The 68,193-nt window shown below is 29.8% G+C and overlaps 7 protein-coding genes across 7 annotated transcripts; 3 read left to right on the forward strand and 4 right to left on the reverse strand.

Annotated features, from left to right (window-relative positions):
• Nucleotides 1-2,762: 2,762 nt before the first annotated feature.
• Nucleotides 2,763-5,038, reverse strand: LOC127254663 (uncharacterized). Its single transcript, XM_051279891.1, has 3 exons — nucleotides 4,145-5,038; nucleotides 3,306-3,464; nucleotides 2,763-3,088 (listed from the first exon to the last, which is right to left on the reverse strand). Exons 1-3 carry the CDS (start codon nucleotides 4,964-4,966, stop codon nucleotides 2,870-2,872), a joined length of 1,200 nt encoding a protein of 399 aa, XP_051135848.1. The 5' UTR covers nucleotides 4,967-5,038; the 3' UTR covers nucleotides 2,763-2,869.
• An 18,044-nt stretch (nucleotides 5,039-23,082) lies between these two features.
• LOC127254664 (uncharacterized protein At4g14342) lies at nucleotides 23,083-26,417 on the reverse strand. The gene is made up of 5 exons (XM_051279892.1): nucleotides 26,310-26,417; nucleotides 26,068-26,131; nucleotides 25,878-25,963; nucleotides 25,644-25,767; nucleotides 23,083-23,475 (listed from the first exon to the last, which is right to left on the reverse strand). The coding sequence occupies exons 2-5, from the start codon at nucleotides 26,071-26,073 to the stop codon at nucleotides 23,428-23,430; spliced, it is 264 nt and encodes an 87-aa protein (XP_051135849.1). The 5' UTR covers nucleotides 26,074-26,131; nucleotides 26,310-26,417; the 3' UTR covers nucleotides 23,083-23,427.
• An 18,043-nt stretch (nucleotides 26,418-44,460) lies between these two features.
• LOC127254701 (uncharacterized) lies at nucleotides 44,461-48,673 on the reverse strand. The gene is made up of 4 exons (XM_051279950.1): nucleotides 48,385-48,673; nucleotides 45,788-46,046; nucleotides 45,505-45,699; nucleotides 44,461-45,160 (listed from the first exon to the last, which is right to left on the reverse strand). Exons 1-4 carry the CDS (start codon nucleotides 48,474-48,476, stop codon nucleotides 44,765-44,767), a joined length of 942 nt encoding a protein of 313 aa, XP_051135907.1. The 5' UTR covers nucleotides 48,477-48,673; the 3' UTR covers nucleotides 44,461-44,764.
• A 259-nt stretch (nucleotides 48,674-48,932) lies between these two features.
• Nucleotides 48,933-51,923, forward strand: LOC127255019 (succinate dehydrogenase assembly factor 2, mitochondrial). The gene is made up of 6 exons (XM_051280430.1): nucleotides 48,933-49,100; nucleotides 49,467-49,573; nucleotides 49,676-49,777; nucleotides 49,874-50,000; nucleotides 51,275-51,343; nucleotides 51,425-51,923. Exons 2-6 carry the CDS (start codon nucleotides 49,482-49,484, stop codon nucleotides 51,569-51,571), a joined length of 537 nt encoding a protein of 178 aa, XP_051136387.1. The 5' UTR covers nucleotides 48,933-49,100; nucleotides 49,467-49,481; the 3' UTR covers nucleotides 51,572-51,923.
• Nucleotides 51,924-52,373: 450 nt separating this feature from the next.
• On the forward strand, nucleotides 52,374-55,553 carry LOC127254795 (chromophore lyase CRL, chloroplastic). The gene is made up of 9 exons (XM_051280076.1): nucleotides 52,374-52,696; nucleotides 52,811-52,860; nucleotides 53,146-53,206; nucleotides 53,295-53,330; nucleotides 53,416-53,466; nucleotides 53,601-53,693; nucleotides 54,886-54,990; nucleotides 55,087-55,179; nucleotides 55,272-55,553. Exons 1-9 carry the CDS (start codon nucleotides 52,511-52,513, stop codon nucleotides 55,410-55,412), a joined length of 816 nt encoding a protein of 271 aa, XP_051136033.1. The 5' UTR covers nucleotides 52,374-52,510; the 3' UTR covers nucleotides 55,413-55,553.
• Nucleotides 55,554-56,110: 557 nt separating this feature from the next.
• LOC127254796 (uncharacterized) lies at nucleotides 56,111-57,865 on the reverse strand. Its single transcript, XM_051280077.1, has 4 exons — nucleotides 57,453-57,865; nucleotides 57,264-57,322; nucleotides 57,050-57,167; nucleotides 56,111-56,360 (listed from the first exon to the last, which is right to left on the reverse strand). Exons 1-4 carry the CDS (start codon nucleotides 57,830-57,832, stop codon nucleotides 56,282-56,284), a joined length of 636 nt encoding a protein of 211 aa, XP_051136034.1. The 5' UTR covers nucleotides 57,833-57,865; the 3' UTR covers nucleotides 56,111-56,281.
• A 5,095-nt stretch (nucleotides 57,866-62,960) lies between these two features.
• LOC127254241 (uncharacterized) lies at nucleotides 62,961-66,668 on the forward strand. The gene is made up of 6 exons (XM_051279247.1): nucleotides 62,961-63,048; nucleotides 63,364-63,616; nucleotides 63,756-63,792; nucleotides 65,825-65,930; nucleotides 66,010-66,120; nucleotides 66,436-66,668. The coding sequence occupies exons 1-6, from the start codon at nucleotides 63,010-63,012 to the stop codon at nucleotides 66,550-66,552; spliced, it is 663 nt and encodes a 220-aa protein (XP_051135204.1). The 5' UTR covers nucleotides 62,961-63,009; the 3' UTR covers nucleotides 66,553-66,668.
• The last annotated feature ends 1,525 nt before the right edge of the window (nucleotides 66,669-68,193 follow it).

Below are 68,193 nucleotides of genomic sequence, written 5' to 3' on the forward strand. Positions count from 1 at the left end.
GTTAAGTCTCCTGGATTGGAATTTCTCAGACGTAGGTTGGAAAACCGAACTGGGTAAACAAATCTCGTGTGTGTTGTTCTTCTTTGCACTCACTTACCCATTGATTTGTACACGAACACACATTGTTGTTATAACCACAAGCCAACCACGCGTTCAAAGCCGTATTGACCACTCACGGTTTCATATTTTCCGCTGCGCATAAAACTCGGAGGGGTTAGACCTCTTTTGGGACCAATTGCGATTTTCAACAAATTTTATTATTTTATTATCTTTAAAAATGTATTAATTATAATTTCATTAATAAATACATTTATTAATTATAATTTCATTAATTATATCAATTATAACTATATCAATTACATTGAAAAATTAGTAAAATTCCATTATTCATTAATTACGGATATAAATAAAAAGTAAGAAAATACTACATTAATTTTTAAAAAATTAAAAATTAAAAATGAATTATTACTTTTTTTTTATAGAATTATGAGATTTACTGGTGTTATATATATATATATTAGGATTACAAAATATAATTAAATATTTTGATTTTATTAATTATCAATATAATTATTTTAATTATAAAAATAATAGAAATTACATTCCAAAATTATTAAATTTTCACTGCCGGGTAATTAGAGGTACAAATAAACATAAAATTATATTATTACTTTAATCATAAAATTAAATAAAATATTTTATTATCTTTAAAAATATATTAATTATAATTGTACTATTATGATATATTTAATAGCACCTAATACATATTTATTTTATTAAATCAAAAAAAATGAGAAAAAAGATTTGGCGGAGTGGATCCCACACTGATCTCTTGTATATATATCATATAATTTGGAGACGATAAATTACTATGTCTTTGGAATCATTGCGCCAAAAATTGGAGATATTAGGGAGCATATTTGTTATGTGCACTTGGTGGTCTTAGATTGATATTAAGATGTTAATTTTTTATTTATAATAATTATATATTGTAAAATTCCATTTTATGTAAAATATACACGATTTTTTATTTTAATTTCCAATATTTTTTTTTGTCGATTATGGTATTTATCATATTATCATTAATAAATTTGTTTAATTTTGTGATTGCTTTCGAAGATGAACATATTCTTTTCTTCATATGTATATTATTATAAACTTCAATTTCATATTACTTTTATTTATTTCTCTCTAAATGTATTATTTGTGGACCGTATTTATATTAAAAGAATCTCGATTAAAAAAGTCACAGTATTAAGCTCTTACATTTGCATGTTATAACTTTTTTATTATTTATCAACTTTTCCACCGAATTATATGAATTATAAAAATATTTTAAAGTAATCATTCATATATATAATTCATTTATATATAAAAATTTATTTCTATTTTTTTAATTATATATGAATAAGTTTATTCATATTTTTTTTTATATAAGTTTTTTTAAAATATAATTATAGAATAATAATCGACTTAAATAGTAGATAATAATTCAAATTTAAGTTAAATATGATTATATATAAAATAATTGTTTAATTAAAAAAATTTATAAATTTATTTACATAAAAATTATTATTATTTATCATCATATTATCTAAAAGAAAAGATATTGGATGTTATATATATTAAATAAATTGTGATAAATCAACTAATAAATTCAATTGACGTACTTATTAAGTTATAGAATAATAATTAAATTAAATAGTAGTAGATGATAATATAAATTTAAATTAAATATAATTATATAAAAATAGATTACTTAATAAAAAAATATAAAATATAGAATATAAAATATAAAAATATCTTAACACAATTTTATTACCTTTATCTTATTAAAAGTGAAAATTTTTATTTAAAATATGTAGCTACTTAGATAAATATTGATGTCAACAATGACGCTATGATTATTCCAAGTACGTTTTGTAATATATTTTACAACGATGATGAATGAAATGAATTATGTAAATTGGAGTACATTCAACGTTTAATAGAATGTGTTTATATATTTAAACTATCAATTATCTATCCATGACAACAAAAAGAAAATCGTCATATAGTCCATTTGTATATATTGTTATCTATTAAATATTATTATTTTATTATACATTAATCGTTAATTCATGAAAAAAATTAAAGAGAATGTACTTATATAATATTATGTAGTAATGATTGACTGATTTCAAATATATTTTTATATTTTGATATTTTTCTTTATAATAAATTATTTACACGATATAAATTTAATAAGTTGTAAAATCCGTGCAACGCGTTATAGTATATTATTGTATAGAAGATATATATGTATATATATAGTTGGGCCAAACCCAATAACCCGGATGAAGCCCAACAAACTCCAAATTTAACAATTATTTCATTTCTTTTCTATATTTTGTAATCCACTAAATAATACTCCATCAGTCATTTAAATTTATACTCACTTTTTTTTTGGGTTGTGTCATCGAAAAATATTCTTATTTTTTTTAAGTAAAAAATTATTACACTTTTATATTTTTTTTTTACTATAAAAGGAAAAAATAACAATTATTACCCACTTTTATTAAAACTCGTGTCTAATCAAATGAACACACGTTTGCACGACGGAAGGAGTAATAATAATAATAATAATAATAATAAGTTGCAAGGAATTTATAATTTATTACATCGTAGAAAAACACGTTACAACAATCAATCAAACCAAGCAATCGATGAATCAATGCCATAAAATACAGACATGATTATTTAAAGTACGCCGACGCTGGAGCTGTTCGAATGTCTGCTTATATGCAAACATACATACATACAGAAAAATCGTCTTAATTCAGGATATTAATGTTAATATATATAATAGGATGCTTTGCCTCTGTACTAATTAATTATCAGCAATCAAGAGATAGAAGAGGCTCATGACTCCCGTATGTCTCACCGCGCTGCTGTAATTGGACACCAATGTCACCATCTCCCCGCTGCCGATCTTCAATGACCCCGGCGTAGGGTAGCACGTCGACATCCCAACCACGTATCCCCTTTCGTTTCCGGCTTCATCGCCAGTACCGTATATCGGATGTGATATGCATATTTCTCTTCCACCCTGTATATACATATATATATATATATATAATCATCAATTAACAGTGATTTTTGTTTGTTTAGTGTTTTAGTTTGAGATATTTTTTGTGTGAGGTGTCGAAAAAATATATATATATTTTGTATTGAATTATTAATTTTTGTGAAAAAATAGATTATAAATATTATATATATTCTTAATTTAATTTAATATGATATGCATGTTGGAAATTCAATTCAACCTCGCCGTAAAGGGCTATGGAAGTGCCGCCGATGTGCTGGTGTCCAACCCCGTAGATTACATCGCCGCCTTTTGGAAAGGCAAACTTAAATGATCGACTATCCATGCATTTATTGCGATCCTCCATATCTTTAGGACAAGCCAAAACATCATACTCGATCTGCATACACCAATATATGGTAAAGACTAAGGAACCAATATAGTAAATAACCGAAAATACTATATATATATATATGGCTATTGATTCATTTTACTTTTTTTAATATTTAACTTTTATAATTTTTATTTAATTATATTATCCAGATATTATAAAAATTATATCTAAAATATTATTCAAATAAAATATCTAAATAAAGATTAACTGATTAAATACAATATATATTTCACTGTTTCTCACTTCACTAAAAGAGTCTCTTACTCAATTCATATATTATTTTTTTCTTAGTCGATTCATTCTCTTCCTTTTTCACTTGCAATACATCATATATCTCCTCTAAATCGATTAATTCAAATTGTTGTATTTTTTTTTATATTTTTCAACTCAAAATTTATATATGTATATTTTCCTAAATTAATTCTTTGTTTTAAGACACAAAAAGAATCAATTCTTGATGAATCTTTTTATTATTATTTTTGTAATTCTATTATTTGTATCAAACAAATCCTATTATGTTAATATAACATATATAACATGGGAACCGACCCCATATAAAATAAATATATATATTAGGATTTGTTCTTTTTGTATTTTTATACGTAGATATATATATATATATATATCATAATTTGTTGTAAAATAGTGAATAATGAGTAGCTGTATAGGTTTGACCATATGCTGACCTGGCAATCGTGCTTGTCTTTGATCCCTTTATCCTCATCTCCCTTAGTCCACAAATCCGTAACATCAAGTATATATATCCTCACAGGCTTAATCCACTCATCGTCCCACTCCAAATACTTCACCGTATACTTCAAATAAACACTTCTCTTACCGTACGGAACCCCTTCCTTAACCCGACACCTCGCCCCGTCCACGCAGCACAACAGCCCGCCGCTATAATTCCCCGGCACCGCCGCCGCGTCGCTAATATTGCCGTACAAGTCACATGCACACTCGAGGCACCCCACCTTGTCACGTGCGCCGCGCGTGTCGATGGCATGCACGTTGAGCAGCCAACCCTCCCGGAACCCGGCCGGGACGTCGTCGGGGTTCCCGACCTCGATGCCGTACGGGTCGGGGACGTCGGTCGGCGTGCGACGGGTCTCCGAGCCCAGCCCGAAGTACTGCGACAGCCCGCCGTCGCACACGCCGCTGATGTCGACAATGTCGATGTTGGATTGGTTCTTGACCTCTTGATGGTACCTTAGGACGATCCAATGGTGGAGATACGCCTCGTATAGCGGCACCGATCGCCCGTCGCCGTCAACGAGCTCGGCGTCGAAGCTCTTGATGGCGATATGGCCATTGGGAAAGTCTATGTTTACGTAGAATTTGTTGGAGACTTGTCCCGGTTCGACGTCGATTTGCGGCGATCGGAAGACTTCGGTTCGGATCGGGTTTCGGGTTTGGGTTCGGGCTTCAGGTCCGGGTAGGGTTGATATGGAGAGTAGGGTGGTGAGGAGGAGGTAGTGAAGTAGGGGTGTGGAAGTGGAAGTAGGCATTGGTAATTAATTTATATGTACGAGGATATTAATTATGTGTTGGATGTAGAGAATTGAAGGAAAGAATAGAAAATGGTAGGAGGATTATATAGGAGAGACGACTAGGGGTGCGTGGGTGGGTGGGTAGGTGATGAAGGGAAACAAATAGGAAGCCGAGGGAGATTGAGCTGAGTTGACTATGTAAAATTCGTCAACGACAGCGTGCGCCCCATTGCTGGCCCCACGCGCACACTTACATGTCATGTTAGTATGGGTTTTTGAGGAGTGTAACATTAAATCCGATTTGAAAAATTGAACCCGTTTGACCTAAAAATTTTTTAGTTCAGGTTTAGGTATTTTGGATTTACAAAAAAAATGAGTTGATCAGAACTTGAAATGAAAAAAATTCGTGTCGTGTAACCCGAAATATAAAAATCAAGTCGGGTTTTGGATTTACCTGATAATCCAAAATATAAAAATTAGGTCGAATTTCAGGTTTCGTGTTTTGGGTTGACGTGAAATTATTTATTATTTTTTTAATTTAATGTAAAACTAAAATAAAAAAAATATTTTTTTTAGGTTAATTTAATTTTTTTAAGTTTTCGGATCTGTTTCGTGCCGAGTTCATATCGGGTTTGTTCGAGTTTCGGGTGATCTGAAACTAATTTAGGTTAACCTGAACCCAACCTAAAAGAATTTGTATCGTGTTCGGGTCTAGTGTTTCGGGTTCAGGTTGACAGTTTTTATGCTACCCCATGGCTCAACCCGACACGAATGCGACCTGAAAACACGAATTGAAACTCCTATATTTTAGATGTATATATTCAGATTCAGACATATATTCATCCGTCCAACTTTAAGGTTTATATTTATTTTTTGTATTATTATACTTACTGCTTAAAGATATTTTTATATTTATATAATTTATTATAAAATGTCATTATTTTGTATTATAAGATAATAATACAAATATTTTTTTTGTTTTAATTTATATTAGATTATGATATAATAATTAATATTAAAAAATTAGCACGTAAAAAATTAATGTAAACTGTAAACATTTACAGAAAGAGTATATATTTATATACGACGTGGTTAGGATTAAGTCAACACCTTGTTTATTTGATTAAGTTAGTACACTAATTTGAAGCAATTGGATTTTATTATAATACAAATATCATATATTATGTTATATAAAAGTATATGCTTTGTTGGTTATATATATTGTGTTATACTGTATAATTTGTTTATTAAGGTATAGGAAATTATATAATGTATTATCAAAATATATGTTATATACACTACTAGAAAAAAATGTTGATAATTACGGAAATTTGTCGCAAATTTTAATCCGCGACAATTAAAAGTCACGAAAAGTATTTTCGTGACAAATTTATGTCACAACTTTTTGCTTTGACTATTCCGTATGTAATATTTGCATAAAAAGTTACAAACAACTTTCCGTGACTATTTAAAGTAACGACTTATGTAACGAAAATGTCCAAAATATTTCTATTTCGTGTCTTTTGACTATTTCGTCACAAAAATTGTCACGAAATTTTTTCTTGACTATTTTAAGTTGCGGCAAAAATAACCAAAATATTTGCAACATTTTAAATTATTACAGATATTGTTATGATATAATTTCCGTGACTTTTTAAAATCAAATGTCACAACATAAGTAACGAAAATAACTATAAATTTTTTCTTATTATCGTTCGTAGCTATTTAAAATAATAACAAAATAATAAAATCATCTTCAAATATCTTTATTTATTTTTACTTGTATTGTAATTGAATAATATTTTTTTAACTATTCATCATTGTTTAAAATTAAGTACCGGAATATTAGCAAAAAATCTTAATATATATTTATTTAAGTTATTGCAAATATTAACATAAACCAATATTTAATTATCTATAGTTATCATATCGATAATGTTTTTAAATATATTGTTAATTTTGAAAATTTATATGATAGATTTTTTTTAAAGAAAAATATTGAGTCTAAGAAAATAAAAATAAATAATTTATTGACAATAGATGAAATTAAAAAATTCTAATACTAAAAAAATACTATATGTTAAATAAATTTAATAATTTTTAATATTAATAGACAAACTTCAGTTTTTTTGTTGAAAGTTCATGATGATATATTAAATAAATATGTATATTTTATTAAAAGATAAATTTATAATCAATAATATATATATAGTTAAAGTATAATAACAAACTGTGGGATTTTTTTTTGTCCTAATTGATCCACCTCAATTATAAACACACTCCCACTTAATTAGTAGCCCAACAATCCATGGCCCTAGCCCACTTCTCAGACCCTTAACCCGCACCGCATTGACCTGCACCATTTACCTTAACAGGGTCCGACCCGCTGCTCCGACTCGGCTCTGGGATCCGCGTCTTTTGAGAGGCCTCCTCTCTACCGTTGGATCTTGAAGCTGTATCTGAGCCGTCCACTCTGTTTTTAACCTACCTATATATTGAGTGAGAGTAAGAGAGAGAATTCATAATATACATACACTTCCTCTCTCTCTCTAGAAACGTCCCTCTTTCTAGCCTCCTCTCTCTCTCTCACTCGTGACCTATTTCCGGCGACTTTTTCCAGTGGATCTACGGCGGTGCCTTTCTCATTTTGTGTGGGGTTCCTTGGCACGATATTCCTCTTGTTAATATTGTTCGTAATCGAATGGGGCTCGTCTAACGTGTTAGGCGTGTGGTTTTGTTCCTGTCGTCTTGTATCTTCTCTGTGGGTGATATTTTCAGTTTGTGTGTGTGGGTCTTGGGCCGGTATTGTTGTGTTCGTTGCTGTTAAGGGTTTTGTGTGTCGATTTTGACGTTTCGAGTTGGTTTTGGGGCTGAGCCTACAAAACCAAAACTAGTTCAAGTTTTTCTTTGCTTTGTTTACTCGATTTCATTAATAAAATTCTTAGATCCGTTCATATATTTTATAACAAGTAGTATCAGAGTATTTTGTTGTATTTTTGCTTTTGAAATCGAGTTTGTCTTTTGTTTTTTGAGGTTTTTCGGTTGTAAATATTTAGATCAACAAAAGGATCTGGTTGAATCGAACTATTTTAAGTGTTTCGATTCTTTTCCTTGTAGATTTATCTAATATTGGTTGTAAATCGTTAGATCTATCAAGGATCTGGTTGAATCGAACTATTTTAAAGTGTTTCGATTCTTTTCCTTGTAGATCTGCTCAAAACTGGCCGAAATCTTACTCAATCTATGCTCTCTAACCTCGGTCGGGTACGATTTATGTTAATCGTGACTTAATCGCTACAAAACTGTGTAGTTTGGTTAAGTTTGAGTCTAGATTTGGTTAGTTTGTTACAAAATCGTTTTATTTTTGATAAATGAATTTTGTTCTCAAACGTTTTTTAAATAATAAGTGTAAATCGGGTTAAGTTGTCTCTATTTTTGTAAAGTTTTGTTAAAGATCCTTGCGGATCTATAATTGGAGAGTCAAAATCTAAAAGATTTTTAAATCTTAAAAAGTTTGGTAAATATTTTTTGAAGATCTTTATACTTTCAAACCAGATCTTGTTTGAAATCTTCAAAATCTTTAAGCCTTGTTTGGTTGTGTTTGTTCATTGTGTCGACATTGTGAAATTACAAACTGTTTCGGGGATTCTAACATTTTGTTAGAAGAGAAACAAATTTTTTGAATTAGTTTTCTGTTTTTCGTGAATTTTTTGGCTAACCCATATTTTCTATAAAAGAGAATAGGTTTTGTTTACTGTGAATTTTCCTACTATTTTGTAGGAATAAAAATTGTTTGTTATTGTGCTACGAGGGTAACCCCTTAAACTCATAGTTTTTTACTGTTTTTTGGATGATTGGTTTAAAATTCTGCATTTAATTTTTGTGCCCAAAAATAAAATTATAAAGGCTATTGTGAAACAAAACTAAACTCCGATCCTCACTTTGTGAGTGATTCTCGAGTACCTTGGCTGAATAGTCACGAGTGTATGTTGTAATAGATAGGTTTTTTTTTATTATTGCTTAAATTGCTTGCTGTGATTGCCTGATTATTTGCGATAATTTGTGATTGTTTGTTTCGTGTGATTATCTTGCAAAACAATGTGTTTTTGTGTGAAGATTAAATAAATAATTTTCTGAAATTTTCTGAAGAATCAGAACCTGGTCTTTTTGAAAATAAAATATGTTTTTTATTAAAAAAAAATGGCTGGTAGCTCTAGTTATATATATTGCCTTTTGATGGAAAAATAGAATTTGCAATTTGGAAACAAAAAATGAGAAGCATTTTAGTCACTCAAAGAATAATTAGAGCAATTGATCATGTAGCTCAAGTCCCTCTAGAGAGGAGAGTTGAGTTAGATGAAATGGCTCACTCTATTATAGTACTCAATTTAGCATATCATGTAATTAGGAAAGTAAGTAAACAAGAATCTGCTTTGGAATTATGGAATAAATTGGATGAACTATACACTCAAACTTCACTTCCTAGTATGTTATATTTGTTAGAAAAAAATTTCAGTTTTAAACTTGATTTGTCAAAATCAATTGATGAAAATTTGGACAGTTTTTCAAAATTAATACAAGATATAAAACTTACTGGTGATTAAAATATTGATGATTATAGTGCTATAGTTTTGTTAAATGCAATTCCTAATTCATACATGGATGTGAAATCTGCTATTAAATATATGTGTGATTATGTAACATTAGATGTAGTTATTAATGGGTTAAAATCTCAGGAGTTAGATTTACAAATTCATAAGTCCAATAAGGGTGAAGTCATGTATACTAGAGGTAGGTCTCCTTTTAGATCAAATAAAAAGGGTAATTTTGGAAATAATAATAATAATAATAGTAATAAAACCAGAATAATAGAAATAAATATAGGTCTAAAAGTAGAGGAATCGATAGATCTAGAACTCCAAATAAATGGGGTAAAAGATGTTTTAATTGTAGTGATCCTAACCATTTTATACGTAAGTGCCCTAAAACGAAGATTAATAATGTTACAAACAGTAATAATAATAGTAGCCAACAACATGTTAGTGAGTTTGTCAGTATGACATTACTTGATCGTAATTGTGGTGATGTATTTATTGTTACTGTCGACTGTTTGAATGTGAACAATGTATGTATGAATGAATGGTTTATTGATTCTGGATGCACTTATCATATGACTCCACTAAAATTGATTTTTTGTGTATACAAAACTTTAGAAAACTGCACTGTTTCCATGGCTGATAATAGCATTTCAAATGTGCTTGGAATTGGTAGTGTAAATCTGAAATTTAACATTGGTTTTGTGCTAAAATTAAATGATGTGAGGCATGTACCTGGTTTATCAAATAATCTGCTATCTTGTGTTGCTTTATCATATTTAGAATTAAAGGGAAAATAAGGAAATAATTGTATGAAAGGGATCTTTAGTTGTGTTTAAAGCTGTCAAACGTAATAATTTGTAGGTTACTTGTGCTGAACCAATTAATATGCCTGTAAACACAATAAATTTTATTAAAGAGAATAGTGATTTATGGCATAAGAGATTAGGACACTTAAATAATAAGGGATTAAAAATTTTACATAAAAATGGATCCTTAGGAAATGTAAAATTTAATCCAAGTGTCCTTTTGTGATAATTGTGTGTATGGTAAACACCATAGGGTTCAATTTCTCCATCCCCCTAGTGAAAAATGTGATTTGTCTAAATTTGTGTTGGATTATTTGCATGCTGATGTCTAGGGTCCAACTAGTGAGCCCACACATGGTGGGTTTAGATATTTTTTATCCATTATTGATGATTTTTCAAGAAAAACTTGGGTATTCCTTACGAAGAATAAATCTGATGTGTTTGATGTTTTCAAAAATTGAAAAATTGAAATTGAAAATCAAACAACAAAGAAAATTAAATATCTTAGAACTGATAATGGTTTAGAATTTTGTAACGCCTGGTTTGATATTTTTTGTCAAGAAAATGGTATAAATAGACATAGAACTGTCCCTTATACACCCTAACAAAATGGGATGGCTGAGAGGATGAACCAGACTCTCTTGGAGAGAGTTCGAAGCCTTTTGGCTTCATCCGGTTTGTCTAAAAAATTCTGGGGAGAAGCTGTTATGACAACAGCTTGTATTGTGAATAGATCACCCTCAATTTCTTTGAATGGAGCTTGTCCTGAATTTAAGTGGACTGGTGGGAAAATCGATTTTTCAAATATTCGGGTGTTTGGGTGTTCTGCTTTTATACGAGTTAATAATGAGAAATTAGAGCCTAGAGCTGAAAAATGTGTTTTCTTTGGTTATCCGGAAGGAGTTAAGGGTTATAAATTATAGTTAAGGTCTAGACCCGGTTTTAAAACTGTCATTAGTAGAGATATTGTTTTCAATGAAATTGAGATGCCTTGTTTAAATGTTGAAAAATCTGTTTTGGATAAATCTGAAATTGATATTGAAAATTTAGATTCTAATAATACTCCAAATGAGGTGGAGTATAATATTGCTAATATAGGTAAGGTAGAAAATATAGAAAATATTGTTGAAATTCGGGTAGGATCAGTTGTGAGAGAGGAAAATATTATTGAAATTGATAATGGCATGTCTGAAAATCAAAATGAATTTGATTTTGATAATAATAATCAAAACGAGTCTGTTTTTTCAAAAATAACAGTAATAATGAATCTGATTTTGATAATGATAATCAAAATGAATTAGAAAATTACCAATTGACTAGAGGTAGGGGTAGAAGAATCCCTAGGTTGCCTATTAGGCTCGGTGATTTTGATTTATCTTCTTTGGCTTTTAGTGTATTTGAGAATTTAGATGGTAATGAACCTAAGACATTTAAGGAGGCCATAAATTCTGAAAATAAAAATCAATGGTTAAAAGCAATGAAAGAAGAAATAGATTCATTATACAATAATAAGACTTGGTGTTTGGTTCCTAAAGCTCCTAACTGTTCTCTTGTTGATTGTAAATGGATTTATAAAGTTAAACAAGAAGATAGTGGAAGTAGGTTTAAGGCTAGATTAGTAGCTTAGGGTTTTACCCAAAAAGAAGGAATAAATTATAATGAAATTTTTTCCCCTGTTGTCAAATTTACCACTGTTAGAGTCATGTTAGTTCTAGTTGCATTTTATGATTGGGAGCTAAAACAATTAGATGTTAAAACATTCTTTTTACATGGTGAATTAAATGAAAAGATTTATATGAAACAACCTGAATGTTTTATTGATAAAAATAAAATGAATCATGTTTGTTTGTTAAATAAATCTTTATATGGTTTAAAACAATCACCTAGACAATGGAATATTAAATTTGATAATTGTATGAAAAATCTTGATTTTATTAAAAGCAAATTTGATTATTGATTGTATTTCAAGACTGTTAAAAACCAACCTATTTTTCTTCTCATTTATGTTGATGATATGTTGATCATTAGTCCATGTTTAAAGCTTATTGATCACGTGACTAAGTACTTATGTGATAATTTTGACACGAAACTGTTGGGTGATGCCAAAGTAATTTTAGGCATGTGTATCACTAGGGATAGAAAAAATTTAAGACTGTTTTTAAATCAGTCTACTTATATTTCGAAAATACTTAAGAAATTTTCTATGAGTGATGCTAAAACTGTTTCTGTTCCTATGACTTTGAATTTGTGTTAAGTAGGGATCAATGTCCCAAATCAGAATCTGATTTTGAATATATGAAACATATGCCATACTCTAATGCAATAGGTTCCATAATGTACTTAATGGTTAGCACTATGTCAGATTTAGCTTATGCTATTAGTTGTTTAAGTAGGTATATGTCGAATCCTAGTTTAGAACATTGGCATGCATTGAAATGATTTTTTAGATACTTAGTTGGTATAATAAATGTTGGTCTTGTGTTTGGAAAACATACTGAAAATGTTAAATTAGATGGTTTTGTGGATTCGAATTATGCAAATGATAGAGATAGTAGGAAAAGTACAACTTCTTATATTTTTACTTTGTGTGGAACTTGTATAAGTTGGAAATCTCAATTACAACACATTGTAGAACTATCCACAACAGAATCTGAATATTCACTGATTAACCCTTTTAACCACAATGCCTCTTTAAAGCTTCAGTTATTCCAACATATTGTTACTGTTTTTTCGGATAGCCAGTCGGGAATCCAGTTATGCAAAAACCCTGTATATCATGATATGACCAAACATATTGACATGCGTTTTCATTTTATACATGATATTGTATCTAAAGGAATTTTAAAATTGGAAAAAATTCAGTCTGAGTGTAATCCATCGGATATGTGAACTAAAGCTTTACCTGCAAATAAATTTGTATCTTGTATGAAATATATACATTGTGATACCTTTGATTAGTTTTGTACGACTTAGAGTAGTAGGTAGGCTAAGTTAATGTTTTTTTTTTCATTATATCTTTTCTTTTATGCAGGTAAATATATGGGCGATGATGTACCCCATACCACTCGAACAAAAATCAGGTGGACGATTTGTGGGATTTTTTTGTCCTAATGGATCCACCCAAATTATAAACACACTCCCACTTAATTAGTAGCCCAACAATCCATAGCCCTGGCCCACTTCTCATACCCTTAACCCGCACCGCATTGACCCGCACCACTTACCTTAACCGGGTCCAACCCGCTGCTCCGACCCGGCTCTGGGAGCCGCGTCTTTTGAGAGGCCTCCTCTCTACCGTTGGATCTTGAAGCTGTATCTGAGCCGTCCACTCTGTTTTTAACCTATCTATATATTGAGTGAGAGTGAGAGAGAGAATTCATAATATACATACACTTCCTCTCTCTCTAAAAACATCCCTCTCTCTAGCCTTCTCTCGCTCTCACTCGTGACCTATATCCGGCGACTTTTTCCGGTGGATCTACGGCGATGCCTTCCTCCTTTTGTGTGGGGTTCCTTTGCACGATACTCCCCCTGTTAATGTTGTTTGTAGCTGAAATGGACTCGTCCAACGTGTTAGGCGTGTGATTTTGTTTCTGTTGCCTTGTATGTTTTCTGTGGGGGATATTTTCAGTCTGTGTGTGTGGGTCTTGGGCCGGTATTGTTGTGTTCGTCGCTGTTAAGGGTTTTGTGTGTCGATTTTGACGTTTCGAGTTGTTTTTGGGACTGAGCCTACAAAACCAAAACTAGTTCAAGTTTTTCTTTGCTTTGTTTACTCGATTTCATTAATAAAATCTTTAGATCCGTTCATATATTTTATAACACAAACAAAAATTATTACTTTAGAGTAGATAGCTAAGTTGGCATAACAGGTTGTGTAAGTCTTTAATAACTTTAGTTACTATAATGGTATTATTTTGTAACTTATTGTCACGAAAATGTCACCATTATAAAATATTTACGAAATTTTGTGCAGCTTCTATTGCTATATAAAGTCACAGAAATGTCACCAGCAAAATTCCGCGGAAATGATTCTGTATATTTTTCCGTAACTTTTTAGTAAAAAGTCACCTATTTTTATTAAAACCGTGACTATTTTTACCGTAACTATAATCTAATTTTCTGGTAGTGATATTATATTAATATGTATTGTGTAAGTTATATTATGCTATATAAAATTATATAATTTCAAATTATTTATTAGATATTGTATTAATATGTATTGCTGCATATTTGTTACTTTCTCTGTGAACATGTTATGTTATATATAGACTCGTACGTGTGATATGCTGTGCAGATTTTAATTTTTACATAAAATTTTTCTAATTATATATATATATATATGAACCAATTATATTACTTTTGACATTTCAACGCATTGCTGATTATGGTAGTTTTCTTAACCGTGAGGGTTTGTTCTTTTAATAATATTGTTGTGGTTATCCTATTTTTATATTGAGTTTGTTTGTTTAATTTGTTTTTTATACGATTTATAATATATAATATATATTTTATTTTTATCAAAAAATTAATATTCAACATTAAATAATATTTTTTATATTTTCTCGTCTCGTAACTAAAACTAAGTATTCATTTACGTTTTGCGTGTTGATATTTGAATATTAATTATTATATCAAAATGTATTACAAATTAATAGAAAATGACAAAAATATTTTTATTAGTGTCTTGTAATACTAATATAATGAGATTTGTATGAAAATTTATACAAATATAATGATATATTTAACGTTAAATAATGCAAATAGTAAATGAATATCTTATTATAAAGGGGAGGAAATATTATTGATACAATTGTTCATACCTCATGGTAAAATATTCCTTCAATAAAAAAATAAATAAATAGTAAAAGTCGGTAAAACAAAAAACTTTCAAGTGATCAACCATATATTTATAAATAAATTAATTAAAATCCTATCATATTTTGTCCAAATAACATAATATATTTTGTGTTAGGTATCATGATGTAATACCCCCTATGTTATAAAATGCTTTGTTGAAAAATTTATTTAATTCATATATGAAAGGATATTGTGTTACAATACTATATATTCATTATTTCCAAACTGTTAATATGTTTGGTTAGTGATAAGATATTTAAAATAATAATTTTATAATTTAACGACAATAAATTATGATATTATTTTATTATTTTGTATATAAGTAGTATTATTGGTATTTTTAAAATAATGATTGATATATGAATAAAATAAATTTAAAATACATGTTTAAATGTTTTAAATATTATATATAATAAAATATATACAGTGTGAATATTATTTAAAATTTTATAAAATAAATAAATAAATAAAATCAAAAATTTTAAATATAGATATAAATAAAAAAGTTTTGAGTAGATTTTATAAAATAAAAATTTAATTAAATTGATTTATATTTATTAAATATATTTAATATTAATAAATTTATTAAAAATAAAAACGTGTGAACTATTATAAGACTCGTTAAAAATAAAAATTGTATCCACTATCACGAAAATATATATATATATGTAAATTGTATACTGTGTATGGTAGGAGTGGTTGTGTGGATAGTGTCTTCGAAAATAAAAAATAAAGTGGTTTAGCCACAGGGCATAATCTGATATTTATATATATATATATATATTTATTTATTTTTTTATTTATATGATTCCATTGTTACTAAATGAAATTATTCTTATATGTAATGAAAATCGTGTGTGAGTTGAGAGTTACTTTCGCATTACTGTATGCTTGTTTGTTTGAAGGTTTAGATTTTAAGTTTGGATGTTAAATAGTCAATTTTTTAATCGAAACAATTATTTTGTTTGAAGGTTTAGATTTTAAGTTTGGATGTTAATAGTCAATTTTTTAATCGAAATAATTTTGATATGATATAATAAATATTGATATAATATTTTGAATTTAAAATTAATTTTTAATACTTTTGTCCCTTAATAATCTATTCGTTTTATATTTTGGTCCGTCCCATAACAAAGCATTCATTTCTTTTTTTTTTTTTAGTAATTGTACTACTATCTATATAACATTACAAATACTCTTCCAATTTACAATATATTACACAAATTTGTTTACATTTATATCATACAATACTAATAATGTTAGTCTAGTCTTTTTTTACATTTATTTCTACTACATCCTAATATATTACTAATATTTATAAAATTCCGTGTAAAAAACAAATAGATATGAAAATGAAGGAATATGTATTTGATTCGATATTTTTTGAAAAAACATTTTCACTACCAGAATTTTATATACTCACCTCGAAAAATTGCCTTGAAAATACTTCAGAACCTATTATAAGTCTTTTAATTAATATAAACAACTTTATTTAGTTTTGGTCTCAGGAATCCCGAGTCCAATGTTTCAAGGACGTGAAGGTAGAGTGGGGATTCCAAGTCTTTTTAGAGGTTCATAATACTTGGAAGCAAAATTCGAGTCTGCATAGAAAAGATATCAGAATTTCCGAAGCTAATATTTTATATACTTAATATTGTTATTGAAATGAGAAGGGTCTTGGAGAATTTCCGAGGCTAATGTTTTTGGCTCGGAAATGATTTCAAAACTATTTGAAAAAGTTCTTGGCATTTTCGAGGCCAATATTTTATATTTTTATATTAATAGTTAAAATAAAAGAGTTATAAATTTTTTTAAGCCAATTTTAAATATTTAATATTATTAATTGAAATACTATGTCTCGGACCCTTCCGAGGCCATTTGAGAAAGATCTCGGAATTTTTTAAGCCCAATACTTTATATTTTTAATATTAGTATTAAAAAAAAAAAAAAAAAAAAAGGATTTCGGAAATTTCGAGATCATTTAGCATGTGAGGTATGTGAAAGATACTTATCTCAAAATTTTCGAAGTCATTATCTATTATTACCTTCTGTAAATACCTTATCTTTAATTCTTTGCCTTGAACCATCCGTTTTCTTTTATCTCTATTGCCTTCATCTTCTTTCCCAACGAAAATAAAGTGTATATATATATATATATTTAATTCATTTTTATTTTAATAGTATTTATTTAGTAAGAAATTAATATATTATATCCACTCATTATTTTTTGCTTCTTTAGTAAAATTTATTTTACACAATTTTTCAAAAAAATTAATATATTACACACACTCAATATTTTTATATTACCAATACAATTTTATATATCTCACATAAATATATATATATATATATTTATATTCAAACCAAAACGCAAAACAAACAGAGCCATGGGTAACATGTCCGGAAGTTGACACGTCCGGCGCTTAGGCCACGCCCGCGTTGAGGTCCAGACCAGCCGTCCCCTTTGCGCAACACGTCCGGGATATACCATAAAATATGGGAAAATCATGCGGAACACGTATCTGCACCAAGATACGAGTCATAAGTCGGCCGTACAGCACAGAGGCTCGCACACATGGGACGGACTATGGCCGAAAATCAGGGGCAGGAATGTCAACCCGCGACACATGTGTTTCTTTTTAACCAAACTTCATGTTTTATTTTTACGGTTAGGTTAAAATTTTAGTTATTTTAGCATTAAACATCCAATAATTATATATTAATTTATTGTTGGAGTTTATTTATTGTATTTTTTTTCTTATTGGACTTGAATTATATTTTATATTTTATTAATTTATTGTTTTTAGGATTAATAAATAGAAATTAATCTATTATTTTATTGCTCGACTTGAGTTATGTTTTACAAATTTATATTTTTAAAATTCTAAAATAAATTTATATATATGAGTACAAATATTTTCTACTTAAAATACTATAATTATTTTTATAATTTTCACAATTATTTTATAATATATTCATATAATTGTCAAAATCTCCTAAATATTCAAATGACAACTCAAAATTCCACCCTCAAACATCCACACCCTTAATATACTATTGTTTGTCTTTTTATATATATATATATATATATATATAATGCATCTGGTCAATCTCTTGGTTGAATATAAAATGAAATTTAGTTGGACATTTAGACATTGTAGGGCCCACACAAGTGTGAATGCTACTATTCTTCAGATGAAAATTTCAAGACAAAATATATATATATATATAGGCAGTTGTCAATTAGAATTGCTCAACCTTATCTCGTCATTTTTATTAATATACCAATATTTTAGTGATCTGTATAAATTTTATTTGTGTTCCTTTTGCACGAAGAAATGATCTTTATTACTTGCATCGCAAGGAAATTCGAAATAATAGTAAAATATTAAAATTATAACAAGTAAAATTGTAAAATAGGGGTTGGATGTCATTCTCATTCGGATAGACCTGGTGCTAATGTGATTGAATTAGTATATTTTCGTCCAGACTTTAAAGGTCTCGTTTACTTTTTGCATGTTGATATTTGAATATTAATTATTATATCAAAATGTAATATATATTAAGAAACAATTGTAAAAATACTTTTATTATTGTCCTATAATATTAATAGAATGGTATTTGTACGAAAAAAATATACAAATATAAAAATATTTTTAATACAATGACACAAAATGTTAATGGAACATTTAGAAGTGGACAAAGAAAATATTATATATATTGCCGCATATTTATAATATAACATATGTTATATTATAATACAATATATGTTTATTATATAAAAATTCATGATAGTTCATATTTATGTCTTTGACCAGATCAGCATGGAGATCTGTACACTATAAAATAGTATACTATTGTAGTTTTATTACTGACTTAATTTTAAATATGAAATAAAATAAAATGTATGTAAGAACTTTTCTGTGAAGTAAAATTTCCAAGAAATTGTTACCTCGCTTGTTTTAATAAAGTGGTGATTATTAAATTGTGCTTATAAGAGCAATGGATAATATAAACAATGATATATAGGGAGTGGCAACGATTGCTTCTCATTGTATTATTATTATTATTTTTTTTTTTTTTCCTTTATCATATTTATTTATATGTTATATGTAAATTTTAAAATATTAATATTTTATATATAAATTGCAAAATAAAAAAAGATAAAAAGGTAAATTTACACCTGAAAATTATAAATTAGGTAACAATGATGATTCTATTTTGGAATAATATGTAATTTTTTTTTAAGTTACGTGAAAAATATAATTACTAAAAAAAATTGAATTCGAACATATTAAAATAATCAAATAAATAAATTGCGCATGGAGAAATTATTATTATTATTATTATTATTATTATTATTATATCTTGAATTCAGCCCACAGTATAACATTAATGTTGCCAATAATATTTTGTGTAATATATAATTTAAAATGTCAATGACATGTTTTGTTCTATTTGTATATTTTAAATTTTCACCGTCGTAAATTACAATAAAAATATAATATTTCTTTATGTAAAATATTAAATAAAAAATATGTTTAAATTTAAATTAAATTAAAAAAAAAATTCAAGAGAATACACGCACATCCTTAACAAAAACTAAATACAAAATGTTACAAATGAATTAACAATCCAAAACAAAATCTTCTAAATAAGCTTATGGGTCTCATCCCAATGGATTAACATCATATCATGGGCCAATACAAAAGATTAAAACAAATCTCCATTACCCAAGCTTGTCATATAAATTCATAACAATGTAAATACATAAAGTACTTAACAAGTAACTTGTCTATCATTCGAGTTAAGAAATATAAGTTAATTTTTTTTCTTTTAAATTCAACTTGTTAAGAATTCAAGTAGGTTGAGCTTAGCTTCGATCAATTTTTTTATCTTAATCGAACCCTATTTAAACTTAAGATCAAGCTTGGTTCGACTCAGCTCATTTAGCTATAACCTAACAAGCTCAAGCTCAAGCTAAAGTTTGTTTCGGTTAGTTTCTATTGTACTTGGAGCTCAAGGAAAAGAAAAGAATTTTGGTAAAAACAAAATGGGAGATAAAATGGTGAATTGAGTTTTAATAAGTGAATTAAGAAGAACTTATTATATATTAAGCTAATCAAGAGAGGATTAAATGACCATATAAATAAAGATTTGAATAAAGCCTTTGGAAGAGAAAATAAAAGAAGGGCTTGCAAACATAAAAATGGGATTCCACTTCCAACTCAAAATCCAAACCCCCGAACAAATACAATCAGTATCATACTTATGCCTTAAAACTTAATCATTTTAATCTAAGTGATTAAATATTATAATTAATATTTCATCCGTCCCGCTTACCGTGTCCACCTTTCTATTTCCGTCTCTGTCTTACTTATTTTTTCACTTTTCTTTTTTTTGAAAAAGTATTATACACTTTAATGTTATTTTAAAATTTTTAAGTTAAATTTTTTTTTAATTTTAATAATACTAATGGACTATTTTAATATTAATTTAAAATTATTTTTATTACATAATTATTATTTTCACTAATACATTTTTAATTATTTACTAATTATACGTCTCGTGCCTAAAGTAAAGGGGACACCATACATGGACTGGAGGGAGTATAATTATATGTAATTATTTTTTAGACATAAACATAGTACTGAATTTTAAAAATTCAGTGCCCTAACTTATCCATTTTTAAATGATTAATTTGTATATATTTATATATATATATATTACTCTATTCGCTTCGTTTAATTTGTCTATTCTTTTTTTTTTCGTCCGTCCCATATAATTTGTCATTTCTTTTTTTGAAAATATAGTTATACACTTTAATCAGAGTTTAAAATTCATAATTTATAAAAAAAATTATTATAATTAAACTATTTAGTCATTTTAATTTTAATCTATAATTATTTTTATTAAATCATAATTATTTTCACTAATATATTTCTTAATTATTTTTAAAAAAAAAAACAAATTAGCTGGAACGAAAAGTATAGTAAATAATAAGCTATTCTCTATTACATTTATATGTTATGCTAAATAGAAGAAACTTAACTAATTATTCTCTACTATTATTTCCTTCCATATTTTTTTTAAAGAAACTAAATTATCTTATATCATGAAAACAATTTTTCAAATATTATACATATAAGATAGGAATAAACAAGGAGCTCAAAAGACTAAGAGATCTCAAAAACAAAACCAAAAGGGCCCAAATCCCGGCCCAATTGATATATGGCCTAAGTGTGTATGTAAGAAAAGAAGTAGAAATTATTTATTTATTTATTTATTTATTTATTGTCTAAACTCAAATTATCATATTTACTATTTTTGTTAGTTCCACTTAAAAAAATCTGTTTTTTAATATAATAAAAATACGTTATATACAAATATAAAAAATACTCCTATTTTTACACAAATTATATAAATTTTATTACTTTATTTGTATTTGTAAGGACAAAAATGTCAAATTATTTCACCTCTACTGACGAATAGAATTATATTACTTAATTCACTAAAAAAAAAAAAAAAAAAAAACAAACAAATAACTCCTTTTCACCTGTGACCGAATTTCCAAGAATATAAAGTTATAAGTATATATATATATATGTACACTACGGGTGTGTTTGTTTGAAGGATTTTGGAGGATTTCTACTATTCATCCAATTTTTTTCCCCCAAAAACATCAAATCAAACACGTATTTTTCATTTTTTATATTATACTAAAAATCAATTTTACATTCAAAACATCACATCAAACCCTATTTATATCACATCATACAACTATTCAAATTCAAAATTTTTACTATTCAAATCCCAATCCAAAATCCAAACCCCCAAACAAACACACCCTACATGTATATCAATGATATTGAAGTCATTAATAATCTCCTTAGAGATATATTAGGTGATAATTTATGAACTGGAATCCTCCAAAGTAAGTTTTATAGCTAAATTGACAAAAATATATTTTGTGTTGTTTGCTCTATTGTTACGTTTTTCATGTTGTGCCGTATTAAGCTTATAAAATTTCTATAGACAGAATCTAAGGAGGTGTTTGATACAGATAATTGACAGCATATAAATAAAAATATTTTTTTTTCTCTTGTTTGTTTGAGTTAAAATAAATAGAATTTGATAAATAAATTATTTATATTTTTCTATTTTTATTTCTTCCCCGTATTCATAGAAATTGAGATAAATGAATGTTGCAATATTTTTTTTATTTTTTGTACTTTTTAATTTTTATAATTTAAAATTTATATTTAAGTATTTAATTTTTAAGATTTTTTAAGAAATTGTACACAAATATAATCTTACAAAAACATCGTATATAATTTATAATTTTTTTAAAAAAATCACAAAAAATATTTCTTTATGAATTCTTATTCGTTAACTCTCTTTTGTACTATTCTTATTTGATCCATTCAGATATAGCTGCAATTTTTATATTTTTCAACTGAATTCTCTATTTTTTTCAAACAAAAGAATTAATTCTTATTCTCTCATTTTCTCTGCAATTTCATTATCCGTCAAGCACCCCCTAATTTCGTCGTAAAATTCCAAACCCGAATATTATATAACATGAACTATTTTAGGTCAAATTCAAGTTAACTAATATTGTTACATGCCAACTCATATCAAGAAGAGAACCTAAGATCAAAGAGAAAGGCTATAATTCTGATGATCTCCAAGTAGACAATGAGGCTCTCTTGAAATAAACGAAACACATTTTCTCCCACCCTCATGATTGAAACCCGATTTGCACGGTAACCACCGGATACAATCTTTACTTGCCCGTGATCGCCACAAAAAACTCTCAAAAGCAGCTAGATATATGCACGGCGACAGTAATGAAGCTGGAGAGGTTGGGGAAGGTGTGAAGGGATGAATTTATTTTAACGAGTGTGTAATTTTCACTTAAAGCTTGGACGCGCAATATATTGAGGTGTTTTTTTTCGATCAAAATATTACATCCAACAATTATTAAAAAGAAAAAACATAAAATCCAAAAGACAAAAAACAATGACAAATAAACACCCATGATATGTACTTTAGATAGACCGAATGCGAAGAAAACACAAACCTAATCCGGGCATGTGATAGCTTACATAGAAACCGTAGATAAACGATCATTTCAGAGTAATTCGGAGCATACCTTTAGTGACAATAAAAACATGTTCAATAGTTTTTTATTGCCAAAACAACGATGGAATTCGCCTCATTCATCCTCCCTCTCCGGAGGGAGCCCACAAGGCATAAGCATTTTCTGCATAATGCAATGTTAAGGGTGTCAAAAAAATCATCACTTCCTACACAGTGAGCTACTTACCTATGCATCCTAAATCCGAAAAGAGAATAAAATTTGTAAATCACAACCTTAGAACGATAATGCAATGAAAGAAACAAAAAGAATGGAGGCTAATTCTAGATGGCTTTCCGTATCAATCTCATGCACCTCTCACTGATAAGTACAGTGGCATATAGTCCCGAAGATGAAATTGAACTCTATTCATTTTATTAATATAATGGAAATTTCACGGATGTCACAAAAATGATGCGATAACTTAGAATGAAAATAATTATAATACAGAACATATACAGGTAAGGCTGTGTGGGAACAAAACGGCAATTGGACTTAGAAAATAATTGTGCAGAATAGTAAATTCGTCTTTTGTAGCTATATTATATGAAATTATTATACCTATAAAACAACCGATATCAAAATGAAACCATAAAAGAATAATGCAAGTACAGTAAGAAATTGTGCTCATTTATATATACACAAGCATAGAACCAAGCCAAGTTTAACCTAAATGCATCTCCGCATAGGAGGCGTTCAATTTCCAATAAGTGAACAAAATGGATTGGTCTAAACAATATTTAAGTTTTTTCTATGAATCCTCATACAACTCCAACAATCTAATAGGTCCATATAGAAGAGGTCTTCATCCACGATAAAAAGTGATTGGTAGCTACTAAAAGTATCCTCAACTTGATTTGATGCTTGATTATATGCAAAGACTTTGCGCTTACTTAAATTTACATATAATATGCATATATAAGTGAATATGTCGGGTACAAAATACGATAACAATGTTGTAAATTACACACAAACATATCTATAAATTTAATAAAATAACATAATTAAACAGTTTTTTCATTTGACAAAATTACAACACCACAACACAATATTTTAAGAGCATCTTTTTATTGTCTTAAATCTTACATCACTAAAAATGCCAGAGCCCTCTTCCTACTAACATCTCATTAGTATAGTTGAATGATTAATTTTTTATGGTACCCAACAAGAAGAAAAAAAGACAGGAGAGATCAGCACAATTTAATCTCAATTTCCCGATTAACCTCCATCTAAAGTTGATATGAATAGAGATAATTATTAAAAAAAAAAAAAGTTAAGCATGAGAAAAAGTATTCATTTCATAAGATGGTATATATATATGCCATGAAATTGATATACAATAGTGATTTTACAATGACATTAGAACATAAAGCTTTTGCGACAATGAGCAATAAAAAGGTAAAAATTCTAACTTCAATTTGTAATCATGCATTAAAGATCACTCAGACACAGAGGATATTGTGCCATTACAATGTCATGAGAGCATTCTAGTATCCAAGCAAATAGCCAACTAAATCATATAATACCACGCAACCAATCGAGCCAAAGAAATCAGGTCATAGCTAACATACAAGAATACATTGTCATTTCACACACAATTAAAGTTAAAAGTTACAAAAGATTACAAAATGTAACAATGATTCCACTCATTCTCATCAAATAATTTGTATGATTCACAAAGGAAATTTATTAGTGCCCCAAGAATTTACAAAATCTTGCAGTGTTTTCCATTAAGGCGCTTCATAAATAATCTAGACTCTCTTGAATGTATAAAAACCAATCATAATAGGCACCCCATTTACTTGACGAATGCCAGATCATTTGCAACATAAGTCAGTCAATAACACTAATCATATTGTATCAATAGATCCATCAGTTATCACGTCAACAGGATAGAGTATGGTTCAGCAACAATGCCAACAAACAATTATCTTATCAAATTGACTCAGATGCTCAACTTGAAAACAACAATTTATTCAAACTCAATTTTAAGTAATTCAAGCTACATGACAAGTAATTCAATTTTAAGTAATTCAACTCGTTTTCCACATCAAACTTTGTTACTCGAAAAGAAGCAAGCCACATGACAAGTATCACAAACATATAAGAGCTCACCCTCAGCTCATGGAAATCTATACCGCAATGTACTTAATTCAATTACAAGAAAATGAGAACACAATTTAGTTATGATCTGCTCAACCACAACTAGAATCTATCTCATTCCTAAAATCATACTAAAAACACTCATATATATATATATATATATATCTAAATATTTACAACAAAATTCAAACCTGCATAAAATTGTAGCGCTCTCGCCCAACAGATTCGTTTTCGGCTACAGCAAAGTATGCCAAAATGGGGTAATGACCAATATAAGATGCATAGCTATCTCGGTGAATATTCAGGGCCCATTCACTGTGGAAGAAATTTTCCATAGAAAATAACAAATGAAAATCCATAAACCAGTTAAGATTCCAAAAAAGGGAAGACAAAATAAACAAAAACACCAAAAACAGAGTATTTACAATCGTGTCAAATCGGCATGCCCTGTGCCCACATATTTAGCCTGCAAATGCTCGAGCTGGGAGTTTATGTTAAACCTATCACTCGCCTGCAACAATCCAATCAAATAACCAAAAACCATAAGGGCACACAGCAAATCCAAAGTACAGAAAATTAGGGTTTAAGGTCCTGAAGGGGTTTGATTCAAGTTACCTGCATGTTCACGGTCGAATGGAAGTCGGAAACACAAAATAGATTACGAGAAAACCTCAAATCTCTGCAAAATTGAGGGGATGGTTAACCCGCTAAATTCATCTAATTGAAAAAACATAACACGCTGCAAAAATAATCTAAAATTCTTAAACTCACTTCTCTTCAAGCCAGAAGACAACAAACAACAAGATCAAATTAAAATACAATCAATTAAAAAAAAAAACACTAAAATTAAAACAAACCTGATAGATTGCTTCACGACCGGCGGCAGCAGCAACAGGGGAGGAGAAGAAAGAAAAGGACGAGAGGAAGAAAATTATAGCAGCTGGTAGGGGCAATTTCGGGCCGGCCCGGTCCTATATTTATTTATCAATTTATTTTTTAAAAAAATCTAAAATAATTCAATAAAATTTTAAATGAAAAAAAGTATGATAATTGACTCCATAAGTTAATAGAAACTATATAAAGTTTTAATAATTAGATTATACTTTTATTTTTAACATATATTTATTTTTTAATATATTAATAAAATTAATTATTTTTAAATATATTTTATTTATTAAATTAGTACGGCTAGTTCATCGAAAAACAAATGAAATGGAAAATTTTTCCTTATGATCTTATTGTCACGTAGAGATTCATTCAAAAAAATTTAAATTTGTTTAGATTCCAATTTTCAATTTTTGGTACTATTTTAATTCTTCTTAATATAAAATCAAATATCAATGTTTTACTATTTTAGAGATTTCAAATTTTTTAAAAATTTCTTATTCAAATATTTTTAATTTTTTGAATAAACAAATATATTTATTTATATTCAAGATTTTTATATTTTTATAATTTTACTTTATCTTAATTAAAAATAAATATTTATATTTTTTTATGTAGTATTATATTAAATTTTATTGTCCGTATAATTATATTCAGTATATATAATTTTTGTTAAAATATATTGTTTAAAACACTTTAGGCTAAATTGCATAAAACCTATGTGTGGTTTTATAAAATTGAATCAAATATTTTATACTTCTAAAACTACGTCAAACCCACTCGTGGTTTCATAAACTATGCGTCTAACCCCTGACGATCCTTTATTCAACGGTATTTGACCTAAATGCGCTCAAATTGCGAATACATTTTAGAATCTCAAATTTTAAATCCCTAAAATTACAAATATATTTATTTTTTATATTTAGTTTTAAAAAATAGTAAATATACTAAAAAAATAGTTATTTTCTCAGATTTTAAAAGTTTATTTTTACTTTTTTTTAGGCTAAATATAAAAAAATAAATATATTTATAACTTTCGAAATTTAGAAATTAAAATTTTAAAATTTATTTGCAGTTTCGGCGCATTTAGGTCAAATACCATTAAATAAGGACCGCCGAGGGGGTTAGACGTAAAATTTATGAAATTACGATAGAGTTTGACACAGTTTTCAAAGTACGAGTAATTTGGTGCAATTTTGTGAAACCACTTGTAAATTTTGTGCAATTTAGTCAATATTTTAACACATATTTTAATTTTTTCATCATATATTACATTATAAATAAATATTATTAAACAAATTACTTCTAACTCAATTTTCAACTTAAAAATCAAACAATAGCTCACCTATAATTTATTTTCTTCTTATTCTTCAGTGAAGCTCTCAGCTTTTATTGTCGCCGCGAGAGTCATCGCCCCGGCCCGCCCGTTGTCGGTGTCTTTTTACTTTTGCATTTTTGTTCTTCACTAACCTTCACGAATCATTCTTCACGCCTCCGGATTCGATTCTTTTTCATCTGAATGCGTTGTTAACCTTATCGTTGTTGCAATCTTTATCTTATCCAGAAACACAGTTACTATTTATTGAGATCTTTTGTAATTTTTGTTCAATTTGTTACTTTATATTTAAACTTTATTGTTCTTGTGTTAATTTCAATGCGTATTATTATAACAAAGGAGGCTTCAAAAAAAATTTAGGAATATATGGTGTGTTTGTTTGGGGGTTTGGATTTTGAGTTGAGATTTGAATAGTCAAAATTTTGAATTTGAATAGTTGTATGATGTGATATAAATAGGTGTTGATGTGATGTTTTGAATGTAAAATTGATTTTTAGAATAATATAAAAAATAAAAAATAGGTGTTTGATTTGATGTTTTTGGGGAAAAAAATTGGATGAATAGTGGGATTAAAATCCAATCCCGCAAACAAACACACCAGAGATTAATAATGTTATGCACATGTTGGAATTTGAAATGAATTTATTTGCTTCGGTTAAGAATTTGGCTTTATTATTATTATTATTATCATTATTATTATTATTGCTACATTTTATTTTCATGAATGATGATTGGTTGCTAATCGAAATGAATTTATTTGCTTCAATTAAGAATTTAGCTTTATTCTTATTCTTATTATTATTATTATTATTATTATTATTATTATTATTACATTTTATTTTCATAAATGATGATTGGTTGCTAATCGAAATGAAAATCATATGCATTTGAAGGTTTGATTATGGTTTTCATTTGTGTACTCAAACTTTTCGCCACTTCTTTTGAAAAATATGTAATTCGCCACTTCTTTTGAAAAATATGTAATTGGTGTAATGTGTAAAATAAATAAACCATAAGTTATAGAAGAAAATTTGAGTGTGTTCTTTCGAGGGTTTTTATCCAAAATTTAATTATTCACCATTTTTTTTTTTAAAATATCAAATCAAACATCTATTGTTTTTTTTTTTTAATATTATACTAAAAAACTACTCCTTTTGGAACTTCATAAATCGGTTAAATACGTATTGTACTAATGTCTAATTGATAGGCGAAAATTTGAGTTTGAAACTAAACCAGGGATTTATTATGAGTTTTGATGAGTGAAGTGTGCATTATTGGACATGTTCAAATATAGATAATGAAAAATAAAGTTGTAAACCCTGAATCGCATTATCACAATTATTTATACTCTTTTTACTGGTGAGTTTTCAGGTCGAAAATAGGGATTTTAAGTTGCAAAATTAAAATCAATAATTTCATACAAGTGAAGCGCAACGAAAAAACAGTAAGGCTGGCACGTTGGCGAGCGATTCATAGAGTTATACTAAGACTAAATTTAAAGGAAAACATATAAAGATAAGCATGTGGTAAGACATTCAACAGAGGTAGTGCGTGAGCGATGGGTGCAGCGAAGATGGTGGTGAGTGAAAGCGAACGGGTGAAGGCGAGTGGATTACGTATATATATGATTGACATTAGGCGAGCGTTAAGGAGGACTAGATAATGTTGTATCTGATCTGTATGTTATTAGATGGCTAGGTTCCCATGGATGTAATGAGGAAATGATGAAAGTGAGTAAGCGAAACATATATTTATAATACGTAATGATAGGAAAAGTGAATGTAATTGCGCAAAATGATTAACACAAAAACTGACTTCGATGGCACTTGAACTTAAGGGATTTATAACAAGACTTCAATGACGCTCAGAATCAGAATATTAAAAGAAAGAAATTTTACTGTCACTAGACATTTCTGTGACCCAATAGACCAACGTCTATGCCCCATCAATTATCCTAATCTTTGTCTCATTAGTGGTTTTACCCTTCTATTACATCTCTTTAACAGAATTGAATTCAGAACAACAACTAAACGGGTCGACAAGGATCCCGTGTACTTAGTTACATTGAACTAACTATAATATGTTAATGAATACAATGCGAAACTAGGCTAAGATAGTCGACTCTTCTCTGTTCTTCCACTGCGAAATAGAGTTCTATTCCTAACATCTTGACGCAAATATGAAGCATGAGTGAAGGTGAATATGAAGAAACATTGATATTTCATTAACTACCAAGAAAAACAGTAAAGATTTACATTACAAAAGCAATAATCAAATATGAAAACCAAATCAGTAAACTATTTTAGAAAACAGAAAGGTGAGCAACCAGATGAGGAGAAGATCTCAACTCCTTTGGCCATTCCTATCTAGATAACTCCCTTACAGAGTTGGAGCTCTCGAAAAGTACAAACATCTGTAGTTTGTAATGTCTGTATATTGCGTCGTCTCTATACAAATGGCATATGTCCCTATTTATAGATCTATGGGAATGGCGGTTGCAAACAGTTGAGCGGCAGTTGAAACTGTTTGGGCAGTTAGGTGGTTAACGGCAGTTAATCTGTTGAAGAAGTTGCACAGGCCATAACTCCCTGGTTTCCGCTTCGCTTGCTTCGGAATGTAAAGACACAGACCTTCCTCGCTTGCCTAGATGGTTGGAGGGCATCACCGCAGCTCAAGCGATGTTGTCATAACTGACTGGTAGTGGAATGACTGAACCGCTGAGAGATGAACACTTAATGAATTTTGGTAGTAGTTCACTCTCGTTTGTGTGGTGAAATTACTATTTTTCCCTTATTCTTCATTGCCCTGCCATGGCTTTCATAACTTTCCTGTTTAGCAATTTTATAGTGTAGGTTATTTAGTTTGATCAAGCATACAATTTTTAGTATATTAGAATGCCATTTGCGCTAAAATATGCATTTATTTTACTATTTCGTTAATATATGCGCGATTCTTTGACTGTATTTTTGAACTGCATTGTTCAAATATACAATTGAAATATGCATTTTTTATTACTGCTTCATTAAAGTTTTTTTTTTTTATATTTTCGGATGCAGTAATCTCTTACGTCCACTATTTTCTCTCATTAAGTTTTCATCGAACGTATAAGATGCTTTATTGGCTTCTATTGTCTATTAGGTATCATTCTTACGGGTGACCAATTCTACATCTTCGTAGTGATAGCCAGAACTCGAACCAAGTAGTCACTTTGTGCCCAACTTGGATTACTGAAGTCAACTAATTGTATTTCATATTTTCATTCTTTATTGGCATTACATCCATATAATATTAATGCATATTATACACAATTCATATAAAGCTATGAGATCTTGTTTAGATGAGAAAGACATTATGAGATATTGTTTTGATGCATGTAATTTTGATAAGTTAATTGGGATGTTTCTTAGTGAATTGGGATATTTTTTAGTGTAAGTTTTCAACATTCGTCAATAAGTCCATTATGTTTATTTTCAACATTTTACTTTTTCTTCTCAAGTAGGAGATATATGAGGTTCATGAATCAGACAAACATACATTTCAAGTAATTGATATATTGTGTATAATAAGGTGTTCAAAGTTTGGTCATCAATCAAAATACACAAAACAACAAAACAAATGAAAGCTACTTATATTTATTACCAACCATTCTCGATTTTCTTCTTATTGTATATGTATTAAGTAGGACAAGACAACAAAACAACCAACAAAGGTGGCTATCACAATAAGTTTTCGAATTACCACAAATCAGCTATTACGAGATCGACAATGCTTTATGTGCATAAACCATCTCCATAACAACAGCTCAAGGTAGTTCTTATATCCCCAAACCTGGAAAAAAAAAAAGAATTATATATAGTATCTTTACAAGGAAAATACACTAATGTTGATATCAGATTCAGCTGACAATCAGAATTAAGGAAGAAAACACTTCAAACTTAGTAGTTCACAACACTTTTCTTCTTCCTTCTAACTCTTTCAAGTTCTATGTAAACTAGATATGCATGGAGCTAATTTGGGTCAACGAGACCTCATTCTATCATCCATGAAAAACGAAACCTAAAGTAACCCCAAAGTGGATGACTAAACTATTTATTTCTCCATAAGCAATAATACATTAAAAAAGAAAAAATTATTCAATCGAAAAAATAAATATAACACCCACCGGAAAATTAAAGGAACTCAAGATAAGTTTTAAAAGCAACAAATATCACAACTTAATAACAAGTTACTAGCAAAATCCTTATGCAATATTTGATAATACCTGTCGGGACAACAAAACACTAGGTTCAATATTCGATAATTCATATGCATCCAAATTAAGATACTCAACGGAGCGAAAGACATATAAACATTATTACAGAAATAACCAAATTAGCCAGCACTATACGGTATAGCATTGAAATATCTTCCTTGACCCTTTCAGCCAAGTTGCGTGAACATGCACATCGACATGCATCACCCATACATGGGGGTGGTGATGTAGCACCTGAATCACTGGTATAGAAAGACCTTTCATTCTTCATTTCAAATTCCCTATATGATTGTTCGATTCGATCGTCTCCCCAACTTAACCATTTATCACGGTGGTTACACCTGTAATATAACCTACCCGGATTGTTTAGACTCTTAGAAACTCTAAGTACTCTCTCTCTACCGTATGGACATCTTGGTACCATGACTGGTCTGAGTATACCTCGGAAGAGATAAAAAATTAATCAACAATATTGGCGTGAACAAGATTACCGTGATTCTATCAATATCCAATTCACCTATATTATCTAAATAGTTATAGAATTACTTATAAACAATTATTGTATTCAAACCTTCAGAAAGTTGACGAAAACATATTAAGAAGAGATATATAACAACAACAAATAATATTTAAAAAGAATTACCAACAAATATTTATGAAAACGAAACCCAAACATATCAAACTGAATCACAACAAATAATTTCAACCCTAATGTGCCCAAACACAAGACCTTACTCCAACCAAGATATATGGTCTAAAAGCACACTGGTTTCAATGGAATTAAATATTTTCAAACCTAGCAGTAAATTTGATTCTACAAAATTCACCCTAGGCTGCTTTGGTTGCCAAAATACTTGCCCAAATAAACACATAAGTGACACATATACAAGAGCGCACAAGCACATTTACTGTAAATATTATCAAATGACTAACACATAAGCAAAAACGGACAACCTATTCATAAAACATACATAACAACACGGGAGAAAATCCGGAGCGTCCCTTCGAATCAAATCCCTAGTTTGAGACCTCAAAATAATCTTCGAATCAAAGGCCTAGCTTTGAGACCCCAACATCTTTACTTTCTAAAGCACTTGTGGCCAAGATTCAATTAAATTCAATTAAACGAGAAAATAAAAAAGAAGAAAAAAACCTACCAGCAAAGACTGGCGATCCACAACCTTCGCCGGAAAAAAGCGAGTTCAACGAAAGCGGGAGAATTCTATGGCGCAGGCGAACAGAACAGGATCAGCGAGATCCAGATGGAGATGAAGAAAACGATAAAAGAAATGATGAGAAAAGAGAGGTGGAAAGAGAATATTGGAAAGAGAGTATAAATGTTAGCCTCAATGTCGCCTCTGTTGTGGGAGGCGGGTGGGGCAAGGCTGTGAAATTTGACCCGCAACAGTAGAGCTGTTGTACGTGTTAAATTTTGAGACTTGGCTTCAAAATATCTAGAATCACCTCATCTCATGGGCCGTTGGAATTGCTCTAATAGAAGATGGGCAGCAGGACTCTCTACATGAATCCCCCTCTATGGGAATTGCATCGTTAATAGTATTCATCTAGTGCGATTACTAATAAAAATAATTTTCTTATAAAATATCATATCAAAATACAATTTAAACAAAAATTTGAATCAACTCTTTATTTCAAATAAATTTCAAATCATAATCAAACAAACTATGTTTAATTTTTACTTGATTTTGAGAGTGTAATTTATAATTTGGTTTAAATAGTATTTTGATATGATATCTTGTTAAATGAATTAAATAATATATATATATATTTGAAAACGATACATAAAAAATAATGTAAATTTGAATTTAAAATCATCAACAAACAAACCCCAAAACTATTAACAAAATTGACTTTTTTGATTACCTATTCTAACATGTCTGACTAAATTATATTAGACCATTGATAAACAGTAAAGATGAAGATGAAAAAGAAGCGAAGAATGATGGTCATGACTGTGTTGATCCAGTGTACACAAGTTCACAGCATCATCAAGTTGTTCTCATTCCAACTCACCAAGTTTGTTACAAGTCTGCAAATTTTTTTTGTAGTGTTGCAGTATTGTGTGATCCTTCATTTTAGTTTGTTATATTTGTCTAATAGAATATTCCAGTTGTCTTTAGCTTGCTTATAAATCTCAGTTGGACATTGTAGATGCATATGACGTTTCTGATACATACAAAATAATTCCTTCTTCTCAATTCTTTGTTTTGTGTTTATCTTTGTTCTGTGATTATGAAATGAAGACTGCACAATTCTATTTGTTTGTTCATGGTATCAGAGCATGGTTATGATTCATTGCTCTTTATGGCTTCCAACAACGAATCAGTAACTGAACACCACCAACAACAAATATTTCAGCCATCTGAGGCCACCATCCAATGTGCAACATGACTGGCAGCTCATCAAGCCTTCCAGAAGCTCTGCAATTATCTAGTGGTAATCAACCAAATCTACCTCTATCCTCAGTTCCTCTTAATGGCACCAACTACTTTACATGGTCACAACGTGTGTCCTCAAATATCTAAGATGAACTACTCGTTTGCAACTGTTGTTTCCTAAATCAGAAAATCTAACACTTCAGACTTATTGTGATGCAAATTGGGGATGTTGTTTGGACTCATGAAAATCTCTCTCAGGTCTTTGCTTATTTTTTTTGTCCCTACTTGATATCATAGAAAACAAGAAGCAAGTTACAATTGTTAAATCATCATCAGGAGCTGAATATCGAGCCATTGCTTCCACAGTCTCAGAGGTATTATAGGTTACTTATCTCCTTCAAGATTTTAAGATAGCAACTGAATTTCCTGTCACAATTCATTGTGACAACAAATCAGCTATCCATATGATTGAAAATCTAGTTCATCATGAGCATACAAAGCATATTGATGTTGATTGTCACTTTATACGTGAACATTTTTCCAAATGAAATATTAAATTAGCTTATTTACCATCCCATCTTCAAATTGGAGATGTGTTTACCAAAGGATTACAAGCCTCTAGTCTTAAAATATGATTTTCAAGCTCAATTTGGGTTACTCTTGCTATGTCAAACTTGAGGATGGGGTGATAAACAGTAAAGATGAAGATGAAAAAGAAATAAAGAATAATGATCATGACTGTACTGATCCAGTGTATACAAGTTCACACAACATCATCATGCTGCTCTTATTCCAGCTCACCAAGTTTGTTACAAGTCTGTTAATTTGTTGTAGTGTTGCAGTGTTGTGTGGTCTTTCATTTTAGTTTGTTATATTTGTCTAACATAATATTCTAGTAATCTTTAGCTTGCTTATATATCTCAGTTGGAGATTGTAGATGCACATGATGTTTCTGATATGTACAAAATAATTTCTTCATCTAATTCTCTGTTCTACAATTCTCTGTTTTGTGTTTGTTTTTGTTCTGTGATTATGAAGACTGCACAATTCTATTTGTTCGCAATGAAGATACTCATTCTCTCATTCATATATGATCCAGCTGAGCAATAAAATAAAATAAAAATAAAAATATATTTTGGCAAAATAGCATAAAATCATGTAGTTTTCAAAAAAAAATTAAAACCCTCGTGTCTTAAATTTCAATTTATCTACTCGTAGTTCAAAAAAATATTGCAAAAAATACTATCTTCGTCAGTACTTAACATGGATTGTATCGCACGTGCTGCCAGTGCAAGTATTATTGAAATTTCATAAAATATAAAGGAGAAAATTACAAAATTATCCTTCCTTTTTTGCCATATCTTCCCCTATCTTCGAATTTCATACATGAGAAAACTCGAGCAAAACCAGATCCAAAATCATCACTGCCCCAAAACTCAACCAATTTATGACTATCCATCTTTATCATGCTGTCTCTCTCTCTCTCTCTCTATATATATATATATATCCATCCATCAAATAGGTTCCAACAGAAAAATTTGTGTATACATATGTTTATGCATGTAGATCTTGTGTTGCGACACAACCATATAGTTCGAGCCAACAAGGATCCATAGAATCCGAGATCGCACAAAGTAAGCGCTGTTGGTTGTGAAGGAAATCACAGTGGCTTAGAGAGGCGGGAAACTATCCTTAGAAAAATCCCATCGCCTTTCCAAATTTCATTTGTATCCGAAACTGCCTTGCCAATTTTGAGCAATTTGCTGAAATTTGCCGATTTTGAAGAAGAGCTCCTTGTTCAGCGCCACGTTGATAATGCAGAGCAAGTAGGATTTCCCAGGGGCGACGCTCAGTGTGTAGCCTACACAATTAACCAATTAATTGAACTGAATTGAATTAAAAATAGGATAAATTATTGAATTTGGAGAGCAGACCAGAGGAAGAAGAAGGGCAAGCAAATGAAGGGCCGGGAATTGATAGTGAAGTCGTAGACGTAGCTCTGCCCTGGGGGATGAAGCACTATGTGATGTAGGCAAGGCCGTCGCCCCAACCGGTCTGGATTTGTCGGATGTCATTGGCTTACTAGCTTGGGCATTGGCGTCAAGTGGAAGATAATGGTAAAAAGGCATTGGGTCTAGTGTGAGGAAGAAAATTTGAGTAAATGTGGGTGTAATATCTTTTAACCACTGGCTTAATATTTTTTAAAAGTAAAAAACAAATAAGGGCAACGGTTTGTAACATTTTTTAAACTAAAAATAGGTAATATAAAATTTTAGAATCAAAAGATTTTAGTGAATTTCGGTAACACGTGAGAATTGTATACTATTTTGTCATATATTTTTTGGATATCTATGTAGAGATACAAAATGAATGTCTATGTTTTGTTTGATTTTATTTTATTGATGATGTTTTTATTATTTTTATAATTTTTATTACTTGCATCGACTCTAAGGTCTCATTTACTTTTTCTATGTTGATTTTTTAATATTAATTATAATATCAAAATGTAGTACAAATTAAGAAAAAATTTCAAAATTACTTCAATTAGTGTCATATAATACTAATAGAATAACATTTGTACAAAAAACTATACAAATATAAGAATACTTTTAATGTTAAGTAAAATGACAAAAACGATAAATATAATCCTTACAGACGAACGGATGGAATATTATATAAAATTTTATAATCTTGATATTTATATATATATTTATTTAAAAAACTTATTTAAAAATAAAATATTTTAATATAAATCTTTTGTTAAGTAGAAAGAAATATAATATATATAATGAAAATGTATACTCTTGATGAATATCTTAATTGAGGTTGGTCTTAGACCATTAGCATCGGGAGATTTCTCCAATATATGGAGAAACCCTTACCCTCCTCCACGTCAACATTTTGTACCAAAAGAAAATTATTTTTTTTGTTTCACATAAAATGTTTATTTATTTTTTTAATTTTGATCATCCCACATAATTTTATTTTATTTTTATCAGATCGTCCCACATAATTTATTACCACTACTTACTGATTATATTTTATCTAAATATTTATATCTACAGTGATACGGATAATTTAGCCGGAATAAGTATTAAACATTTTTTTAGTTCATGATAAATTTTGAAAATTTCATTTATTATAATTATATATATATATTATATTTCATCCGTCTCAATTCAAAATACTTTTTAAATTATTTTCGTCTGTCATATTTAAAAATATACTTTTTATATTTTAGTAAAAGTAATTATACATTAATACTAAAATACTCTTAGCTTTTACTTAAATTACAAACATATTATTACACATACAATTATTTTATACATAAAGTCAAATGACAAAAATATCCAAAACTCTACATTCTTATACTCACCAATAAAATATTATTATTTTTTATAAAAATCCTAAAAATATGTTCAAAAGGGACAGGGGAGTATACTTTTTTTTAGGGAGAGTTGATTTTCAGTCCCTGTCAGTGGTGTTGGATTTAAATTCAGTCTCTATTACTAAAAAATTGACCTGCACTCCCTCCTTTTTAATATTGGTTTAATTTCAGTATCTATTTTTTATTTTTCCATTTATCAGCCTAGTATATATTTGATGTACCTTTAAAATATATTCAAATACTCTCAAAATTATTTTATATACTTATAATATATTCCACTCTACATATGCTACATTTCGCTCTACCTAAGTTGTTCCACCGGTATACTTCTGTTTACCTATGTATACTTTTGTTTGTGTATTTTAAAATAATTAAAATAAAGATAAAAAACAAAAATTACAATTACAATCACATTTTATTGTGTAGTAAGACGGAAAATTATACCTCTTTTTCGTGCTAAAATTGTAAATAAATCAAATAATTTTGTTCGATTTGATATTTGATTCAAATTTATGATTAGAATTTGAATAGATTTATTTTATTCGATTCAAATATGAATGGATACAGATAAAAATTTTAATATTCGATTCCATATTCGTAAATATTCAATTCAATAATAAAAAAAATACATACATAGTATAAAATGTAGCATACATATATGTATTAAAAACTAAATTTATTAAGTATAATAATTTTAAAATTTTATATAAATAAATAAATAATATAATTAAAATTATATCATGATATTTATATTTATGTTAAAGTACGAAAATCTTTTGTGTCAATATAAAATTTTGTATTTTATTATCAAGTTGTCTTAATATTATTATTATATTTTTAATTTAAAAATCTAAATCGAATAACTTTGAATCGAATCGGATAAGACAAAAATGAATCACATCTTAAATTAAATATTTAATATTGAAATCAAATTGAATATTCGGAGTAATTTAAAAATTATTTAGAATCGAATACATATATCATTTTAAGATTCGAAACAAATCGCATATCGAATCGAATAGTAGAATATTTTCATGATTCAATAGAATATTGCAATATGTATGTTTGTTCATAGTTGTGTGTTCATTTCCATTTTGGTAATGTATGCCTATATTATTAAAGTTGGATTTTATACTTTGGCATATTTTAGAGTAAATAATACTGCAATATTTAAATTTTATACGTGGAATTGATGATCTTAGTAACTTTATTCGGAATTGTCTAGGTTTTTGGGATTAAATTGGATGAAGTTAATAGAGTACATATTGTTTATTTCTGTCTATAGGTTATGGTAGTTCTCCAATATTATTTCTTAATAATTCTGCAAATAGTTAGAATTATGCATGGAGTTTTTATAAATTCACCGAAAGTATAATGGGTTGCTCACGATATACTCCCAATAAGAGTATATATACCGTCATAATATTCATAAAAATACCTTTAATTAAAATGTATACGCTCATACGTGTTTGTCAATATAATCATAAAAGGTGTGTTTCTTTATGTTATTCTTATATTTCTGTTGAGCTACGTAGATGACCTTACATATACCTGAACGCAGCTCATCTCTGGCTCATGGTGAGAGATGATCTTGAATCCATAAGATGACGCCATCAAAGTAATACGCTATATTACGATCCTTTGGTCTAAATGTTTGTCTAGTGTTACGCTCATGCAAACCTGACGGTTCACTTTAAAGGGGCTTAGGTAACGACTACAATGATGTGAAAACTTATCACGGTAAAATTGCTGACTGAATTTTAAAAGGTCCACCATCTAAAGCGTAGACTTTATTTCGTAATTTGTATTTGTATGTAACGTTTTTAAGCGGAATTGATGATCCCAGTTACTTTTTTTGGAACTGTCTCGGTTGTTGGGATTGAATTGGAGGAAATAAACTGAGTATTGTCGTTCATATTTGTCTGTAGGTTACGGTGGTTCTCCTATTTTATTTCCTAATGCTCATGTGAATAGTTAGAATTGTTCTTGGAGTTTTTATAAATTCGATTAAATATAACTGAATGCTCATGATGTACTTTCAATAAAAACATATATACCGTCATAATACGCATGAAAATACCCCCAAATAAATATATATGCTCATACATATTGTCAATGTACTCATGAAGCGTGCGTTCGTTTATGATTGTTCCACAATCCAAATTTTAATGACACACACTGCTTTGAGGTGGTAAATTAATATTTTATGATTGTTTAACTTTATCCATACCTAAAGCTAAGTTAGATGATATAATGGACTTAAAAGATAAGTATTAATAGTCTTACAATTTCGACGGCAATCTCATGGAAAGTGTGACATGATTTGTTGAATATATGAGTAATGCTTGAACTTTTCAACAAAGTATAATAGAGGGAAAAAAAAGGGTGTGCCCTCATCGAGTTCCTTTATACCCTCTATTTTCAGAGAATTGACTGCCTCTGTGAGAAATCAATTACACTCAAAGATACCTAGTACTTGACACATAATACCTTAGAAACAATTATATATACCTCTATTGTCAGTGTTTATACCCAGTACGCATAGTTATGTAACTACATACACTATCAACATGTCGTTGTTTATTTGTTGTGTACCTATATTACGATATCAAATACTCCGAAAATACGTACTTATACCTTAGTAACCTCTACTAAAAAAATCGATCATATTGAGTATCATATACTCACTTGTAAACGGTAATTGATGATTAATTCAACATGATAGTATTCTTGCAACTTCCAGAAAAGTATGAAATGACAAGCACCACACATTTACAAAAATAAAAATGGGGAATATTATCATATATACACAATAAATGTTATAAAGAACTTGTTTAAAATATTTTTCATTATTAAGCTACATTCGTGTTGCTATGAAATTAATAAATAGTTGATGCAATCTAAATTCACATTGACGAAGTAACGCAAGACAAATGTAGTATTTACTTGAAACAACAAGTTGTAATCTACTATTAAATTTTAGTTTGTGACGTGGCCCCTCTGTCAAAGTATCGAATGAAATCAACCACATTTATGGATATCTACTACTACACAGATAATATCTAAACAACCACCATTCATACATTGAATGTTGGTGTTTATATATAGAGTACATACTTACATATCTGCATCAAATATCGACATACCTTGGCGCAAATCTTACGTACCTATAATATTGGTGTCATATGCTTAAGTAATGAGTATATATACCCTGATAACCTGTGCTTAGGAAACTGACCATTTTCGGTTTGAAGTATTCGTTTACTATAGGTAACCAGTGATGAATTCATCATGATAGTATTTTCGTGACACCCTGAATTGTTTGAAAAGGTAAAAAAACACATATTTAGTATATATGGCTAAACAAGTTAGTTAAATTGTATGATATATGTACAATCATAGTTTCAATCTCCATTTGTAGATGGTTAAACAAATCATAAATGACTAAGTTGAGTTATGTTGATTGTTAGATTACATGATTGCTACCACAAATTAAAAATATTTGGACATATTACATAGTAATTCACATCATAGCACACACAACAATATTCGGTCATGAGCATACTTGCATGAGGCATGACTCGGCTAATTTATTTATGTATAGATGCACCTACACAATTTAAATGTAACAAGTGATTGTCTTTCCTTTGTCATCACATCTTTGGGTGGATAATCTATTGGCATGGGTTATTCATTCTTCAATTTGAGATCCAATCTATTGGCATATAAGGTCATCTACGTAGCTCAAAAACTATATATCGTGTATTGATTGAAAATTACGATAATAATGTAAAAAACAATGAAATTTATATATGTCAAAACTTGTATGATTCTATATACTCTTGTTCATTGTTCATATACTTCCATTTAAATTTTATATATGTATGTCATAATTGTACATTCCTTTATAAATATTTCATAAACCTCTATTTGCTCGATAGTAACCACCTTAATATATCAATATACTTACAAATAATAGTTAAATGACCACAAAAAACAAACATGAACTCCAACACATACAAACATATTTCATAAAGAAGCACAGTAGACCATAATAACATTGGAATTGTTGAAAACAATTCCTGGAAAGGCATCCACTGATTTTGGCGGATGAATTTCAACAACCCTCAAGTTGACCTAATGCAATACCATCAGATATTGCCAAGCATGCCGGGAAAATAAGATCCAACTTCACACGAATATTGTTCAGAAAGTCCTTACCTGCAACAAAGGTGAGAGTGCTATATAGTTACAATTTATAAAGAAAATCAATATGAACAATTACAATCACAGTTGCAACAAAATTTTAATTCAATAGTTTTCGAAACAAATTAATGCCAGTGAAAAATTATCTATGACTGAAATCTCTCATGCAAATTCACCAAAAGTTTACCTAATTTTCTTTTAACATCATCAATTTGGGAACTTTAAACCAATTCAATCGATGTAAAAATTATGAAGATGACCACTCTAAGCTTAGACAGTTATAAAAAAATTAACAGGGCAACAAGTCGCATGTACTGGTTGTTTGCTATTCTTGCCAAATATTAATAGCCATATGTATAAATCTATCCAACTCATAATCGAATTAACTTAAGACTAACTTATATTGGCATAGATCAAAGCATCAAATTCTATATACATCAAACAAATCGAACAAGCCGCAAATCAATGACACAATCTACTAAGGAATTTCATCAAATAAGTTTTGTAGCTACATGTTAATGTATTCCATTAGAACTTATATTTTTTTAAAAAGAAAATTTCAAGAAACTAATAGTTAAACTATCAATTTTTCCCCCTCTTCTTTAAAAAAAAAAACCAAAACTCCATGTTAAATACATAATACAAATCACTCCTTGTCAAAAAATTTAAAAGAAAAAAAAAAGAATGAGAATACAAAAATACATAAGTAGCGGAAGTGTATCCAAAAACCTAAACTAAATATAATTGCCTTGAAACTGAAATAAAAAAAATAGAACAAAAGACAAACACAATATAAATTTGAGAAATAGGAAACCAAGAAACAAAAATAATAAATAAATAGAAAAATACTTCCTTTACGATTGCATATATTTTAATCGATGATATCGAAGACAACCGATGACGAAGATTATCCAGCCCAACGGTTTACCGTGGTACTCTGCGCATCTTCAGGCGGACAATTTTAGGCTTCATCAACGCTGGATTGTTCGTCTCCGGCAGCTTGTTGTCGTCTCTTCGACATTTAACAGATCGACAATGCGTTGTCTTCAGGATTGGTGGGTTCATTTAAATATTTTTCCTAGGCTAGATTAGATTGCTATGATAACCACCGGGATTCCTTTCAATACATTTTATGATTGAAGTGATGTTGTGGCTATGAGAAAACCAGTGATTTTGGGGTTGAAGTGGATTTCGCGCGAAGCAAATCACAGAAGAAATGACAAATATGTAAATGAAAGAGATGAGGATATAAAAGACTTTTCACACAATCAAGGATAATAATGGAAAAAATAAAGAATGGGGAGTAATTTGCAATTGAAATGTAAAAGTAAGGGTTGCAGTGTGATAAATTTATAATAGGGACTGAATCACAAGTTATTTTAGTGCAAAGGGATTTAAATCCAATTATCACTTTTTTTTATTCTTTGATATGCATATTGATATATTTTTATTTAAATTTATTTTTTAAAAATAAATAATTTTAATGTAAATATAAATATATAAATGTATTTTTATTCTATATTTTTTTTTTAAACACAAAATCCAAATAGCATTGCAAATTACCAAATCCTAGGCTTTCCTCAAAAATTTACATTAAAAAATCAATGGCTGTAACAAAAACACAATATCAAAACCAATTCCAATCTTGCAGTTTTAAATCAATCACCAACTAAAATTCCAAACTAGTCATATTAAAAACATACTCCTTCCGTCCCATATAACATGGGTGTATTAGTGTAGACACGGGAATTTAGGTAAAGTATAATTAGTAAGTAATTAAGAAGTGTATTAGTAAAAATAATTATTATTTAGTAAAAATAATTATAGATTAAGATTAAGATAAGTAGATAGTTTAATTAAAATTAAGAAAATTTAAAATTTAAAATGTGATTAAAGTGCATAATTATATTTCCAAAAATAGAAAGGACAAATTATGTGCGACTTATGAAAATAGAAAATAGGGACAAATTATGTGAGACGGAGAGAGTATATAAATATAAATATGAACCAAAATCTTGCACTGCCCAAGACTAGCAGATCACAATACGGCGTCGTTTTAGCAAGATCAAAGCATTCAACAAAGGATCTTCGTAGATGTATTTTCCAGACATATATATATATATAATTCGACAAAAAAATAAAAATAAAAATAATGCATTGTATATATAAGTTAATATTACGATAACCTATACCGAGAACACTGAACAATATAGTATATTGTAATGTATTCTACGGATATTGTATCAAAAATTCGATACAACAAATATAATTATTGTACCTTACCAAAAATTTAATATACTGAATTGCTCGTATGGCATCGATATATAATGTTTCATAATTAAAAATTATTTTATAAATTTATTTTCTTTTAAAAAAAATAATTTTGTTGTCAATATTGAATTTTTAGTTTATACTACCAATATACTAAATATCAAAACAACACACAATATTTATGTATACAATAGCATTACCATACCGAAAAAAATTAGTAGATACCTTACCGAAATTTTTGATAATTTTGATATTTTTTCAATGGATGCAGTTTCCCTGCGGTTGAATTAAACCAGCATGATAATGATTTGAGTCAATCAGTATTTATAAGAAGATAGACAATGCATGCTTCTACAGTTGATATGATACATTGTTTACTTTTATTATATACGCTAATCGGATAAAATCAGCATTGATTCAATTAACGGGGGATCCACTTCTTTTTTTCGATACCGTATGCTCGATATTTTGATATTTTTTCCTATCCCTAGCTAATATGCGGGTAAGCAACGAAATGTAACCAAAAACTTCTACCTTGGAAAAGTCCATATGAGCAAATAGATTAAATTGCACCTTTAGAAGGGAATTTCCCGCCTCTCGGAGAAGAACTTTCCACTGATGAATTGGTCGGGAAGCAAGGCGAGCCAAACGGCGGTGTCGGCACCCTCCTCGGGGGTCACGTGCCCCGCCCACCCTGTCATGGCCGTCTTCACCCACCCGGGACAATAGCAGTTGATGTATATCTTATGTCCTTCCGGTCGCTCCCCAAATTCCTTCGCCATCACCCTCGTGTACGCATTCACCGCCAATTTTGATAGCGAATAGTCGGTGAAAACCGGAGGCCATCCTCCCTCTTTCCAACTACCATCTTTAACTTGTTCCAAGAATGTGTTCACCATTTCATCGATCAATTCTTCCGATACCGACTCCACATCTTGCAACTTCTTTTTCAGCTCATCGTTTTCGAGTCGCTGAAAAAAAAAATTGTATAAAAAAGGCAGAACAATCGACGTACATTACAAAATATGAACCTAACAGGGTTATTTTCATGATAACTGATTTGACAAAGTTAGCATATTCAATCAAAATAGACAGCACATGTAATATAATATACAATACATATTTTAACGACATATAATATAATTCAACATAGCACATTGTACTATTAATTTTAGCGCTAAAATATATTTACAGAGTAAAGTACAATAGTGGTCATATATTCTATGTTCTATATATAAACATATGTTGTGTGTCTGGTGGTTAAATTTAACCAAATTAGCATCCTAACCGCTGTCATAAACTTAAATAGACTTACGTGTTTCTTTCCATTCACTCTTCCCAATTTGGAACTGACATTAACAATACGAGAACCGGCGTCCGAAGGTCTCATAAGAGGGACCATTGCCTTGATCATATTTTTGGTCCCAAAGTAGTTTGTCGCCATAACTTTCTCTGCGAATTCCACAGAATTGTCCGATCCGGCGTTGAAATTTACTCCGGCATTGTTTACCTAGAGATTGTATTGCATATACACAACATATATAGATGACCAAATTTCACTCTGAAAAATGTTTAAAAAAGAGAAGAGCAGTATATACCAATATATCGAGCCCCCCATATGTTTCTTTGATCCAGGCAGCAAAGGATTCAATAGAAGACTGATCGACAATGTCGAGTTGCCGAAACACCACATTCAAACCTCCTTCTTGCAAAACCTTTGCTGCTTCTTCACCAACAGCTGGTTCTCGTGATGTTAGAATGACTGTCACTCCATGCAATGCGAGTTGGTGAACGATCTCAAATCCAATTCCCCTGTTCGCACCGGTCACCACCACAATAGTTTCATCCGTCCACCATCTAGAGAATTATATATATATATATATGAGTTACACAGAGTTATACCTGCTAGAATTTCGAACAATATCTAATGAAAATTATTGCATGCATTTTATATTTAGCCGACACTGATCTAAGCGAAAAAAGGGTCCTCCCAAGGGCCAATACAAATAAAGGTTTATTATATATGAACTATCTATATATAAAAATTATTTGATATCTCGAGGTTATTAGAGCAAATTAATATTATATTGATATTTTGCATCTAAAAATGTTACAATTTTTTTATTAATTATTTATATTTTATTATAACTAAAAAAATATATTCTCTCTGTCCTAATTCAAAATATTTTGTTTTATTATTTTTGTTTATACTATTTCAAAGTATCTCTTTTCTATTTTAGAAAAATTAATCCTATATTAATATCAAAATATCTTTTAACTTTTACTTAAATTACAAACCTACCATTATACATACAATTATTTTATACAAAAAAAAAAAAAAAAAAAAAAAAGGTCAAAGAACACAATTATTTTATACAAAATCTCTAACTACAAAACTTCAAACCGCCTATTTCAAAAGGGACGGGGGAGTACAATTTATACATTTTTAGAGGCTCTTATTTTTGTTTTAATTTGTTTTTAGATATAACTAAAGTTAATGCTATTATGGATATTTTTGCATCTAAAAATGTTAAATTTTTTATTGTATTTAATTATTTATATTCTATTATAGGTAAAATATTATATATATATATCATTTCTATATCTTTAGAGACCTTTTTTCTATTTAAATATTTTTTTGTATTAAAAAAGTTAATATTAGACAAAATTAATATTAATATTATTATTGATATTTTTGCATAAAAAAAAGACTAAAAATAATTTTTTTTATTATAAATAAAAAATATTATATATATACATACTCAAGGACTACTAATTTTAGTTTCGCTCCAAACCCGTGAAAATAGGACCTACCTAGCAACCAACTAGTTGTTTATTGATATATTGAAACTTTATTTCACATTATTCAGTCATATTTCTCTTGCTAAAAACATCACATGTAAAACATAATTTTCATTTATGGTGTGTTTGATTATAGGTTTGTCGGAAAATAAATTATTCATTAAATTTTTTCTTTCAAAAATATTAAATTAAACATTTCTTTTTTATTTTTAATATTATACTAAAAATTAATTTTACATTCAAAACATCACATCAACACTTATTTATATCATACAGCTATTCTAATTCAAAATATTTACTATTCAAATGTCAACTCAAAATTCAAACTCCCGAATAAATACACCTTAAAGTATTTAAGTATAAACTAAGTACTTCTCGTTCAAAATATCACTATTTTCTTTACATCATTTAAAGTATTTACGTATACATGAGTAGTCATCGTTCCAAATATCACTCTTTTCTTTACATCACACCAAATACCTATTTTGTGTTAGCATTTTACTATTTCTAAAATAACACAAGATGCCAAATCATATCATGACTCGCTGACAAGGGAGCCTACAATCAGGGACGGAACTACACTAGGGACCCCCTAAGCAAAAATTTTTATGATTTTTTTAGTATTAAAAATATTAATTTTTATATATTTATATACAATTTTTTCCTCTCCAAAACTATCTAAATTCATATATAATTCTTTCATTATTATTTATTTGAATTTATTAGCTAAATATTAAACAAATTATAACATTTTCCCTCATCGGAATTTAAATATTAGTTTTGTCACTGTCTGCGACCAAAGCCTCGGCGAATGACAGCAGTAACTATAACCGTTCTACTTTTGCAAGATATATATATAAGCAAATTGTGTGTACAGGGGCATATTATAAGTACGAAGGAAGAGATACATAGTTCAATATTAAAAGCAAAATTACATCATGAAAAAAAAAAAGACATTTTCTATCAATCCCTTTAATTAATTAAGCTTCAATGAGCTTCCAAATTTTAAATGCTCATTCACTACCTACTTTGATTATACAGTATTTTATATGTTTGAGATATCTGCTTTAGGAAGAGAAGTTCGTAAAATAGTATAGAAAGCTCCTCAGATGTTTAATTTGGCATTTCAGAGCCAATAAATCCACCCTAGGATTCTGAAATCGAGTTGATTATTACTCAAATTCGAGAATCTGTTTGCTGTACTGACCTAGAAAACATTGATTCGTCAAATATGATTACCGCATTAGATCTGAAACCAATAATTTGTTTGCTTATTTTCCGATAAGAGACAAACAAATTTTCTTCTAATTAAAATGGATGGATCGATCACCTAATTCCAGATTTGCGCAGAATTATTAACAAAAAATTGCAAAATGTGGAGTGGATTGCGTACCTTTGGTGATCAGAATATGGAATTGTGCGAAGGAGAGAAATCTCTTGGCGCCTCTTTTCCCTCTTTTCCCTAGCCTTCTCCTTCTTGTCCATAACAGCAACACACCAACGAATAATCAATTAATCTAATCTCCACTAAGTGCAAGTATCGATCGATCGATCGATCAATTTTTCCTTTTTTTTTTTTGTTTTTGTGAAGAAGGAAGAAAGAATGAAAGAGAGAGAAAAAACAATAACAGAAAAGAGATGAAGATGAGCTTCCGGTTAACATGCATCATCAGGGGATCCCTCTTTCAACAATGCTCTCCCACGTGCTACATTTTGACAACACTCATATATCATGCACTTTCAACATAAATTTCATTTTCTAATTAAAATGATACTATTTGTTGCCATTTATTATTATTATTATTATTATTATTAGTATTATATATTTCTTCTAAAAAAATATTATATTGTATATTTTAACTTTATTTAATAAATTAAATATAAAAAGTTATTTTTATTAAAATACTTTCTTCTTCGTTGTATTTCAATTGTTTGGCCCTGGATGCATCGCATCGCACCGCATTAATTAGTTTGGTACCGCCCAATTTTAGCTTTCTTCTTCACCCTTCCTTCGGCTTCTTTCTTCTACATTACTCTTTCATTTCATTTTTAAACAGCTTCTCGTACTTCTTTCATCTTCGTCTCCTACTCGTGTGACGTGACGAAATTGTAAGTTCACTCTTCCGTTTCCCTTCCTCTATGGTGCAAGTCTAAGAATTTTCGGCAATTTTGACATTTTTTTTGTTTATGGTCTCCATTTGATTTCGGATGCGTACACAAATTAGTTGTCAAATTTAGTCGATTGTTGATCGTGATTTTCTGTACCGATATAACTAGCTTTAGCTAGCCAAATTGATCTTCTTCTTGATTGCGTTCGATTGAAGGCAGGATTCAGCTGCCGACGGTAACGTGATTTAGGTTTATTTTACGGGTGTTGATAAGTGAATTGAACATGCTTGTAGCGATTTTGACTCTCAGAAGTATTTTTCCCTTAACCGTTTTGGGAGATAGGTTTTCTCACAGCGATTATTTCAGTTCCTTCCAACAGAAATGGCGAGTTCAAGTAGAGCACTTGTCTGCACTGTTCCTCGCATTCTCGGCTACATTCGAACGTCGGTTTCCGTAAATCAAAATTTCCAACGGTATTTAGTGCAGAAATTTTGGCTGTGTCCATCGTATTGTTAATTTGATAATCGTTGATTTTACCTACCGCTAAGCTTTGTTTTGGTTTGATTGTTTCGAAGGCCTGTCTTGGCTTCCTTCCAACGATTTTACTCCTCAACTGAAAGCAAATCTCTGGATATCGATCTCTCCAATGAAGAAAGTAAAAGGCGCTTGTATAACAGGTTTATAGATTACCATGCCCTTGGTTGTATTATATATGTGCTAATTTAATATCCTTGTTCTTCTAGGATGAGTTATTGTATTTTGGTAATTTGCAGGATGTTATATCGGAGTAAACAAAGGGGTTTTCTTGAACTAGACTTGGTTTTGGGGAAATGGGTGGAAGACCACATAACCTCAATGGATGAAAATGGAATCAGATCGCTTCATCATATTCTTGACTTGGTACAATTCACTTTCCCCCAATTCTTGCTTCAGTTTTTTGTTTGTTTTAAAACAATAAAAGTTACTTGAATGCTATCACTACACCGTAAATGAGGCTGTTCCCGTTATTCCTCGGTGTATACACTTGACTTGAATTTAGATGTTGTTTTAGGACTTTCAAGTGAAATTGTATATTGTAACCATTTAATGATTTCTTTTGTGCAGTTTTATTATATGTATATTGCTAATATAGTGGTTTAGTGATCCATGTGTAGAAAGTGGTGGGCTTTTTGGAGTAATTTTGATGTTCTATGGAACTATACTAAATGCAAAACGAGCTTTTTTTTTTTTCAGTTGCTAATTTTTGAAAAGTCTATTGAGTGCATTCGTGAGTATCAAGATAAGAAATGTGGCGATCTTACTTGACAAGATACAAATAATTGGTGGCGAGGTGTGTTTGTTTGGCGATCTTTTATTTGGATTCCCGCATTGGTTTTTGGTTTAAATAGTAGTTTGAATGTGATGTTTGTGACAAGAATTAATATATTTTTATAGAAAATCGTGAGAGTTGAATAGTAATATTTTGTGAAAAAATCACCAATGTATGCCAAAGTTGCCATAGACTTCTCTTAAAATTTATGCTTTTATGTTTCACCTGTGGCCACTTGGATAGTGGTGTGAATTTATATTTGGTGAATGTTTGTATTACAACCAAGTTCAACTGTAAGTTATGTTGGTAGTGGTTTCGAGACACTTCTAGAGTATGAACTTGGATATGCTCTTTCTGTATCAATTTTAGTGTACAATATTAGATTTGCAAATGATTTGAATGATATATTAAAACACGAAATTTGATTATGTTATATGTTCTCCTTATCTGAGAAGTATGATTTATTAACCTATTCTTGTGATTTGATTGGATTTAATTTAACATGTTAAGATCAAAACAACGTCTGTAAGCATCCATTCAATGATCAAAAGAAGCATGAGCAATCAGGCAACAAATTGAAATGGCAGACATTACAATTCTGAGCATAATTTCTTGTCCAAGTTTTGTGAACCTTAAGAATGCCATAATGTTCATTAATCTCCAGGTTTTTGACAATGTTTACTGTGCTGCATCTATTGTTCGCCGTTATAGCTTGATAAATTTTGTTCTTTTCACAGACTTTATCATAATTTGAACACATCATTTTCCTGTTATTGTTCTGCACACAGTATTCACCAATGCTTTCATTCATCTCTATCAGGCCTTCCTTCTCTTGCTAATCATGTTGAACTTCCACTGCCTGCAGGAAAATCCAGACTTATGGAGATGGCTGACAAGCCAAGAGCAACCCCCTGAGGCAGTGGCCAGAAATCATGTAAGCTAAGTCATAAGTCTCTTTCGATTTCGTGCTTCTCAATCAACATCAGATGTCTGAAAAACCGTAAATATTTGGTAGGTATTTGTGTCGATGCGTGAAAGGGTTAGTACGAATCTGGAGAAGCACACAACTCCTGAAACCCGAGCAACGCCTGGGCAGCCATGGGTTAGGGGTTGGGACGACTTCAAGAAGGGTCGAGACAGCCCCATTACCGGGAATCAGTAGAGCCGCTATATATATATATATATATATATATATATATGCAAATTTAAAAGGAATATGTATTTTATGTTTTAGCTAGCCCCTTTTCGAGGGATATGATATGATATAATATGAGATGAATAAAAGGAGTCAGAGTCAGTCAGTCGCACGATGAAACTCCAGTGAGCCCTTTGTGAAGATGATGCATTGCATTGCATTTGATGTGTACTAAATAAAAAAATAAGACCATTCGATTAGTAATAACAACATAGGGGATTCCCTGTAACTCATATCATTGAATCTTACATCTTTATTGTCAAGACATTTATTTATAAGACATACGATTTTGTGTAATACAGTATAGTATTTTATTGTATTATGTATTTTATATACTCCTTAGTTTCAACTCTATTTTCTCCCTTTTCTGTTTTAGACATATATACTAAAATATTTTTAATTTTTGTTTACACAGTCTCACAAATAAGAGGGAGTATAATACAGTAATTTTGATAGTTTAAAATTATTTTAACTTTATTATGTTCAAATAATTTTTTTAAAAGATTATTTACAAAAAAATTGTTCAAATATATATTATCTTTAATCTTATTACCCTTAAATAATTTGTTTTTTCTAAAAAAATATTTTTATAGAAATTTATTCAAATATAAATTTAAAATTATTTTATAAAAAGTCGGTGATTTTATAACATATATATACACAAAAATATGCCATAGTCTTTAATAAATAAATAAAAAATTAATATAAAATAATAGTAATTTTCATATTATGTACTCACTTATACCTACAATATTGTATAGTTGCAAAGGACCTAAATTTGGGATTGTGGAGTCGACAACCGGAGCCACATCTAAGTTACATTTACAGATACAACTATCAATTTAAAACCTCTTCCCAAATTTTAATGGCTATGGCCGGACGTAGGCGCTGAGCAAAGAAACGGCCATGTGTACCGGCTCGATTTCCGGTTCGGACTCGGATTCGGGCTCAAATGGCTGGGGCAAGGCCCGTGGTGTGGTGCTGAAGACACTGGTGTTAATCGGCGGCGCATTGCTGCTCAAGCGTCTCACCAAGTCCACCACTCGCTGGGACCATACGCGCATCGTTGCCGACTCCCTGGCCGGCGAGAAGGTGGCTTTTTATATGCTTATTATGCTGAATTGCGATTGTTTTCTTTACTGCTTGTTATGGAAAATTATGCTATGGGTTTCGATTTTGGTTATTGTTTGAATTTCGAATTTTTAGTTTTCGAGAGAGCAGGCTTCGAGAGACCCGGAGAATTATTTCAATTTAAGGTATTTGTTTGCTTTTCTCCCTCTCGAATTTAAGAGATTGATTGTCATTCTGTATGATGATTGGTGTTTCTTTTGTCGATTTACAGACTTGACATTGCAAGCATCTTAAATTTAATTGTTCCTGTCGGAAATTGAATTCATGAAAACTTTTGGTTTTTGTATTGATTTGTGTTGTTTGTATGAGTGCCTTGTGAATAACTTAACAATGTAAAGTTTGGAGAAATTCTTTTGTGGTGTTGGTTAAAATTGATATTGGCTTTCATTTCTTTATATGTTATTACATAGATGGCTTTCCTGCCCGGCAGCAGAGATGGTCGATGGCTCCAGGGTTTTGTACTTTGAACAGGTAGGATTTAGTTTGTTGAGTATCTATATCGTCTGTATGATTTGTTTATTCCTCTGAAGTGATTTATAATCAAGTCTTCTGTGGGTAGGCATTCTGGAGATCTCCTCACAAACCTTTCCGACAGGTGCTTGATGATTGCTAGTTCATTGCTGCACCTGTTACCTGTCATTCTATGTATAGATTTCATCTAATTTGGTATTTTAATGCAGAGGTTTTTCATGGTAGAGCCTTGCTCGAAGGAGATGAAGTGTGATGTGAAGGTTAGTTCTGGTTTATGTTTGCTTTGATTTGTATATAGATAATATATTTTTATTTTAATCGAAAATTACTTACTTGTAGTGTTTTGAACTGATTTTAACTGTTATGTCATTATTATGATTCTGCTAATGGCCAGCTGAGCACATATGCTATACGGGATTCAGAAGAATACAGGAACTTTTGTGACAGGTCAAAGGATCAAAGGCCACAGCCTGAAGAAGTTATTGGGGTGAGTTTGGCTATGATTGATTACCTTTACACTTAGAGTTGATATTAAAATGCAAACACAAGGAATCCTTAACTTTTCTGTTATGATTAGTTTTGTATGAGTTAAATTTTAGAATTTTACTTTGCTATATTGAAGGTCTGATAACTGTGGGCCACAGCTCAAATTTTCTAGAGTTCGTTTTTCATCAAATGGTCTCATTGTTTCTGTCCCACAAAATAAGTATGCACCACATATGATTGATTTTCCTCTCTGTTTTCTCCTTGTGATTTCGTTGGGAATTAGAGGAGGGAGTTCATCTGTTAATTTTTCTAACTGAATAACCAGTTAAGTCAAAGTACAAGCACCGGAGATCTCAAAGAGACTCTATATCTTCTTGTGCCACTGATTGATGCTACTTTCTGTACATGGTTAGTTGGTGATTTACTTGGGATCTTTATCCCTGCTTTCCCACCACTATCATTTAACATGACGACATCAATTGAAAACAATTCTAAACTGACAACCCTTAGCTTCCATAAGCCCCCCACCCCAACTTACAGTCAGAATGCTCTCTATTTATTAGTTGTTTTGCAAGTAAATCATTTGGCATTTCTTAACATTCTTTCATAGTTGGTCTCCTGAGAGTATTGAATGTGCTCCTTCAGTTCTGACCGATAATTCTGCATGTTACTAGACATAATATTCACTCTGAATTGATAAACGTACACTTCTATAAGCCTATCATCTTTGGATATGGAATGAATTATTGGAAGTCACTTTGAGGGTCCTGATGGAGCTACATACACTAAGATCTGAAATGCACGTTGGTTCTGACAGGTGCACAAAGTAGCTGATTGTTCTGCATTGTTATAAGTTTGATACTTGGGGTTTGTTTCACAATTTTCTTGATTGTTTGTGGGAGGGGATGATGGAATGTGATGTGAGAATGGAGTATGAGCCAGTTATGCGCAAGAAACTTAATCGACATGAGTTGACTTTGAACTTTCCAATCATCCTGTCATTGATATATTTCTTTACATTTGAGATTGTGTTTTTATGCTTGTTACACTCGGTTCATATATAGTTCTGTTCTACATTTCGTAGCTCAAGCAGATTCTGTTGAAACACGATTTGCATTAAAATATGAGCTTACTATTTTAATATTCGGAAATCCATTTTGTGAGCGGTTGATCAGCGTAACATGTGGATCCAGGACATTGCAGAGCATTTGACAACTGTATATCTGAAGCGCTGTGATAGAGGGAAGCGCTGCTTATATGAAGGTTCAACTCCTGCAGATGGATTTCCTAATAATTGGGTAATGTTCTCTCGACTGCTCTCTAATCTCGCAAGTGTTTCCATAAAATTGAAGCTGATGTTGTCTTATGATGACATGTTTTTTTTTGTATGACAGAATGGTGCTTCGACTTGCACCTCAGATATTACCATTTTGAAAAACAATGAAATCCATTCGTGGGACAGAGGGTATGATGAAGAAGGAAATCAGGTCAGTTTCGACACATGACACCAATTCATTGTATGAAGTCGAACATCACTCTTATTTGATAATTATTTAAGCCCCTTTCTCCTATTTTTCAGGTCTGGGGTGTAAAGGGTGGCCCATACGAGTTTAAACCTGCTCCGTCCTCAAGTTTTAGCGACCCGTACTCTTCTCTGAATTTTCCTCCTCAGTTTCTGGAAAAACGAAGAATAGAAGGTTCGTTTGTTCTTCAAGAATGACTTATATCTTATTATATGATGTATTATATCTGGCTTGTGATACCGGCACCGCATTAATGTGTTATGGCACGATAATATTTGTACAGAAATCGTCATCTTAAAGTTTTGATAGACTTAATAAAGTAGAATTAGAAATTGGGAGCTGAGGGATAACCAGGGATTTATCGATAATATATCACTAAGAACCTCAGCTTATAGATCATGCATCGTATGTCATGAATGTCTTGTCTTGACAACTGTCCAAGTTCATCGACTCCGGGATGGATTTGAAAGTTGTTTGGATGAGTGATATGGCTATCTGAAACCAGCCCTAACGTGAACTTAGATTAGTCGGTGGACATTTGGCTTCCAAAGGAAGTGCTGGCATGAATTTGACGAGCACATTAAGATTTCGTAGTTCATATTCTTAGTCAGTTCAGACCGGCAAGGCAATACAAGTTTACTTGTACATGCTTTCCTCGGCCATTTGATACATTCGGGATTTCTTATGGTTAACTTTGGAGTTGTAATGGAATCCATCTCGACGGGTTAGGCTTCTATGAGTTGAGTTTTGCTTTGCTAAAATGGTCGACATCTTGATGGGTAGGAACTATCAACATTCTCCAACTCTTTAACCAAATGGCAAAGTTTGGAGGATGTGTTTTGGCAATCGATTAGATTAGATATAGATAACATTCTTGTGTTTTGGAACAAAGAGATTTATTTGGAAACGAATAGTATTAATTAGTTAGTACAAAACAAAAGCACAAGTTGCAAATGCAATAGAGGATGATGGGTGGCACTAATTTGTTCCTACATATATAATTATATGTTTTCTTTCATGTGTTCAAAAAAATTCTTGCTCCAATAAATAATGATCTGGTCTGGTCTCAGTAGGCACTGTTGAGATAGAAATACAAAGCAGCTAATGCTGCAGCTCCCAGTGCAACTGCGAACGGCAATGCCTTCCTGCATTTTTAATTATTTGTTTCATTAATTAATTATATACTCCATTAGAAACACGTATAATCTAATCTATAATAAATTAACATACTAATGTACTACTCACTCTGTCCTTGGTTCCTTTTACTGCCGAGAAATATAATTAATAAATAATTAAAAATATATTAATAAAAATAATTATCGTATGATAAAAATAATTTTAAATTAAAATTAAGATAATTAGTTAGTGTAATTAAAATTTAAAAAATTATAAATTATAAATTTTAAAATAAGATTAAAATGTATAATTCTTTTTTTAAAAAAATGACAGAATAAGTGAAACAAAATGAAAAGATGGACAATAGTAAGTGGAACAACTGAGTATATACTAATAATAATAATAGAAAATAATATATGTTTTTGGGACGGACAAAATAAAAAATACTTCATCCTTCTCAATACAATAGCCTGGTTTATCATTTTTGTTCGTCTCAAAATAATAATCTTATTTCCATAAAATTATCCCTATTTTTTTTATTTTTATGACACAATTGCCACTATTTTATCCATATTTTTTATCAACTATCAATATAATATCAATATTCCTTAAATTTTATCCCTAACCCAATTAACAATATTTATGGGATGGAGCAGTATCGAGGGAGTATTATTATTATTATTATGGTAATTTGATTTGATGTGATTAGATTACCCACCCAATGCTTTCATCTCTCTGGAGCTGTGCCTTTCTGGCTTTCCTTACATCTGTTTCATTTGCATTTTTAGACACTGCTGGGGTGTACTGCTTAAACCTCCTTTTTGGGGCTCCACACACTGCAATTTCGAATATGGAAATATAACATATATATATATATATATTTGTGTATGTATTCTATCAATCAATCAGAAGGTATGTATGTATGTATGTACCAGGGCAGAAGTACTTATCAGGCAACTTCTCGAAGGGGGTTCTGTCATTGTATATGTACCTGCATTATATTGCAATCAGATACTATTAAGCTAGCTAAACCCTAACCCTAATTCCCAAATCAACTAGCAGACTCACGACTTACGACAATTTCAATAAAAATCCAACGAATTTTGCAGAGATTGGTTTACCCGCAGTCACGGCAAACATAGGCCTGCTTGGAAGCTACTCGCATCGAGAATTTGGGCGCCGTCGCAGGAGAGGTGGACGCCACCTGAGACTGAGACTGAGAAGGCATGAACAAGTGCAGTGATGGAGCGGAGAAGGAAGACTTTAGAGCGAACCGGTCCGCCGGAAGCCTCAGGCCGGCGACGGAATAATTCCCCGGCGGAAGCGACGGCGCTGTTGCCTTGCCGGTTCCATGGAGTCCGGCGGCAGCGGGCAAGGCCATTGGTGGAGAACCCTTACCCAACTCTCTTGGAGAAGAAGATAAGAAGTGTGCAGCAAATGCAATGGAGATTGTGTGGCAATAAGTGCAGCGTTGCTGTTGCTGGAGTGTGGCTCTCCACATCTATTTATATAATTTATTTTTTAAATAAATGAAAAATTCCAAAATTATTATTATTTTTAAAAAATGAAAAGAATTAGGGAGTGTGTGTGTGACGTGGCAATGGTAGTCTTCACAAAATCATCCTCAGACCACAATAATCCACATCTTACCTTGCGTTACCTCTCGACCTTTTTCTTATCCTTGAATGCCTTTCTTGAACTTTCTACGCTTGTTTTTATTTATTTGTTTTCTTACGTCCTTTTTTGCTTTACCTATCTCATTATTGAATTTTGGATTTGTTATTTCCTAGGCCCCAACTTATATATATATATATATATATATCAATAATAAAGAAAAAATTAGCACTTGCACATATAATTTACAAATCATATTTTATTTATATAATGACACCGGTCCAAAAATACCTAAAGAAGATAAAAAGTGGAGCCGGAATTCCCAAGCTGCAGAGCTGTTCAAGAACAATGGAGCCGTGAAGCTGATCGTTCAATAACAATGAAGCTTTAGGTCGTGGAAGTGACAGTAGCTGAGAAGTTATTGAGTTTGGAAGAAGTTATTGAGTTTGGAAAAATAACCGAATCTAGGGATGATTTTTCATGCTAAGATAAATATGGTAAAACAAAATACAAACACATACCTGACGAATAGCCAATTTATCCGAATCTAGTTTATCTTTAATTTTTTCAATAGTTTATCCAATTACGTTTACTTTATATTGTCTTTTTGCTAATCTAAGTTTAATTTCATGTTAGTTTATAGTTTCAATAGATTTTAGTTTAAATACATTGAAATCAGACTCAAAGTCGGCCGCCCCTCAATCCGATGACGGACAGACTTTTTGGAATACTTTCGTAATCTATACATTCGGAATTGACCAACAGTATTAGAACCTCTTCATTTTAAGTTGGGACAATATCTATTTCATTCAAAGCTAAATTAATTGAGAAGGAATAATCTAAATTAAAGTCCATGAAAGAAGCTTCAAATGGAAATTACTAGTCAAAAGTCACAATCATGATTTTATTTATTTAAAAATTAGTAATCGTGTTATTCTTAGAGTAAGTATGACGTATCAAATAAATTATTCGGCCAATTATAATAATCTACGAACCATACCAAATATATACTCCCTTACTGCTATGGGTGTATTACCGTAGACACGAGAATTTAGGTAAAATATAATTAGCAAGTAATATAGAAGTGTATTAGTAAAAATAATTATAGATTAAGATTAAGATAACAAAATAATTTAATTAAGATTAAAAAAAATTAAATTTTAAATTTTAAAATATGATTAGAATGTATAATTAATTTTTCAAAAAAGAAAAGGACAAATTACGTGGGACGGACGAAAATAAAAAATAGGAACAAATTATGTGGGATTGAAGGAAGTAATTTACAGAAGATAAGGCATTGACAAAAAAAATTGATTAAAACATACATCTCAGGATTTTGCGATTTTGTTAATATATATCATCACTACTTGCTGAGTTGGAAATTCCTTATTATATTACTACCTCCGTCCCACGTACCATGTCCACGTTGCTGTTTCTGTCTGTCCCACGTTCCATGTCACTTTTCTTTTTTGGAAAATGATTACACACTTTAATCTCATTTTAAATTTTTAAATTTATTTTTTAAATTTTAATTAAACTAATTAGTTATCTTAATCTTAATTTATAATTATTTATATTATAGGATAACTATTTTCACTAATACATTCTTAATTATCTACTAATTACACCACTCCTAAAATACCGTGTCTACAGTGTAGCATACACCGTATGTGGGACGGAGGGAGTAATATTTATGAATTATTAAATATAGATTGAGTTTGATGCAGTTGTAATTAATAGCCCCATTTTTCATAAGGATTAAAGTTTAGTGCTCCATCTTGTTGTGTTTGACACGAGATTTAAGAAATATTGATATTATATTGGTAGTGGATAAAAAGTACAGGTAAAAAATAATTTTGAACTTGTGAGTGTATTAGTGTAAAAAGTAGTGACAATTGTGTAATAATAATGAAAAAGTAAAGTTAGTTTTATAATGATATGGTTATTTATGAAAATGAGACTATTGTTTTGAGACGGACAAAAATGGTAAACAAGACTATTGTATTGAGTAGGAGGTAATATTATTTAAATAGAACCCAACTGTTGATTAAAGCCAACCCTTTCTGCTTATTTAACTGTTCCAACCATTTATTGATACTGAAAAATATTAATGACTATAAGTTAAATGGACTGTAAAACATTATAATAATCTTAAAATTCGGATTTTTTTGCAAGGGAAAGTGACATAATAAGTGGGACTAACGAAAATGGAAATATGAATACGGTAAGTGAGACGGAAGAATTAATTAATATTAAAAAATAAACATGTAAAAAGTAAATGAAACCCTTAGAGCCGAACGAGGTAATATTACGTTATATACAAACATATATTGTATAGTTTATATATCTTATTATACTGAATAAATATATTTACTGTATTAAAATTAATAATTATTGTGATATATAAAATTATATCTTATGCTGCCATAATATGTGGGTAAAATTGCTTATAACTCCCTTGTGGTTTCAAAATCAACGTAAAATCTCCTTATACTTTAAAAATTGCATGATACTCCTTTATACTTTAAAAAACGTTGCATAAAACCCCACCAGCATGAAACCTTCCTCGTGTGATAAGAAGATGATTTCTTATCTATATGTTTTGCATGACATGGGGTTTTATGCAATATTTTTTAAAGTATAAGTGAGCGTCATGCAATTTTTTAAAATAAAATGGGGATTTATGCTGAGTTTCGAAACTACAAAGTGGTTTCATGCAACATTTTTTAAAGTATAAGGGGACGTCATATAATTTTTAAAATAGAAGGGGAATTTACGCTGAATTTTGAAATCACAATAGAGCTATGGACAATTTTGCCTAATATGTGCTACCACTGTATTGATTGAGCAGTGAGCATGGTAACCTATCTCCAAGTTAAATATTAATTGATGTTTGCTAATATAATACTTTTACATAAAATAGTGTAATAAAAAAATTTGAAAACACAAGCCAAATTTTGTTAAATTATAAGCTGCTCTAAATTAATTTTATATTTTAAGTATTATCTCCGTCCCATAAAACCTATAGCATTTGTTTTTTTGCATCATTATAATTTACAATAAAAATATATTTATATTTATATAATTTACTTAACAAATATCGTTGTATTTGTATTATAAAAAATTAATAGATTTTTTTTTTAATTTTCTCTTTATTTGCAAATTTGCATTTTTGGTCCTAAACAGTACTCCCTCCGTCCCACCTACTATGTCCATATTGCCGTTTCTATCCGTCCCACATCCCGTGTCACTTTTCTTTTTTAAAAAATGATTAAACACTTTAATCTCATTTTAAAACTTTTAATTTAATTTTTTTTAATTTTAATTAAACTAACTAGTCATCTAAACCTTAATCTATAATTATTTATATTATAGGATAATTATTTTCATTAATACATTCTTAATTATCTATTAATTATATTTGTCCTAAATTCCCGTGTCTGCGGTGACCCAAACATCCAATGTGGGACGGATGGCGTATTTTGCAACTTTTTACTTTTTTACATAAATTTCTCTTTTATCCTTCTAAATATATTTTACAAAATTATTTTTAAAATAAAGCATGCATGTATATATATATAATATTTTGTTTCTTTTGATACCTTTGGAAAATTTTCAATTTAAATTTATATGATGAAATATTTTGTGATAAGAAAAGATATATATATTTTTTTTACAAAATAGCGAGTTCAAATAGTAAAAAATTGGAATTTTGAGTAAAAAAAACACATATAAAACTAGCAAACGAATGAAGAGGGGGAAGGGGGTATTTCTTAATGCCTGAAAGTGCTTATTATAATTAAAAACAAATAGTATAATTTTTAATAAAAATATATTATTTTAATTTCAAATCAAAATAAAAAAATTATTTTACTAATTTATTTTAAGCAAAATAGTATAAAATCAACATATATTTTATAAAATATTTACATGAAAAGCCCCTTCTAATTGTTTAAAAAATGCATCAAACTTTTTTATAGTTTCAAAAATCGGTTATTAGTTAAAAGATAATTTCATAGTTACGGTGAATTTTTAAATTACCTTTGCAAGGCGTATGTAGAATAATCACATTAATTAATAACGAATCCAAAATTTCCAAATTTATAAGAAAAATTGATACAATCTTAAAATAATGAGATTTTGCACAATTTTCATAAACAAACAAGTCTTTAGGTTGTTTTGCCTAAATTGTAAATAAAATAAAACAAAACATCATTAAAAGCATCTCCAACCATACTCTATATCCCGCGTTCCAACACTATTTTTGTGCCGAGCTGCTCCAATCTAGCGCCATTCCCAGCATCAAATTTAAAGTTTGCTACAGTGCAACACCATTTTTTTTTTTGGTGTTGCACCGTAGCAAACGCTATTTTTTTTTATAAAAAAAATTTAAATTTAATTTTTAAATTTAATTTTTATTTTTTAAAATTTAATTTTAAATTATAAAAATAAAAAGTTGATTAAAATAATAGGAAAAATTGAATATTTGAAAAATAATAGTAAAAAATGAGTTATGTTGTAGTAAAATTACTGTAGCAATTGCATATTTGAAATTAAAATTGAATAAATAGAGATGATGGGTTGGAGATGGCCTTATTAAAACAGAAAATTCCAAATACTCAAATGCAACTAAAAGAAAAAAAAAAAAACCCTAATCACAATTTTTTTGTTAGAAACTTTCTCCCATTAAAAGAGGAAGCAAGTTTAGGGTTCAAATTCTTCTCCCTTCGATTATCATTGCCCATTGACCAAATACTAATCATCAAATATAATTTTTTAGATAAAATAAGAAATGATTCCCTCGTTTAAACCACACCCCAATAAATTATGAAAAATAAAATAAAATAGAAATATTCTGCATACCTCATCATAGTGTGTTGTGTTGTATATATATTATCATCTCTTATGATCATCATCATCATCATAATCATAATCCCAAACACCATAATCATGGCAGAAGTAGCAAAGGCAGATGACGATGATGTCTGCTCTCCAGACTCACAATTTCTGGGAAAGAACACAGACAATAATGGTGAGGAAAACATAAGACTTTGCATTCTTTCCATGAGAACCACTCTTGAAAAACAAGATCCCTCTTGCAAGGTATTCTTTCTTTCTCATATAATAAGTATATGATTTTGAGATTTTCTTCATCAGATATATAAGTCTATTTTGAGGTTTTTATTTTCTTCTTTCGACTTATTTACTATGCAAGCCATACAATTCCCTAAACCATAAGTACAAAGCTGATTTTCTGAATCTTATGAATTAATTAAGCTGTTAAGTATTGATCAGATCTGATTCTATGTGGATAACTATCTTATACAGCTAAAATTGAAGGAAATTAAAGGACTGTAATTGGCAGATTTCAGACAACGTTTGAAACTGCAATCGATATTTTGTTTGTGTTCATCACAGGATCTAGACGATTCAACACTGAGAAGGTTTCTTTGCGCACGCGATCTCGATGTTGATAAAGCTGCAACGATGTTGCTGAAATACTTGGCATGGAGGCGGGCCTTCATGCCAAAGGGTTTCATTACAACATCGGAGATCCATAATGAAATATCACAAAACAAGATGTTCATGCAAGGGAAGGACAAGCAAGGGCGTCCCATTGCAGTTGTTTTAGTTTCCCGTCATTTTCAAGGAGACACAGATGAATTCAAACGTGTTCTAGCTTGGATACTTCCTTTTTCTATTTTTTTTGTTGTATTGTATGGAGATTTGATTTTGGTTATCTGTAAGATACAATGTTGTAGTACTGATGACTGGTTTTCTCATGTGTTGCCCTATGGTTGATTTTTCAGGTTTTTGGGTGTTTGCTTTGGATAAGCTGTGTTCCAGGTTAGACACAACCACAATCTTGGCTCTAAATCTGTTGATACTAATTGTAATTTTGATTGTCGTAGTTCTGTTACATTTATATCAGGGTAAGTTCATTCTTTTGTGGACCATTTATTATTTTAGTCTGATAACTGAAGTATGAGTCTCTTGTAAATTAGCATCGTAAGTGAAGATTTTTTGCAATTTTAGTCCTCCGGCGCTGGAGATGCTTACGTGGCTCGCGGAGGACACGTGTCCGCCAAGTTAGCAATATTTTGCGACCATGTGAATTTTTAAATTATTTTTTTTAAAAAAATTTAATTTGTTTATTGTCTTTTTTTTTAAAAAAAAATTAAAAATTGAAAATTAAAACAATTCACCTGTGTGCCAGGTGTCGCTAATCTGGCGGCGAGCCACATGGGTGCCACGGAGACATTTCTCACGTGGGAAGACTAAAATTGTGAAAACTTTTCACTGAAACTAATTTGCGACAAACTTTAATTACACGACTAAAATGATAAAAAAGTCTACGGGACAAGAAAAAATTAGTTTACCTTTATATTAAGATGAATAATATGATTTTATCCAACTTAATTACACATTTACTATGCAGTATTATAGTCCAAAACATAATAAAATATGGTACGGGTAGACAAAAAAATCGATCTGAACAGTTGAATCGTTGAACCGAACTGAATTGAATCGAACCGAATTTTCGGTTAACCGAGCAAATTCGGTTTGAATATAAATACTGCATATTTGATATTTGTTCGGTTCGATTTCAGTTTTTGATATTTTTTTCGTATTTATATATTTATATTATTATATTTTCAAATTTATATTAATAATTATATTCGGTTCGGTTACGGTTCGATTTCGGTTAAGATATTTGAAATATTTGCAAATATTTTGATTTAGTTAGAATTTTAATTATTTTTTAATATATTATTTTTTAATTTCGGTTCGGTTCGAATTATATGGAAATATTTTCAGTTAAGGATACGATTCGCGATTTCGAATATTTGTTCAATTCGATTCGGATATAAAAAAAAATGAGATAGTAGTAGTATAATCAGGAATTATTTATCATTTCGTCATAAAATAAAAAAAAAAAAAAAAAAAAAGAAAGAAAGAATTATTTATCATTCCGTTGTAGATACTATTAAGGTAGAATTATTGTTACAATACTATTTTACTCTTCTTTAATAACTAATTTAATATTAATAATTTTATATAATTAAGGGTATTTTATAATAATAATAATATTATACAATAATCAATATTTCAAATTGTTTTATCATATGATTATATAATCCATTAAAATCATAATATATATATATATATGTATTATAATTTAAATCCATCCTAATTGTATATAAGTGCAGAAATATTTATGAAATACTACAACCTTAACCTTTTTAACATAGACAACATGATTAGATACATATCTAAAGTAAAACAGTCAGCCTATTTGTGAATAACATTCCACATTTCACAATACACAGACTAGCATTCTTCCACCTGACATTATAAGAAAATATCATTTTTGTAACGAGATTTTTTTATCTTTAAATCTACTTTTTCCGTTACTAATGATATTAGAGACGGAATTAACGATGGAATTACGTTACCTACGCGATCTTTAGGGACGGAATTCCGTTACAAATATACTATTTTTTTTCGTAGTGGAATATCCAAGTAACAAATTATTATCTTTAAAAATAATATTCTTTTGGTGAATAAGATGCAAAAATGATTGCATTGGATTCAATTGGTGTCTAGATGCAATAAAGTGTGTTATCAATCTTGAATCTGCCCAGATTGCATATGGAATGAAGAGGAGCTAACTGCTATTCCTAATTTCATATTTACCTTTTTAGCTCTTATTACAAAATCAGCATCAGATCCTACCCCTTGTGTACATCATTATCATTAAAGTTTACAGTTTGTCAAGAACCATAACCATCGAACACAATTCTTTTTCACCTGTCCAAAGATGGCCCATTTCTGAGAATACCGACTAAGTTATTATTTATTTCTTACCAAAAATCAGGATGTCTGGAGGACAGGAAAAGTTCACTATTATAGCAGATCTACAAGGGTATGGCTATTGCAACGGCGATGTCCGCGCAAGCGTCGCAACTATTTCAATCCTACAGGTCTAAACAATTCAGATAAATGAATACCTCATGTTATTATGCTAATCAATACACATATATATTAAATATTTTATGACAGGATTACTACCCAGAAAGACTTGGAAAAATGCTTTTCATTCATGTACCCTACATTTTCATGACCACGTGGAAGATCATTCAACCATTCATCGACAAGAATAACAGGAAGAAGGTATAAGTACAAGTAGAAGTCATTATCCATTTATTTAATTTTTAGTTTTTGGTTTGGATTTTTTGATATTAAAAATTTGAATTTGAATAGTTATTTGATGTGATATAAACAGAAGTTGACGATATATTTTGAATGTAAAATAAATTTGTAGTATAATATATAAAAAAAAATGATAATTGTTTAATGTGATATTTTTTAAGAAAAAAAAAGAATTTGAATAATAAAAATTTAGATAAAATTCACAAAAGAACACAACCTTAGATGTTGCACTGCATACGTTTGTTGTCTGATCCATGGCTTTTTACTGTGTTCAAGATTGTATTTGTGGAGAACAGCAAATTACACGCCACTCTGCAAGAGGAAATTGATGAAAACCAGCTTCCAGAGATCTATGGAGGCAAACTGCAGTTGGTTCCAATCCACAATAGCTAGCGCTGAACATCACAAAGATCTTATTGACCCACAAGCATGTCAAGCTTATCATATCATATTAGTATTATATATTCATATATGCAGAGAAAATATTATTGAGAATAACAAATTAGAAAAGACTATCTCTACTTTTTATGCTTTTAATGTTGTATTGCAGCTGTATTATCGTGAGAAAATTTTTGAAAAGTACTAATTGCATGTCTTTTATTAGCTGAGCAGAATAATGAGTTATTGATGAAATTCATCGGCCCGGTCCACTGGTTCAAGTTTGTTCCTTGAGGTGAACGTAACATTTTCTAAATGAGGCCGTGGACATGGTTGCGATCGTGAGAGTCAACAAGGTCGATATAGCCCATACAATCGCCGCAACTTTGACATTTACAGGAAGTAGAGTAAACCCGATATGGGATGTAGCCGAAAAGGCTAAATAAAGAAAGAGACAAGTCAACTTTTGTCATCGGTGTGGCGTTAAGACCATTGGGCCAATACTTGCGGAACAACCAAACACTAGTTAATCTTTACCAAGTCTCATTGCAGAAAAAGGGGAATGAGGTCGAGAATAATCACGTTGACAATGATGACGACCCCAATGATATTTTGGATTATGGCACAACGCATCTTAATATAGCAGATTTTTTCGTAAATCCAGCAAACTCCCAGTAACAGACATATTATTCATTTTATTTATGTTATTTTATATTTTGTAATCTTTAAATTATCGCATATACCTTTTTGTAATGTATTTTATAATATTTGTATTTGTTTTTATTAATACTGCGTTTATTTATATTTGAAGGTTAATGAATACTAATCAAAATAATGCAAATATGTGTTTTATTGACAATGCAACGACATATACTATATTGAAACACGAAAAATGTTCTTTTCCATTTGAAAAGAGAAAAAATGAATGTCAGTGGCAATGCAAAATTAATTGAAAGCTTTGGAGAAGTTATTATATTTTTTTCGCGGGGACGAAAATTGTAATACAATATGCACTGTTGGCCACTAAAACTCGAAAAAAATTACTGAACTTTCATGACATTCGAATGGCTATCACATTGAGACTATGAGTTATACCAATGGTGAATTTTTTTTTATCATCAATATCATTGATAAAAGAAAACACATCATTGAGATATTATTCTCGCTCTTTACTGGTTTATGTTATGCTATATTAGGTGTTGTTGAAACACACATCACGGTAAATAAAAAGACTTCCGATTTCAAATATAGCATGATCGCCTTGGGCATCTGGCAATATAATGATGAGAGGAATAATTGAGAATTCACATGACCATTAATTAAAGGTCAAAAATTTAAACTCAAATGAGTTAACTTGTGTTGTCTGCACTCAGGGAAAATTGATAACCATGTCATTGCCAGCTAAAGTAGGTACGAATCACCTACATTTTTGGAAAAAATTCACAGGGATATATGTGGACCATTAGACCCCACAATGTGGACCATTTAAATATTTTATGGTGCTAATTGATGCATCTACCAGATGAACTCATGTCTGTTTATTATCTACTCGCAATATGATATTTGCGCGATTGTCTGCCCAAATTATTAAATTACGAATACAATTCCCCGATATTACTATACGTCTTGATAATGCTAGTGAAATTCATTGAATGC

Source organism: Andrographis paniculata, unplaced genomic scaffold, assembly GCF_009805555.1.
Source record: "Andrographis paniculata isolate CXL003 unplaced genomic scaffold, ASM980555v1 Contig52END, whole genome shotgun sequence".
Lineage (NCBI taxonomy): Eukaryota > Viridiplantae > Streptophyta > Magnoliopsida > Lamiales > Acanthaceae > Andrographis > Andrographis paniculata.

Excerpts from the sequence above, each read along its gene's own strand:
- LOC127254663 (XM_051279891.1), bottom strand. The coding sequence starts at position 4,966 with ATGCCTACTTCCACTTCCACACCCCTACTTCACTACCTCCTCCTCACC. Across the intron at positions 3,465-4,144 it reads AAGACAAGCACGATTGCCAG|ATCGAGTATGATGTTTTGGC; the intron begins GTCAGCATATGG and ends TGGTGTATGCAG. Across the intron at positions 3,089-3,305 it reads CCATAGCCCTTTACGGCGAG|GGTGGAAGAGAAATATGCAT; the intron begins GTTGAATTGAAT and ends ATGTATATACAG.
- LOC127254664 (XM_051279892.1), bottom strand. Across the intron at positions 25,768-25,877 it reads CATGCCGATTTGACACGATT|TGAATGGGCCCTGAATATTC; the intron begins GTAAATACTCTG and ends TTTCTTCCACAG. Across the intron at positions 23,476-25,643 it reads AGCGCTACAATTTTATGCAG|AAAATGCTTATGCCTTGTGG; the intron begins GTTTGAATTTTG and ends TGCATTATGCAG.
- LOC127254701 (XM_051279950.1), bottom strand. The coding sequence starts at position 48,476 with ATGGACAAGAAGGAGAAGGCTAGGGAAAAGAGGGAAAAGAGGCGCCAA. Across the intron at positions 46,047-48,384 it reads CCATATTCTGATCACCAAAG|ATGGTGGACGGATGAAACTA; the intron begins GTACGCAATCCA and ends ATAATTCTCTAG. Across the intron at positions 45,700-45,787 it reads ATGGGGGGCTCGATATATTG|GTAAACAATGCCGGAGTAAA; the intron begins GTATATACTGCT and ends TACAATCTCTAG.
- LOC127255019 (XM_051280430.1), top strand. The coding sequence starts at position 49,482 with ATGGCGAGTTCAAGTAGAGCACTTGTCTGCACTGTTCCTCGCATTCTC. Across the intron at positions 49,574-49,675 it reads GTAAATCAAAATTTCCAACG|GCCTGTCTTGGCTTCCTTCC; the intron begins GTATTTAGTGCA and ends ATTGTTTCGAAG. Across the intron at positions 50,001-51,274 it reads TTCATCATATTCTTGACTTG|GAAAATCCAGACTTATGGAG; the intron begins GTACAATTCACT and ends CACTGCCTGCAG.
- LOC127254795 (XM_051280076.1), top strand. The coding sequence starts at position 52,511 with ATGTGTACCGGCTCGATTTCCGGTTCGGACTCGGATTCGGGCTCAAAT. Across the intron at positions 52,697-52,810 it reads ACTCCCTGGCCGGCGAGAAG|TTTTCGAGAGAGCAGGCTTC; the intron begins GTGGCTTTTTAT and ends TCGAATTTTTAG. Across the intron at positions 55,180-55,271 it reads ATGATGAAGAAGGAAATCAG|GTCTGGGGTGTAAAGGGTGG; the intron begins GTCAGTTTCGAC and ends CCTATTTTTCAG.
- LOC127254796 (XM_051280077.1), bottom strand. The coding sequence starts at position 57,832 with ATGTGGAGAGCCACACTCCAGCAACAGCAACGCTGCACTTATTGCCAC. Across the intron at positions 57,323-57,452 it reads TATGTTTGCCGTGACTGCGG|GTACATATACAATGACAGAA; the intron begins GTAAACCAATCT and ends AATATAATGCAG. Across the intron at positions 57,168-57,263 it reads TGATAAGTACTTCTGCCCTG|TGTGTGGAGCCCCAAAAAGG; the intron begins GTACATACATAC and ends TCGAAATTGCAG.
- LOC127254241 (XM_051279247.1), top strand. The coding sequence starts at position 63,010 with ATGAGAACCACTCTTGAAAAACAAGATCCCTCTTGCAAG. Across the intron at positions 63,049-63,363 it reads AACAAGATCCCTCTTGCAAG|GATCTAGACGATTCAACACT; the intron begins GTATTCTTTCTT and ends TGTTCATCACAG. Across the intron at positions 65,931-66,009 it reads CAACTATTTCAATCCTACAG|GATTACTACCCAGAAAGACT; the intron begins GTCTAAACAATT and ends ATTTTATGACAG.